The following is a 72,089-nucleotide window of genomic DNA, read 5'->3' as shown; positions in this document are numbered from 1 at the left end:
CATCAGGTGAGAATAAGAGAAGGTGATGAATGGAAAACAGCTTTCAAAACCAAGCATGGCCTGTATGAGTGGCTTGTCATGCCATTTGGTTTGTCTAATGCTCCAAGCATGATGCGAACCAAGCTAAGGACCAAGCTAATGGCTCGGAGTTAGTTGATGGGCTGGACGAGTTGGTTATGAACACTCAAGGGGAGGGTCTGATGTTGGTCCGTAAGTTTCAGCCTTTAAACTACAATTATCCTTCTCTTGTTAATTTGCTAAGTGTGGAACTTGAGAGCTGATGGCACGCAATCCAAGACGGTCCACAAGACGTTTTTTTAGCTTACATTTCAGATTATGTTCACAATAAAATGTTAGCTTAAATTGTTGTTTGTCTAAGTTCAATGAACTAGTTGTTTAATGATTGTAATTAAGTGAAGAGTAAATGATAAACTCTTCACTTTGCTAGGCTATGCACGGCTCATTTAGAGGCTATATAATGCCTTCTTTTTCTTGAATAAAATCATCCAGAAATTACCAACAAAACACTTGTGTTAAAATCGTTTCTTGCTTAGAAACAAAACTGGTTTGGTTGAAACGCGATTTCGATTAAACTTTCGAGTTGTAGATCAATAGGTCTTGGTCTCTCTCACCTTGATCAAGTAATAGGTCTTGCTTGTTCAAACACTATCCCTTTTATTCACAAAAACCAGAACGGGTCGTACCTAGTACGTTCGGTTCGCCAAAAACAGTCCGTCATTTTAATTGTTCTTGTTGTCTTAATCTTACAATACAGTGTCATACGCGTACCTAGTACGAACAGTCCGCTGCACTGTCCAAAACGTCCTATATCCGCTGCTCAATTCGTATCATTTGTGGTATCAGAGCTTCGGCTCTTGATCCTTGTTTAACTATGTCGGTGGATTTCAACAGTCCAGAATTCATTCATCAATTACGGGAAGCCTTGAAACATGCTCGTGAAACTGATGAGCGTTGGCAACCTAGGAGAGGAGAACGAATTGTTGATGCATTCAAAGCGAGTGATCTTCCTGAATTCGTTGGAGGGGCTGATCCCGAGGCCTATTTGGAGTGGGAACGGAAAATCGATCGTTTATTCGATTTTAAAGACTTGGATGATGACAAGAGGTGTAGGTTTGCAATTCTGAAATTGAGCAAAGGAGCATCGTTGTGGTATGAGGCGATGAAGGCTAAGAGGGTCCGAGAAGGCAAGGAGAAAATTGATTCTTGGGTGTCCCTAAAACGCAAACTACGGAAAAGGTATGTACCATCGACTCATAGGTTGTCTACTTATCGCAAAATCGCTGATTTTAGACAAGGCAAATTGAGTGTTAGCGAGTACTTAGATGAATTGTTGGCCGAGGAGGAACAAATGGATGAGTTTCTGATTTCTAATGAGAATGAGGAAGGGGAAGAAGAAGTAGAGGGTTATGAGGCACCTAATGTCAATACTAATTTGGTTTTGCGAACATTGAAAGTTGATTCTAAACCAATTGAGTCGGGACAACGAAACCAACTGTTTCATACAAATTGTAAGGTGAATGATAGATGGGTGAGTCTAATTATCGATGGAGGGAGTTGTACTAACGTTGCCTCTACTGAAATGGTGTCTAAATTGGGTCTTAAGACCACAAAACATCCCCATCCTTATGCCTTGCATTGGCTAGATAACGGTAGTAGTGTCAAAGTTACTAAACAGGCCCGTGTGAATTTAGCAATGGGTTCGTATGTTGATGAGGTTTTGTGTGACGTTATACCCATGGACGCTTGTCATATCTTGTTGGGTCGACCTTGGCAATTTGATCGGGATGTGTTGCATCGGGGAAGGTGTAATGAATATGAATTGAAGGATAAGGGAAAACGAATTGTGCTCAAGCCCTTATCACCTCAAAACAGCCGTGTTGCTGCCACAAACACGGTTCCCAAGGCTGGTATGTCGTTGTTGATTGGAGAACGGGATGTGGAGCGTGCTATTGATGGTGGTGAATGGGTTTTCTTGCTGGTTGCTAAAGAAAATTCGAGTTCTAATGTTGTTTTTGGGAAAATGACCGAGTTGAAAAACTCCTTACGGAGTTTAGTGACGTATTTCCCGATGAATTACCGGCTGGTTTGCCTCCTATTCGGGGCATTGAACATCAAATTGACCTTATTCCGGGTTCATCTCTCCCGAATAAGGCTGCTTATCGTTGCAATCCCGAAGAAACAAAGGAACTCCAAAAGCAAATCGATGAATTAATGGCAAGGGGCTATGTTCGTGAAAGTATAAGTCCTTGTGCTGTACCGGTGTTACTTGTGCCAAAGAAAGATGGGTCGTGGAGAATGTGTGTTGATAGTCGTGCCGTGAATAATATAACAATCAAATACCGCTTCCCAATTCCAAGGCTCGATGATATGCTTGACGAGCTTCATGGTTCGGTTATTTTCTCAAAAATCGATCTTAGAAGTGGTTACCATCAGATTCGGATGCGTGAAGGCGATGAATGGAAGACGGCCTTCAAAACGAAGCATGGGTTGTATGAATGGACCGTCATGCCATTCGGTCTTACCAATGCTCCAAGTACCTTCATGAGATTGATGAACGAGGTACTTAAATCTTTCTTGGGCAGATTTGTTGTGGTTTATCTTGATGATATATTGGTGTATAGCAGGAGCATAGATGATCACTTTGAACACTTGAGGCAAGTGTTCGAAACATTGCGAAGTCAGAAACTGTATGGGAAGCGTGAGAAGTGCTCTTTTCTTGTGGAGAGTGTGGTTTTCTTGGGATACGTGGTGTCCAAGGATGGTGTCTCGGTTGATCAATCAAAAATTGAAGCAATTCGATCATGGCCAGAACCTAAAACCGTTAGTGAGGTACGATCTTTTCATGGGCTTGCTTCTTTTTATCGACGGTTCATTCGTAATTTTAGCACCATAACCAGCCCTATTACGGAGTGTTTGAAGAAGGGCGGGTTTGAATGGGGTGTGGCTGCTAAACAAGCTTTTGAACCGATCAAGGAAACAGTTGTGTACCGCTCCTATCTTGGCGTTACTGATTTTTCTCAACCATTCGAAGTTGAGTGCGATGCTAGTGGCGTAGGTATAGGTCTTTGTTTTGATCCAAGGAAAAGACCTATAGCCTATTTTTCAGAGAAATTGGGTGGAGCTCGATTGAATTATTGCACTTATGATAAAGAATTTTATGCTATTGTCCGGGCTCTTGATCATTGGAGTCACTACCTCCGTCCTAACCATTTTATATTGCATTCCGATCATGAATCTTTGAAGTATATCAATGGGCCGCAGAAGTTGAATCATAGGCATGCGAAATGGGTTGAATTCTTACAATCATTTCACTTTTCATCCAAATACAAAGATGGGAAGAGTAATGTTGTAGCCGATGCTTTATCTCGTCGATATACTTTGCTGTCCACGCTTGATGTTCGCCTCTTGGGATTTGAAACTTTGAAAGATTACTATGTTGAAGATGGAGATTTTGGTGCAATATATCTTGAGTGCAAATCAGGAGCTAAGGAGGAGTATTTGATCCAAGACGGTTTTCTTTTTAAAGGAAATCGACTTTGTGTTCCTAAGCATCCGATTCGAGAATTGCTTGTAAGGGAGGCTCGTGGTGGAGGACTAGCTGGTCATTTCGGGGTGGCTAAGACCGTGGAGATCTTGAAAGAGCATTTCTTATGGCCACGATTGCAAAAAGATGTTCACAACATCGTGGGTAAGTGTGTTACTTGTCAAGTTTCGAAGAGCAAGTTCAAACCGGGTGAATATACTCCTTTGCCAATTCCGGTCAGGCCTTGGGACGATGTTTCTATGGACTTCATTGTTGCTTTGCCACGCACTCAACGTGGTAAGGATGCTATCATGGTGGTGGTTGATCGTTTTTCCAAGATGGCTCATTTTGTTGCTTGCCATAAAACCGATGATGCTTCTAATGTGGCTGATTTATACTATCGGGAAATTGTGAGGTTACATGGCATTCCAAAGACTATTGTGTCGGATCGGGATTCTAAATTCTTGAGCTACTTTTGGAATACATTATGGAGGAAAGTGGGTACAAAGTTGCTGTTTAGTACCTCTCACCATCCTCAAACGGATGGGCAAACCGAGGTCACCAATCGTACTTTGGGAACTTTGTTGCGTGGGCTTGTGAGCAAGACACAAAAGGATTGGGATCTCAAGCTTTCTCATGCCGAATTTGCTTATAACAGGTCGCCTACTCATGCTACGGGTCATTCGCCATTTGAAATTGTATACGGTATTAATCCTTATCTTCCTTTGGATTTAATTCCGTTGCCTAAAGATGAGTTGGTGCATAAAGATGCCGAGTCCAAGTTGAAGGCAATGTTGAAGCTCCATGAGCAAGTCCGTGCAAGAATTGAAGCCGTGAATGCAGCCTATAAACGCAAGTCAAGCAAAAATAAGAAGCCAAGGGTGTTTGAGGTTGGAGACTTGGTTTGGGTGCACTTGAGAAAGGAGCGTTTTCCTAGCAAACGAAAGAATAAACTCATGCCTAGAGCGGAAGGTCCTTACAAGATTGTGGGTCGAGTGAACAACAATGCTTACAAGGTTGAACTTCCCGGTGATTATGGTGTTCACGCTACTTTTAATGTTGGTGATCTCTCTCCTTACTTGGGTGACGATGGCCTAGCTGAATTGAGGTCAATTCCTTTTCAAGGGGAGGGGATGATGCGAACCAAGCTAAGGACCAAGCTAATGGCTCGGAGTTAGTTGATGGGCTGGACGAGTTGGTTATGAACACTCAAGGGGAGGGTCTGATGTTGGTCCGTAAGTTTCAGCCTTTAAACTACAATTATCCTTCTCTTGTTAATTTGCTAAGTGTGGAACTTGAGAGCTGATGGCACGCAATCCAAGACGGTCCACAAGACGTTTTTTTAGCTTACATTTCAGATTATGTTCACAATAAAATGTTAGCTTAAATTGTTGTTTGTCTAAGTTCAATGAACTAGTTGTTTAATGATTGTAATTAAGTGAAGAGTAAATGATAAACTCTTCACTTTGCTAGGCTATGCACGGCTCATTTAGAGGCTATATAATGCCTTCTTTTTCTTGAATAAAATCATCCAGAAATTACCAACAAAACACTTGTGTTAAAATCGTTTCTTGCTTAGAAACAAAACTGGTTTGGTTGAAACGCGATTTCGATTAAACTTTCGAGTTGTAGATCAATAGGTCTTGGTCTCTCTCACCTTGATCAAGTAATAGGTCTTGCTTGTTCAAACACTATCCCTTTTATTCACAAAAACCAGAACGGGTCGTACCTAGTACGTTCGGTTCGCCAAAAAAACGATCCGTCATTTTAATTGTTCTTGTTGTCTTAATCTTACAATACCAGGTCTGCGCGTACCTAGTACGAACAGTCCGCTGCACTGTCCAAAACGTCCTATATCCGCTGCTCAATTCGTATCCGCTGCACTGTTCATCCGTGAAAAAAAAAAACTATTGTTCAAGGCACGCGGTACTGTTTGGAGAAAAGGGTAAGGTTTGTCAAAGTCAAAATGTTGGTTGAATTTCCGATTGCGATTGGAATTCAAAGGTTAAACTCGAGCGAGGTAGTTCGAGGGTTGATCGACTTTGTATAACACATACCTGGTTCATCACTTTTATTCCAAGCGAAAAAAAAAAAAAAAAAAAAAATCAACTGTTCAAGGCACGCGGTACTGTTCATCCGTGAAAAAAAACTATTGTTCAAGGCACGCGGTACTGTTTGGAGAAAAGGGTAAGGTTTGTCAAAGTCAAAATGTTGGTTGAATTTCCGATTGCGATTGGAATTCAAAGGTTAAACTCGAGCGAGGTAGTTCGAGGGTTGATCGACTTTGTATAACACATACCTGGTTCATCACTTTTATTCCAAGCGTGAAAAAAAAAAAAAAAAAAAAAAAAAAAAAAAACTACTGTTCACGCACCGTGGTACTGTTCATCCAAAAAAAAAAAAGTTTACTTCCATCAGTCTTGTGCGCGGAGAGTGGTTTGCAGGATGGTACAACATTTGTATTTGATCCGGGAGGTCGTTGGTCCAAGAATCGGGTCGATTCTTTTTGAAGAAGGGGAGTATGATGCGAGATAAACATGGTTTGATTCAATGGATCAATGGCATGGGTTGATGCAATGTTTTTATTAATAGCTATCATTAATAATGTCTTTTAATTTTCCTTTGTCTTTTCGTTTGCTGCGTTTTAAGGCTATTTATAGCCAATCAAGTTTATTTGGAAGCACACACAATACACATGGAAAAAGATTTTAAGCAACAAAGTTCCTTTGTTTTCTGATTGTCGCGTTACAATCAAACCAATTATTGTTCGATGCGTTTTCGGACTTTAATTCGATTGTTATTCAATAGGTCTTGAATATCAATCACCATTGTTCGAGTTATAGGTCTAACCCGAGCAAATATCCCATTGTTTCGATTTCTAGACAGATTTCGAGGCAAATATCCTTTTTTTTATTTTTCTATTATTCCGCTTCCGCAAATTCGCATCATAACGACCAAGGACAAATGATTCACACAACGAGTCACATGGACTAATGAACAAGTACAATTGTTTAACACAACGGCTCATAAGGACTAATGAACAAGGATAAATTGTTTACACAACGAGTCACAAGGACTAATGAACAAGGACAAATGGTTCACACAACGAGTAAGATGGACTAATGAACAAGTACAATTGTTTAACACAAGGAGACACAAGGACTAATGAACAAGGACATATGGTTCACACAACGAAACACAAGGACTAATGAACAAGGACCAATGGTTAAGGCACCTACTCAGAAGGACTAATGAACAAGGATAAAAGGTTAGCACAACAAGTCACATTTATTAATAAACAAGGACAAATGGTTCACACAACGAGTCACAAGGGCTAATGAACAAAGAAAAATGGTTCACACAACGAGTCACATAGACTATCAAACAAGTACAATTGTTTTAACACAACGAGTCACAAGGATTAATGAATAAGGACAAATGGTTTAAACAACGAGTCACAAGGACTAATGAACAAGGACAAACGGTTCACACAACGAGTCACATGGACTAATGAACAAGTACAATTGTTTTAACACAACGACTCACAAGGACTAATGAACAGATAAATGGTTTACAAAACGAGTCACAAGGACTAATGAACAAGGATAAATGGTTCACACAACGTGTTACATTTATTAATAAACAAGGACAAATGGTTCACACATCGAGTCACAAGGGCAAATGAACAAGGACAAATGGTTCACACAACGAGCCACATGGACTAATTAACAAGTACAATTGTTTTAACACAAGGATTAATGAACAAGGACAAATGGTTTACACAACGAGTCACAAGGACTAACAAACAAGGACAAATGGTTCACACAACGAGTCACATGGATTAATGAACAAGTACAATTGTTTAACACAACGGCTCATAAGGACTAATGAACAAGGATAAATTGTTTACACAACGAGTCACAAGGACTAATGAACAAGGACAAATGGTTCACACAACGAGTCACATGGACTAATGAACAAGTACAATTGTTTAACACAATTAGACACAAGGACTAATGAACAAGGACAAATGGTTCACACAACGAGTCACATGGACTAATGAACAAGTACAATTGTTTTAACACAACGAGTCACAAGGATTAATGAACAAGGACAAATGGTTAAGGCACAACGAGTCACAAGGACAAATGACAAGGACAAATGGTTCACACAACGAGTCACGTGGACTAATGAATAAGTACAATTGTTTAACACAACGAGTCACAAGGACTAACGAACAAGGATAAATGGTTCACACAACGAGTCACATTTATTAATAAACAAGGACAAATGGTTCACACAACGAGTCACATGGACTAATGAACAAGTACAATTGTTTAACACAACGGCTCATAAGGACTAATGAACAAGGATAAATTGTTTACACAACGAGTCACAAGGACTAATGAACAACGACAAATGGTTCACACAACGATTCACATGGACTATTGAACAAGTACAATTGTTTAACACAACGAGACACAAGGACTAATGAACAAGGACAAATGGTTCACACAACGAGTCACAAGGACTAATGAACAAGGACCAATGGTTAAGGCACAACGAGTCACATGGACTAATGAACAAGGACAAATGGTTCACACAACGAGTCACGTGGACTAATAAATAAGTACAATTGTTTAACAGAACGAGTCACAAGGACTAATGAACAAGGATAAATGGTTCACACAACGAGTCACATTTATTAATAAACAAGGACAAATGGTTCACACAACGAGTCACAAGGGCTAATGAACAAGGACAAATGGTTCACACAACGAGCCAGATGGACTAATTAACAAGTACAATTGTTTTAACATAAGGATTAATGAACAAGGACAAATGGTTTACACAACGAGTCACAAGGACTAACGAACAAGGACAAATGGTTCACACAAAGAGTCACATGGACTAATGAACAAGTACAGTTATTTTAACACAACGAGTCACAAGGACTAATGAATAAGGACAAATGGATTACACAACGAGTCACAAGAAATAATGAACAAGGACAAATGGTTCACACGAAAAGTCACATGGACTATTGAACAAGTACAGTTGTTTTAACACAACGACTCACAAGGATTAATGAACAAGGACAAATGGTTTAAACAACGAGTCACAAGGACTAATGAACAGGGACAAATGGTTGACACAACGAGTCACATGGATTAATGAACAAGTACAATTGTTTAACATAACGACTCACAAGGGCTAATGAACTAGGATAAATGGTTTACACAATGAGTCACATGGATTAATGAACAAGGACAAATGGTTTACACAATGAGTCACAAGGACTAATGAACAAGGACAAATGGTTCACACAACGAGTCACGTGGACTAATGAATAAGTACAATTGTTTAACACAACGAGTCACAAGGACTAACGAACAAGGAAAAATGGTTCACACAACGAGTCACCTTTATTAATAAGCAAGGACAAATAGTTCACACAACGAGTCACAAGGACTAACGAACAAGGACAAATGGTTCACACAATGAGTCACATGGACTAATGAACAAGTACAATTGTTTAACACAACAAGACACAAGGACTAATGAACAATGACAAATGGTTCACACAAAGAGTCACATGGACTAATGAACAAGTACAATTGTTTAACACGACGACTCATAAGGACTAATTAACAAGGATAAATTGTTTAACACAACGAGACACAAGGACTAATGAACAAGGACAAATGGTTCACACAACGAGTCACATGGACTAATGAACAAGTACAATTGTTTAACACAACGAGACACGAGGACTAATGAAATAGGACAAATGGTTCACACAACGAGTTACATGGACTAATGAACAAGTACAATTGTTTTAACACAACGAGTCACAAGGATTAATGAACAAGGACAAATGGTTTACACAACGAGTCACAAGGACTAATGAACAAGGACAAATGGTTCACACAACGAGTCACGTGGACTAATGAATAAGTACAATTGTTTAACACAACGACTCACAAGGACTAATGAACAATGATAAATGTTTCCACAACGAATCACATGGACTAATGAATAAGGACAAATGGTTCACACAACGAGTCACGTGGACTAATGAATAAGTACAATTGTTTAACACAACGAGTCATAATGACTAACGAACAAGGACAAATGATTCACACAACGAGTCACATTAATTAATAAACAAGGACAAATGGTTCACACAACGAGTCACAAGGACTAACGAACAAGGACAAATGATTCACACAACGAGTCACATGGACTAATGAACAAGTACAATTGTTTAACACAATGGCTCATAAGGACTAATGAACAAGGATAAATTGTTTACACAACGAGTCACAAGGACTAATAAACAAGGGCAAATGGTTCACACAACGAGTAAGATGGACTAATGAACAAGTACAATTGTTTAACACAACAACTCACAAGGACTAATGAACAATGATAAATGTTTCCACAACGAATCACATGGACTAATGAATAAGGACAAATGGTTCACACAACGAGTCACGTGGACTAATGAATAAGTACAATTGTTTAACACAACGAGTCATAATGACTAACGAACAAGGACAAATGATTCACACAACGAGTCACATTAATTAATAAACAAGGACAAATGGTTCACACAACGAGTCACAAGGACTAACGAACAAGGACAAATGATTCACACAACGAGTCACATGGACTAATGAACAAGTACAATTGTTTAACACAACGAGACACGAGGACTAATGAAATAGGACAAATGGTTCACACAACGAGTTACATGGACTAATGAACAAGTACAATTGTTTTAACACAACGAGTCACAAGGATTAATGAACAAGGACAAATGGTTTACACAACGAGTCACAAGGACTAATGAACAAGGACAAATGGTTCACACAACGAGTCACGTGGACTAATGAATAAGTACAATTGTTTAACACAACGACTCACAAGGACTAATGAACAATGATAAATGTTTCCACAACGAATCACATGGACTAATGAATAAGGACAAATGGTTCACACAACGAGTCACGTGGACTAATGAATAAGTACAATTGTTTAACACAACGAGTCATAATGACTAACGAACAAGGACAAATGATTCACACAACGAGTCACATTAATTAATAAACAAGGACAAATGGTTCACACAACGAGTCACAAGGACTAACGAACAAGGACAAATGATTCACACAACGAGTCACATGGACTAATGAACAAGTACAATTGTTTAACACAATGGCTCATAAGGACTAATGAACAAGGATAAATTGTTTACACAACGAGTCACAAGGACTAATGAACAAGGACAAATGGTTCACACAACGAGTAAGATGGACTAATGAACAAGTACAATTGTTTAACACAACAACTCACAAGGACTAATGAACAATGATAAATGTTTCCACAACGAATCACATGGACTAATGAATAAGGACAAATGGTTCACACAACGAGTCACGCGGACTAATGAATAAGTACAATTGTTTAACACAACGAGTCATAATGACTAACGAACAAGGACAAATGATTCACACAACGAGTCACATTAATTAATAAACAAGGACAAATGGTTCACACAACGAGTCACAAGGACTAACGAACAAGGACAAATGATTCACACAACGAGTCACATGGACTAATGAACAAGTACAATTGTTTAACACAACGGCTCATAAGGACTAATGAACAAGGATAAATTGTTTACACAACAAGTCACAAGGACTAATGAACAAGGACAAATGGTTCACACAACGAGTAAGATGGACTACTGAACAAGTACAATTGTTTAACACAACAACTCACAAGGACTAATGAACAATGATAAATGTTTCCACAACGAATCACATGGACTAATGAATAAGGACAAATGGTTCACACAACGAGTCACGTGGACTAATGAATAAGTACAATTGTTTAACACAACGAGTCATAATGACTAACGAACAAGGACAAATGATTCACACAACGAGTCACATTAATTAATAAACAAGGACAAATGGTTCACACAACGAGTCACAAGGACTAACGAACAAGGACAAATGATTCACACAACGAGTCACATGGACTAATGAACAAGTATAATTGTTTAACACAACGGCTCATAAGGACTAATGAACAAGGATAAATTGTTTACACAACGAGTCACAAGGACTAATGAACAAGGACAAAGGGTTCACACAACGAGTCACAAGGACTAATGAACAAGGACCAATGGTTAAGGCACCTACTCAGAAGGACTAATGAACAAGGACAATAGGTTAGCACAACAAGTCATATTTATTAATAAACAAGGACAAATGGTTCACACAACGAGTCACAAGGGCTAATGAACAAAGAAAAATGGTTCACACAACGAGTCACATGGACTATCAAACAAGTACAATTGTTTTAACACAACGAGTCACAAGGATTAATGAATAAGGACAAATGCACAACGAGTCACAAGGACTAATGAACAAGGACAAATGGTTCACACACTGAGTCACATGGACTAATGAACAAGTACAATTGTTTAACACAACGAGACACAAGGACTAATGAACAAGGACAAATGGTTCACAAAGTGATTCACAATGACTAATGAACAAGGACCAATGGTTAAGGCACCTAGTCAGAAGGACTAATGAACAAGGACAAAAGGTTAGCACAACAAGTCACATTTATTAATAAACAAGGACAAATGGTTCACACAACGAGTCACAAGGGCTAATGAACATGGAAAAATGGTTCACACAACGAGTCACATTTATTAATAAACAACGACAAATGGTTCACACAACGAGTCACAAGGACTAATGAACAAGGACAAATGGTTTACAAAACGAGTCACAAGGACTAACGAACAAGGACAAATGGTTCACACAACGAGTCACATGGACTAATGAACAAGTACAATTGTTTAATACAACAAGACAGAAGGACTAATGAACAAGGACAAATAGTTCACACAACTAGTCACAAGGGCTAATGAACAAGGACAAATGGTTCACACAACGAGTCACAAGGACTAACGAACAAGGACAAATGGTTCACACAACGAGTCACATTAATTATTAAACAAGGACAAATGGTTCACACAAAGATTCACAAGGACTAATGAACAAGGACAAATGGTTCACACAACGAGTCACATGGACTAATAAACAAGTACAATTGTTTTAACACAAGGATAAATGAACAAGGACAAATGGTTTACACAACGAGTCACAAGGACTAACGAACAAGGACAAATGGTTCACACAATGAGTTACATTAATTAATAAACAAGGACAAATGGTTCACACAACGAGTCACAAGGACTAACGAACAAGGACAAATGGTTCACGCAACGAGTCACATGGACTAATGAACAAGTACAATTGTTTAACACAACGGCTCATAAGGACTATTGAACAAGGATATATTGTTTACACAACGAGTCACAAGGACTAATGAAAAAGGACAAATGGTTCACACAACGAGTCACATGTACTAATGAACAAGTACAATTGTTTAACACAACGAGACACAAGGATTAATGAACAAGGACAAATGGTCCACACAACGAGTCACATGGACTAATGAACAAGTACAATTGTTTTAACACAACGAGTCACAAGGATTAATGAACAAGGACACATGGCTTACACAACGAGTCACAAGGACTAATGAACAAGGACAAATGGTTCACACAACGAGTCACGTGGACTAATGAATAAGTACAATTATTTAACACAACGAGTCATAAGGACTAACGAACAAGGACAAATGGTTCACACAACGAGTCACAAGGACTAATGAACAAGGACAAATGGTTCACACAACGAGTAAGATGGACTAATGAACAAGTACAATTGTTTAACACAACAACTCACAAGGGCTAATGAACAATGATAAATGTTTCCACCACGAATCACATGGACTAATGAATAAGGACAAATGGTTCACACAACGAGTCACGTGGACTAATGAATAAGTACAATTGTTTAACACAACGAGTCATAATGACTAACGAACAAGGACAAATGATTCACACAACGAGTCACATTAATTAATAAACAAGGACAAATGGTTCACACAACGAGTCACAAGGACTAACGAACAAGGACAAATGATTCACACAACGAGTCACATGGACTAATGAACAAGTACAATTGTTTAACACAACGGCTCATAAGGACTAATGAACAAGGATAAATTGTTTACACAACGAGTCACAAGGACTAATGAACAAGGACAAATGGTTCACACAACGAGTAAGATGGACTAATGAACAAGTACAATTGATTAACACAACGAGACACAAGGACTAATGAACAAGGACAAATAGTTCACACAACGAGTCACAAGGACTAATGAACAAGGACCAATGGTTAAGGCACCTACTCAGAAGGACTAATGAACAAGGACAATAGGTTAGCACAACAACTCATATTTATTAATAAACAAGGACAAATGGTTCACACAACGAGTCACAAGGGCTAATGAACAAAGAAAAATGGTTCACACAACGAGTCACATGGACTATCAAACAAGTACAATTGTTTTAACACAACGAGTCACAAGGATTAATGAATAAGGACAAATGCACAACGAGTCACAAGGACTAATGAACAAGGACAAATGGTTCACACACTGAGTCACATGGACTAATGAACAAGTACAATTGTTTAACACAACGAGACACAAGGACTAATGAACAAGGACAAATGGTTCACACAACGAGTCACAAGGACTAATGAACAAGGACCAATGGTTAAGGCACCTAGTTAGAAGGACTAATTAACAAGGACAAAAGGTTAGCACAACAAGTCACATTTATTAATAAACAACGACCAATGGTTCACACAACGAGTCACAAGGGCTAATGAACAAGGACAAATGGTTCACACAACGAGTCACATGGACTATCAAACAAGTACAACTGTTTTAACACAACGAGTCACAAGGATTAATGAATAAGAACAAATGGTTTAAACAACGAGTCACTTGGACTAATGAACAAGTACAATTGTTTAACACAACGGCTCATAAGGACTAATGAACAAGGATAAATTGTTTACACAACGAGTCACAAGGACTAATGAACAAGGACAATCGGTTCACACAACGAGTCACATGGACTAATGAACAAGTACAATAGTTTAACACAACAAGACACAAGGACTAATGAACAAGGATAAATGGTTCACACAACGAGTCACAAGGACTAATGAACAAGGACCAATGGTTAAGGCACCTAGTCAGAAGGACTAATGAACAAGGACAAAAGGTTAGCACAACAAGTCACATTTATTAATAAACAAGGACAAATGGTTCACACAACGAGTCACAAGGGCTAATGAACAAGGACAAATGGTTCACACAACGAGTCACATGGACTAATTAACAAGTACAATTGTTTTAACACAAGGATTAATGAACAAGGACAAATGGTTTACACAACGAGTCACAAGGACTAACGAACAAGGACAAATGGTTCACACAAAGAGTTACATGGACTAATGAACAAGTACAATTGGTTAACATGACGAATCATAAGAACTAATTAACAAGGATAAATTGTTTAACACAACGAGACACAAGGACTAATTAACAAGGACAAATGGTTCACACAACGAGTCACATGGACTAATGAACAAAGACAATTGTTTAATACAACAAAGTCACAAGGACTAATGAACAAGGACAAATAGTTCACACAACTAGTCACAAGGGCTAATGAACAAGGACAAATGGTTCACACAACGAGTCACAAGGACTAACGAACAAGGACAAATGGTTCACACAACGAGTCACATTAATTATTAAACAAGGACAAATGGTTCACACAAAGATTCACAAGGACTAATGAACAAGGACAAATGGTTCACACAACGAGTCACATGGACTAATAAACAAGTACAATTGTTTTAACACAAGGATTAATGAACAAGGACAAATGGTTTACACAACGAGTCACAAGGACTAACGAACAAGGACAAATGGTTCACACAATGAGTCACATTAATTAATAAACAAGGACAAATGGTTCACACAACGAGTCACAAGGACTAACGAACAAGGACAAATGGTTCACGCAACGAGTCACATGGACTACTGAACAAGTACAATTGTTTAACACAACGGCTCATAAGGACTATTGAACAAGGATATATTGTTTACACAACGAGTCACAAGGACTAATGAAAAAGGACAAATGGTTCACACAACGAGTCACATGGACTAATGAACAAGTACAATTGTTTAACACAACGAGGCACAAGGACTAACGAACAAGGACAAATGGTTCACACAACGAGTCACATTTATTAATAAACAAGGACAAATGGTTCACACAACGAGTCACAAGGACTAACGAACAAGGACAAATGATTCACACAACGAGTCACATGGACTAATGAACAAGTACAATTGTTTAACACAACGGCTCATAAGGACTAATGAACAAGGATAAATTGTTTACACAACGAGTCACAAGGACTAACGAACAAGGACAAGTGGTTAACACAATGAGTCACATGGACTAATGAACAAGTACAATTGTTTAACACAACGAGACACAAGGACTAATGAACAAGGACAAATGGTTCACACAACGAGTCACAAGGACTAATGAACAAGGACCAATGGTTAAGGCACCTAGTTAGAAGGACTAATTAACAAGGACAAAAGGTTAGCACAACAAGTCACATTTATTAATAAACAACGACCAATGGTTCACACAACGAGTCACAAGGGCTAATGAACAAGGACAAATGGTTCACACAACGAGTCACATGGACTATCAAACAAGTACAACTGTTTTAACACAACGAGTCACAAGGATTAATGAATAAGAACAAATGGTTTAAACAACGAGTCACAAGGACTAATGAACAAGGACAAACGGTTCACAAAACGAGTCAAATAGTCTAATGAATAAGTACAATTGTTTAACACAACGACTCACAAGGACTAATGAACAGATAAATGGTTTACACAACGAGTCACATGGACTAATGAACAAGGACAAATGGTTTACACAACGAGTCACGTGGACTAATAAATAAGTACAATTGTTTAACAGAACGAGTCACAAGGACTAATGAACAAGGATAAATGGTTCACACAACGAGTCACATTTATTAATAAACAAGGACAAATGGTTCACACAACGAGTCACAAGGGCTAATGAACAAGGACAAATGGTTCACACAAAGAGTCACATGGAATAATGAACAAGTACAGTTATTTTAACACAACGACTCACAAGGATTAATGAACCAGGACAAATGGTTTAAACAACGAGTCACAAGGACTAATGAACAAGGACAAATGGTTGACACAACGAGTCACATGGATTAATGAACAAGTACAATTGTTTAACATAACGACTCACAAGGGCTAATGAACTAGGATAAATGGTTTACACAATGAGTCACAAGGATTAATGAACAAGGACAAATGGTTTACACAATGAGTCACAAGGACTAATGAACAAGGACAAATGGTTCACACAACGAGTCACGTGGACTAATGAATAAGTACAATTGTTTAACACAACGAGTCACAAAGACTAACGAACAAGGACAAATGGTTCACACAACGAGTCACATGGACTAATGAACAAGTACAATAGTTTAACACAACAAGACACAAGGACTATAAACAAGGATAAATGGTTCACACAACGAGTCACAAGGACTAATGAACAAGGACCAATGGTTAAGGCACCTAGTCAGAAGGACTAATGAACAAGGACAAAAGGTTAGCACAACAAGTCACATTTATTAATAAACAAGGACAAATGGTTCACACCACGAGTCACAAGGGGTAATGAACAAGGACAAATGGTTCACACAACGAGTCACATGGACTAATTAACAAGTACAATTGTTTTAACACAAGGATTAATGAACAAGGACAAATGGTTTACACAACGAGTCACAAGGACTAACGAACAAGGACAAATGTATCACACAAAGAGTTACATGGACTAATGAACAAGTACAATTGGTTAACATGACGAATCATAAGAACTAATTAACAAGGATAAATTGTTTAACACAACGAGACACAAGGACTAATTAACAAGGACAAATGGTTCACACAACGAGTCACATGGACTAATGAACAAGTACAATTGTTTAATACAACAAGACAGAAGGACTAATGAACAAGGACAAATAGTTCACACAACTAGTCACAAGGGCTAATGAACAAGGACAAATGGTTCACACAACGAGTCACAAGGACTAACGAACAAGGACAAATGGTTCAAACTACGAGTCACATTAATTATTAAACAAGGACAAATGGTTCACACAAAGATTCACAAGGACTAACGAACAAGGACAAATGGTTCACACAACGAGTCACATGGACTAATAAACAAGTACAATTGTTTTAACACAAGGATAAATGAACAAGGACAAATGGTTTACACAACGAGTCACAAGGACTAACGAACAAGGACAAATGGTTCACACAATGAGTCACATTAATTAATAAACAAGGACAAATGGTTCACACAACGAGTCACAAGGACTAACGAACAAGGACAAATGGTTCACGCAACGAGTCACATGGACTAATGAACAAGTACAATTGTTTAACACAACGGCTCATAAGGACTATTGAACAAGGATATATTGTTTACACAACGAGTCACAAGGACTAATGAAAAAGGACAAATGGTTCACACAACGAGTCACATGGACTAATGAACAAGTACAATTGTTTAACACAACGAGACACAAGGATTAATGAACAAGGACAAATGGTCCACACAACGAGTCACATGGACTAATGAACAAGTACAATTGTTTTAACACAACGAGTCACAAGGATTAATGAACAAGGACACATGGCTTACACAACGAGTCACAAGGACTAATGAACAAGGACAAATGGTTCACACAACGAGTCACGTCGACTAATGAATAAGTACAATTGTTTAACACAACGAGGCACAAGGACTAACGAACAAGGACAAATGGTTCACACAACGAGTCACATTTATTAATAAACAAGGACAAATGGTTCACACAACGAGTCACAAGGACTAACGAACAAGGACAAATGATTCACACAACGAGTCACATGGACTAATGAACAAGTACAATTGTTTAACACAACGGCTCAGAAGGACTAATGAACAAGGATAAATTGTTTACACAACGAGTCACAAGGACTAATGAACAAGGACAAGTGGTTAACACAATGAGTCACATGGACTAATGAACAAGTACAATTGTTTAACACAACGAGACACAAGGACTAATGAACAAGGACAAATGGTTCACACAACGAGTCACAAGGACTAATGAACAAGGACCAATGGTTAAGGCACCTAGTTAGAAGGACTAATTAACAAGGACAAAAGGTTAGCACAACAAGTCACATTTATTAATAAACAACGACCAATGGTTCACACAACGAGTCACAAGGGCTAATGAACAAGGACAAATGGTTCACACAACGAGTCACATGGACTATCAAACAAGTACAACTGTTTTAACACAACGAGTCACAAGGATTAATGAATAAGAACAAATGGTTTAAACAACGAGTCACTTGGACTAATGAACAAGTACAATTGTTTAACACAACGGCTCATAAGGACTAATGAACAAGGATAAATTGTTTACACAACGAGTCACAAGGACTAATGAACAAGGACAATCGGTTCACACAACGAGTCACATGGACTAATGAACAAGTACAATAGTTTAACACAACAAGACACAAGGACTAATGAACAAGGATAAATGGTTCACACAACGAGTCACAAGGACTAATGAACAAGGAACAATGGTTAAGGCACCTAGTCAGAAGGACTAATGAACAAGGACAAAAGGTTAGCACAACAAGTCACATTTATTAATAAACAAGGACAAATGGTTCACACAACGAGTCACAAGGGCTAATGAACAAGGACAAATGGTTCACACAACGAGTCACATGGACTAATTAACAAGTACAATTGTTTTAACACAAGGATTAATGAACAAGGACAAATGGTTTACACAACGAGTCACAAGGACTAACGAACAAGGACAAATGGTTCACACAATGAGTTACATGGACTAATGAACAAGTACAATTGGTTAACATGACGAATCATAAGAACTAATTAACAAGGATAAATTGTTTAACACAACGAGACACAAGGACTAATTAACAAGGACAAATGGTTCACACAACGAGTCACATGGACTAATGAACAAGTACAATTGTTTAATACAACAAGACAGAAGGACTAATGAACAAGGACAAATAGTTCACACAACTAGTCACAAGGGCTAATGAACAAGGACAAATGGTTCACACAACGAGTCACAAGGACTAACGAACAAGGACAAATGGTTCACACAACGAGTCACATTAATTATTAAACAAGGACAAATGGTTCACACAAAGATTCACAAGGACTAATGAACAAGGACAAATGGTTCACACAACGAGTCACATGGACTAATAAACAAGTACAATTGTTTTAACACAAGGATTAATGAACAAGGACAAATGGTTTACACAACGAGTCACAAGGACTAACGAACAAGGACAAATGGTTCACACAATGAGTCACATTAATTAATAAACAAGGACAAATGGTTCACACAACGAGTCACAAGGACTAACGAACAAGGACAAATGGTTCACACAACGAGTCACATGGACTACTGAACAAGTACAATTGTTTAACACAACGGCTCATAAGGACTATTGAACAAGGATATATTGTTTACACAACGAGTCACAAGGACTAATGAAAAAGGACAAATGGTTCACACAACGAGTCACATGGACTAATGAACAAGTACAATTGTTTAACACAACGAGACACAAGGATTAATGAACAAGGACAAATGGTCCACACAACGAGTCACATGGACTAATGAACAAGTACAATTGTTTTAACACAACGAGTCACAAGGATTAATGAACAAGGACACATGGCTTACACAACGAGTCACAAGGACTAATGAACAAGGACAAATGGTTCACACAACGAGTCACGTCGACTAATGAATAAGTACAATTGTTTAACACAACGAGGCACAAGGACTAACGAACAAGGACAAATGGTTCACACAACGAGTCACATTTATTAATAAACAAGGACAAATGGTTCACACAACGAGTCACAAGGACTAACGAACAAGGACAAATGATTCACACAACGAGTCACATGGACTAATGAACAAGTACAATTGTTTAACACAACGGCTCATAAGGACTAATGAACAAGGATAAATTGTTTACACAACGAGTCACAAGGACTAATGAACAAGGACAAGTGGTTAACACAATGAGTCACATGGACTAATGAACAAGTACAATTGTTTAACACAACGAGACACAAGGACTAATGAACAAGGACAAATGGTTCACACAACGAGTCACAAGGACTAATGAACAAGGACCAATGGTTAAGGCACCTAGTTAGAAGGACTAATTAACAAGGACAAAAGGTTAGCACAACAAGTCACATTTATTAATAAACAACGACCAATGGTTCACACAACGAGTCACAAGGGCTAATGAACAAGGACAAATGGTTCACACAACGAGTCACATGGACTATCAAACAAGTACAAATGTTTTAACACAACGAGTCACAAGGATTAATGAATAAGAACAAATGGTTTAAACAACGAGTCACAAGGACTAATGAACAAGGACAAACGGTTCACAAAACGAGTCAAATAGTCTAATGAATAAGTACAATTGTTTAACACAACGACTCACAAGGACTAATGAACAGATAAATGGTTTACACAACGAGTCACATGGACTAATGAACAAGGACAAATGGTTTACACAACGAGTCACGTGGACTAATAAATAAGTACAATTGTTTAACAGAACGAGTCACAAGGACTAATGAACAAGGATAAATGGTTCACACAACGAGTCACATTTATTAATAAACAAGGACAAATGGTTCACACAACGAGTCACAAGGGCTAATGAACAAGGACAAATGGTTCACACAAAGAGTCACATGGAATAATGAACAAGTACAGTTATTTTAACACAACGACTCACAAGGATTAATGAACCAGGACAAATGGTTTAAACAACGAGTCACAAGGACTAATGAACAAGGACAAATGGTTGACACAACGAGTCACATGGATTAATGAACAAGTACAATTGTTTAACATAACGACTCACAAGGGCTAATGAACTAGGATAAATGGTTTACACAATGAGTCACAAGGATTAATGAACAAGGACAAATGGTTTACACAATGAGTCACAAGGACTAATGAACAAGGACAAATGGTTCACACAACGAGTCACGTGGACTAATGAATAAGTACAATTGTTTAACACAACGAGTCACAAAGACTAATGAACAAGGACAAATGGTTCACACAACGAGTCACGTGGACTAATGAACAAGGACAATTGTTTAACACAACGAGTCACAAGGACTAATAAACAAGGACAAATGGTTCACACAACGAGTCACAGGGACTAATGAACAAGGAATGGTTAACAATCGAGAAGGACTAATTAACAAGGACAAAGGTTAGCACAACAAGTCACATTTATTAATGAACAAGGACAAATGGTTTCACACAACGAGTCACAAGGACTAATGAACAAGGACAAATGGTTCACACAACGAGTCACATGGACTAATAACAAACAATTGTTTAACACAAGGATTAATGAACAGGACAAAGGACAAATGGTTTACACAACGAGTCACAAGGACTAATGAACAAGGACAAATGGTTCACACAAAGAGTCACATGGACTAATGAACAAGTACAATTGGTTAACACTAACGAATCATAAGAACTAATTAACAAGGATAAATTATTTAACACAACGAGACACAAGGACTAATTAACAAGGACAAATGGTTCACACAACGAGTCACATGGACTAATGAACAAGTACAATTGTTTAACACAACGAGTCATAAGGACTAATGAACAAGGACAAATGGTTCACACAACTAGTCACAAGGGCTAATGAACAAGGACAAATGGTTCACACAACGAGTCACAAGGACTAACGAACAAGGACAAATGTATCACACAAAGAGTTACATGGACTAATGAACAAGTACAATTGGTTAACATGACGAATCATAAGGACTAATTAACAAGGATAAATTATTTAACACAACGAGACACAAGGACTAATTAACAAGGACAAATGGTTCACACAACGAGTCACATGGACTAATGAACAAGTACAATTGTTTAATACAACAAGACAGAAGGACTAATGAACAAGGACAAATAGTTCACACAACTAGTCACAAGGTCTAATGAACAAGGACAAATGGTTCACACAACGAGTCACGTCGACTAATGAATAAGTACAATTGTTTAACACAACGAGGCACAAGGACTAACGAACAAGGACAAATGGTTCACACAACGAGTCACATTTATTAATAAACAAGGACAAATGGTTCACACAACGAGTCACAAGGACTAACGAACAAGGACAAATGATTCACACAACGAGTCACATGGACTAATGAACAAGTACAATTGTTTAACACAACGGCTCATAAGGACTAATGAACAAGGATAAATTGTTTACACAACGAGTCACAAGGACTAACGAACAAGGACAAGTGGTTAACACAATGAGTCACATGGACTAATGAACAAGTACAATTGTTTAACACAACGAGACACAAGGACTAATGAACAAGGACAAATGGTTCACACAACGAGTCACAAGGACTAATGAACAAGGACCAATGGTTAAGGCACCTAGTTAGAAGGACTAATTAACAAGGACAAAAGGTTAGCACAACAAGTCACATTTATTAATAAACAACGACCAATGGTTCACACAACGAGTCACAAGGGCTAATGAACAAGGACAAATGGTTCACACAACGAGTCACATGGACTATCAAACAAGTACAACTGTTTTAACACAACGAGTCACAAGGATTAATGAATAAGAACAAATGGTTTAAACAACGAGTCACAAGGACTAATGAACAAGGACAAACGGTTCACAAAACGAGTCAAATAGTCTAATGAATAAGTACAATTGTTTAACAGAACGAGTCACAAGGACTAATGAACAAGGATAAATGGTTCACACAACGAGTCACATGGACTAATGAACAAGGACAAATGGTTTACACAACGAGTCACGTGGACTAATAAATAAGTACAATTGTTTAACACAACGAGTCACAAGGACTAATGAACAAGGATAAATGGTTCACACAACGAGTCACATTTATTAATAAACAAGGACAAATGGTTCACACAACGAGTCACAAGGACTAATGAACAAGGACAAATGGTTCACACAAAGAGTCACATGGAATAATGAACAAGTACAATTATTTTAACACAACGACTCACAAGGATTAATGAACAAGGACAAATGGTTTAAACAACGAGTCACAAGGACTAATGAACAAGGACAAATGGTTGACACAACGAGTCACATGGATTAATGAACAAGTACAATTGTTTAACATAACGACTCACAAGGGCTAATGAACTAGGATAAATGGTTTACACAATGAGTCACAAGGATTAATGAACAAGGACAAATGGTTTACACAATGAGTCACAAGGACTAATGAACAAGGACAAATGGTTCACACAACGAGTCACATGGACTAATGAACAAGTACAATTGTTTAACACAACGAGTCACAAAGACTAATGAACAAGGACAAATGGTTCACACAACGAGTCACATGGACTAATGAACAAGTACAATAGTTTAACACAACAAGACACAAGGACTAATGAACAAGGATAAATGGTTCACACAACGAGTCACAAGGACTAATGAACAAGGACCAATGGTTAAGGCACCAGAAGGACTAATGAACAAGGACAATTGGTTAGCACAACAAGTCACATTTATTAATAAACAACGACCAATGGTTCACACAACGAGTCACAAGGGCTAATGAACAAGGACAAATGGTTCACACAACGAGTCACATGGACTAATGAACAAGTACAATTGTTTAATACAACAAGACAGAAGGACTAATGAACAAGGACAAATAGTTCACACAACGAGTCACAAGGACTAACGAACAAGGACAAATGGTTCACGCAACGAGTCACATGGACTAATGAACAAGGACTAATTGGTTAAACAAGAATCATAAGGACTAATAACAAGGATAAATTGTTTAACACAACGAGACACAAGGACTAATTAACAAGGACAAATGGTTCACACAACGAGTCACATGGACTAATGAACAAGTACAATTGTTTAATAAACAACAATGGTTCACAAGGGCTAATGAACAAGGACAAATGGTTCACACAACGAGTCACATGGACTAATGAACAAGTACAATTGTTTAATACAACAAGACAGAAGGACTAATGAACAAGGACAAATAGTTCACACAACGAGTCACATTAATTATTAAACAAGGACAAATGGTTCACACAAAGATTCACAAGGACTAACGAACAAGGACAAATGGTTCACACAACGAGTCACATGGACTAATAAACAAGTACAATTGTTTTAACACAAGGATAAATGAACAAGGACAAATGGTTTACACAACGAGTCACAAGGACTAACGAACAAGGACAAATGGTTCACACAATGAGTCACATTAATTAATAAACAAGGACAAATGGTTCACACAACGAGTCACAAGGACTAACGAACAAGGACAAATAGTTCACGCAACGAGTCACATGGACTAATGAACAAGTACAATTGTTTAACACAACGGCTCATAAGGACTATTGAACAAGGATATATTGTTTACACAACGAGTCACAAGGACTAATGAAAAAGGACAAATGGTTCACACAACGAGTCACATGGACTAATGAACAAGTACAATTGTTTAACACAACGAGACACAAGGATTAATGAACAAGGACAAATGGTCCACACAACGAGTCACATGGACTAATGAACAAGTACAATTGTTTTAACACAACGAGTCACAAGGATTAATGAACAAGGACACATGGCTTACACAACGAGTCACAAGGACTAATGAACAAGGACAAATGGTTCACACAACGAGTCACGTCGACTAATGAATAAGTACAATTGTTTAACACAACGAGGCACAAGGACTAACGAACAAGGACAAATGGTTCACACAACGAGTCACATTTATTAATAAACAAGGACAAATGGTTCACACAATGAGTCACAAGGACTAACGACCAAGGACAAATGATTCACACAACGAGTCACATGGACTAATGAACAAGTACAATTGTTTAACACAACGGCTCATAAGGACTAATGAACAAGGATAAATTGTTTACACAACGAGTCACAAGGACTAATGAACAAGGACAAGTGGTTAACACAATGAGTCACATGGACTAATGAACAAGTACAATTGTTTAACACAACGAGACACAAGGACAAATGAACAAGGACAAATGGTTCACCCAACGAGTCACATGGACTAATGAACAAGTACAATTGTTTAACGCAACGGCTCATAAGGACTAATGAACAAGGATAAATAGTTTACACAACGAGTCACAAGGGCTGACGAACAAGGACAAATGATTCACACAACGAGTCACATGGACTAATGAACAAGTACAATTGTTTAACACAACGAGACACAAGGACTAATGAACAAGGACAAATGGTTCACACAACGAGTCACAAGGACTAATGATCAAGGACCAATGGTTAAGGCACCTAGTCAGAAGGACTAATGAACAAGGACAAAAGGTTAGCACAACAAGTCACATTTATTAATAAACAAGGACAAATGGTTCACACAACGAGTCACAAGGGCTAATGAACAAGGATAAATGGTTCACACAACGAGTCACATGGACTAATGAACAAGTACAATTGTTTAACACAACGAGACACAAGGACTAATGAACAAGGACAAATGGTTCACACAACGAGTCACAAGGACTAATGAACAAGGACCAATGGTTAAGGCACCTAGTTAGAAGGACTAATTAACAAGGACAAAAGGTTAGCACAACAAGTCACATTTATTAATAAACAACGACCAATGGTTCACACAACGAGTCACAAGGGCTAATGAACAAGGACAAATGGTTCACACAACGAGTCACATGGACTATCAAACAAGTACATTAATGAACAAGGACAAATGTTTTACACAACGAGTCACAAGGATTAATGAATAAGAACAAATGGTTTAAACAACGAGTCACTTGGACTAATGAACAAGTACAATTGTTTAACACAACGGCTCATAAGGACTAATGAACAAGGATAAATTGTTTACACAACGAGTCACAAGGACTAATGAACAAGGACAATTGGTTCACACAACGAGTCACATGGACTAATGAACAAGTACAATAGTTTAACACAACAAGACACAAGGACTAATGAACAAGGATAAATGGTTCACACAACGAGTCACAAGGACTAATGAACAAGGACCAATGGTTAAGGCACCGAGTCACAAGGACTAATGAACAAGGACAAATGGTTAACACAACAAGTCACATTTATTAATAAACAAGGACAAATGGTTCACACAAAGAGTCACAAGGGCTAATGAACAAGGACAAATGGTTTACAACAACATGGACTAATAAACAAGTCAATTGTTTTAACAAGGACTAATGAACAAGGACAAATGGTTCACACAAAGAGTTACATGGACTAATGAACAAGTACAATTGGTTAACATGACGAATCATAAGAACTAATTAACAAGGATAAATTGTTTAACACAACGAGACACAAGGACTAATTAACAAGGACAAATGGTTCACACAACGAGTCACATGGACTAATGAACAAGTACAATTGTTTAATACAACAAGCTCAGAAGGACTAATGAACAAGGACAAATAGTTCACACAACTAGTCACAAGGGCTAATGAACAAGGACAAATGGTTCACACAACGAGTCACAAGGACTAATGAACAAGGACAAATGGTTCACACAACGAGTCACATTAATTATTAAACAAGGACAAATGGTTCACACAAAGATTCACAAGGACTAATGAACAAGGACAAATGTTTAACACAACGAGTCACATGGACTAATTAACAAGGACAATTGTTTTAACACAAGGATTAATGAACAAGGACAAATGGTTTACAACACAATGAATAAGTACAATTGTTTAACACAACGAGCACAAGGACTAACGAACAAGGACAAATGGTTCACACAATGAGTCACATTAATTAATAAACAAGGACAAATGGTTCACACAACGAGTCACAAGGACTAACGAACAAGGACAAATGGTTCACGCAACGAGTCACATGGACTACTGAACAAGTACAATTGTTTAACACAACGGCTCATAAGGACTATTGAACAAGGATATATTGTTTACACAACGAGTCACAAGGACTAACGAACAAGGACAAGTGGTTAACACAATGAGTCACATGGACTAATGAACAAGTACAATTGTTTAACACAACGAGACACAAGGACTAATGAACAAGGACAAATGGTTCACACAACGAGTCACAAGGACTAATGAACAAGGACCAATGGTTAAGGCACCTAGTTAGAAGGACTAATTAACAAGGACAAAAGGTTAGCACAACAAGTCACATTTATTAATAAACAACGACCAATGGTTCACACAACGAGTCACAAGGGCTAATGAACAAGGACAAATGGTTCACACAACGAGTCACATGGACTATCAAACAAGTACAATTGTTTTAACACAACGAGTCACAAGGATTAATGAATAAGAACAAATGGTTCACAAGGAGTCCTTTAACTAATGAACAAGGACAAATCAAAGGACTAATGAATAAGGACAAATTGTTTAACACAACGAGTCACAAGGACTAATGAAATGGTTAAATGGTTTAACAACGAGTCACATGGACTAATGAACAAGGACAAACGGTTCACAAAACGAGTCAAATAGTCTAATGAATAAGTACAATTGTTTAACAGAACGAGTCACAAGGACTAATGAACAAGGATAAATGGTTCACACAACGAGTCACATTTATTAATAAACAAGGACAAATGGTTCACACAACGAGTCACAAGGGCTAATGAACAAGGACAAATGGTTCACACAAAGAGTCACATGGAATAATGAACAAGTACAGTTATTTTAACACAACGACTCACAAGGATTAATGAACCAGGACAACTGGTTTAAACAACGAGTCACAAGGACTAATGAACAAGGACAAATGGTTGACACAACGAGTCACATGGATTAATGAACAAGTACAATTGTTTAACATAACGACTCACAAGGGCTAATGAACTAGGATAAATGGTTTACACAATGAGTCACAAGGATTAATGAACAAGGACAAATGGTTTACACAATGAGTCACAAGGACTAATGAACAAGGACAAATGGTTCACACAACGAGTCACGTGGACTAATGAATAAGTACAATTGTTTAACACAACGAGTCACAAAGACTAACGAACAAGGACAAATGGTTCACATAACGAGTCACATTTACTAATAAACAAGGGCAAATAGTTCACACAACGAGTCACAAGGACTAACGAACAAGGACAAATGGTTCACGCAACGACTCACATGGACTAATGAACAAGTACAATTGTTTAACACAACGGCTCATAAGGACTATTGAACAAGGATATATTGTTTACACAACGAGTCACAAGGACTAATGAAAAAGGACAAATGGTTCACACAACGAGTCACATGGACTAATGAACAAGTACAATTGTTTTAACACAACGAGTCACAAGGATTAATGAACAAGGACACATGGCTTACACAACGAGTCACAAGGACTAATGAACAAGGACAAATGGTTCACACAACGAGTCACGTCGACTAATGAATAAGTACAATTGTTTAACACAACGAGGCACAAGGACTAACGAACAAGGACAAATGGTTCACACAACGAGTCACATTTATTAATAAACAAGGACAAATGGTTCACACAACGAGTCACAAGGACTAACGAACAAGGACAAATGATTCACACAACGAGTCACATGGACTAATGAACAAGTACAATTGTTTAACACAACGGCTCATAAGGACTAATGAACAAGGATAAATTGTTTACACAACGAGTCACAAGGACTAATGAACAAGGACAAGTGGTTAACACAATGAGTCACATGGACTAATGAACAAGTACAATTGTTTAACACAACGAGACACAAGGACTAATGAACAAGGACAAATGGTTCACACAACGAGTCACAAGGACTAATGAACAAGGACCAATGGTTAAGGCACCTAGTTAGAAGGACTAATTAACAAGGACAAAAGGTTAGCACAACAAGTCACATTTATTAATAAACAACGACCAATGGTTCACACAACGAGTCACAAGGGCTAATGAACAAGGACAAATGGTTCACACAACGAGTCACATGGACTAATGAACAAGTACAATTGTTTTAACATAACGAGTCACAAGGATTAATGAATAAGAACAAATGGTTTAAACAACGAGTCACAAGGACTAATGAACAAGGACAAACGGTTCACAAAACGAGTCAAATAGTCTAATGAATAAGTACAATTGTTTAACACAACGACTCACAAGGACTAATGAACATGGATAAATGGTTTACACAACGAGTCACATGGACTAATGAACAAGGACAAATGGTTTACACAACGAGTCACGTGGACTAATAAATAAGTAAAATTGTTTAACAGAACGAGTCACAAGGACTAATGAACAAGGATAAATGGTTCACACAACGAGTCACATTTATTAATAAACAAGGACAAATGGTTCACACAACGAGTCACAAGGGCTAATGAACAAGGACAAATGGTTCACACAAAGAGTCACATGGACTAATGAACAAGTACAAATTTTTAACACAACGAGTCACAAGGACTAATGAATAAGGACAAATGGATTACACAACGAGTCACAAGAAATAATGAACAAGGACAAATGGTTCACACGAAAAGTCACATGGACTATTGAACAAGTACAGTTGTTTTAACACAACGACTCACAAGGATTAATGAACAAGGACAAATGGTTTAAACAACGAGTCACAAGGACTAATGAACAAGGACAAATGGTTGACACAACGAGTCACATGGATTAATGAACAAGTACAATTGTTTAACATAACGACTCACAAGGGCTAATGAACTAGGATAAATGGTTTACACAATGAGTCACAAGGATTAATGAACAAGGACAAATGGTTTACACAATGAGTCACAAGGACTAATGAACAAGGACAAATGGTTCACACAACGAGTCACATGGACTAATGAACAAGTACAATTGTTTAACACAACGAGTCACAAGGACTAACGAACAAGGACAAATGGTTTACACAACGAGTCACAAGGACTAATGAACAAGGACAAATGGTTCACACAACGAGTCATCTGGACTAATGAACAAGTACAATTGTTTAACACAACGAGGCACAAGGACTAACGAACAAGGACAAATGGTTCACACAACGAGTCACATTTATTAATAAACAAGGACAAATGGTTCACACAACGAGTCACAAGGACTAACGAACAAGGACAAATGATTCACACAACGAGTCACATGGACTAATGAACAAGTACAATTGTTTAACACAACGGCTCATAAGGACTAATGAAAAAGGATAAATTGTTTACACAACGAGTCACAAGGACTAATGAACAAGGACAATGGTTCACACAATGAGTCACATGGACTAATGAACAAGTACAATTGTTTAACACAACGAGACACAAGGACTAATGAACAAGGACAAATGGTTCACACAACGAGTCACAAGGACTAATGAACAAGGACCAATGGTTAAGGCACCTAGTTAGAAGGACTAATTAACAAGGACAAAAGGTTAGCACAACAAGTCACATTTATTAATAAACAACGACCAATGGTTCACACAACGAGTCACAAGGGCTAATGAACAAGGACAAATGGTTCACACAACGAGTCACATGGACTATCAAACAAGTACAATTTTTTTAACATAACGAGTCACAAGGATTAATGAATAAGAACAAATGGTTTAAACAACGAGTCACAAGGACTAATGAACAAGGACAAATGGTTCACAAACGAGTCAAATAGTCTAATGAATAAGTACAATTGTTTAACACAACGACTCACAAGGACTAATGAACAAGGATAAATGGTTTACACAACGAGTCACATGGACTAATGAACAAGGACAAATGGTTTACACAACGAGTCACGTGGACTAATAAATAAGTAAAATTGTTTAACCGAACGAGTCACAAGGACTAATGAACAAGGATAAATGGTTCACACAACGAGTCACATTTATTAATAAACAAGGACAAATGGTTCACACAACGAGTCACAAGGGCTAATGAACAAGGACAAATGGTTCACACAAAGAGTCACATGGACTAATGAACAAGTACAGTTATTTTAACACAACGAGTCACAAGGACTAATGAATAAGGACAAATGGATTACACAACGAGTCACAAGAAATAATGAACAAGGACAAATGGGTTCACGAAAAGTCACATGGACTATTGAACAAGTACAGTTGTTTTAACACAACGACTCACAAGGATTAATGAACAAGGACAAATGGTTTAAACAACGAGTCACAAGGACTAATGAACAAGGACAAATGGTTGACACAACGAGTCACATGGATTAACGAACAAGTACAATTGTTTAACATAACGACTCACAAGGGCTAATGAACTAGGATAAATGGTTTACACAATGAGTCACAAGGATTAATGAACAAGGACAAATGGTTTACACAATGAGTCACAAGGACTAATGAACAAGGACAAATGGTTCACACAACGAGTCACGTGGACTAATGAATAAGTACAATTATTTAACACAACGAGTCACAAAGACTAACGAACAAGGACACATGGCTTACACAACGAGTCACAAGGACTAATGAACAAGGACAAATGGTTCACACAACGAGTCACGTCGACTAATGAATAAGTACAATTGTTTAACACAACGAGGCACAAGGACTAACGAACAAGGACAAATGGTTCACACAACGAGTCACATTTATTAATAAACAAGGACAAATGGTTCACACAACGAGTCACAAGGACTAACGCACAAGGACAAATGATTCACACAACGAGTCACATGGACTAATGAACAAGTACAATTGTTTAACACAACGGCTCATAAGGACTAATGAACAAGGATAAATTGTTTACACAACGAGTCACAAGGACTAATGAACAAGGACAAGTGGTTAACACAATGAGTCACATGGACTAATGAACAAGTACAATTGTTTAACACAACGAGACACAAGGACTAATGAACAAGGACAAATGGTTCACACAACGAGTCACAAGGACTAATGAACAAGGACCAATGGTTAAGGCACCTAGTTAGAAGGACTAATTAACAAGGACAAAAGGTTAGCACAACAAGTCACATTTATTAATAAACAACGACCAATGGTTCACACAACGAGTCACAAGGGCTAATGAACAAGGACAAATGGTTCACACAACGAGTCACATGGACTATCAAACAAGTACAACTGTTTTAACATAACGAGTCACAAGGATTAATGAATAAGAACAAATGGTTTAAACAACGAGTCACAAGGACTAATGAACAAGGACAAACGGTTCACAAAACGAGTCAAATAGTCTAATGAATAAGTACAATTGTTTAACACAACGACTCACAAGGACTAATGAACAGATAAATGGTTTACACAACGAGTCACATGGACTAATGAACAAGGACAAATGGTTTACACAACGAGTCACGTGGACTAATAAATAAGTAAAATTGTTTAACCGAACGAGTCACAAGGACTAATGAACAAGGATAAATGGTTCACACAACGAGTCACATTTATTAATAAACAAGGACAAATGGTTCACACAACGAGTCACAAGGGCTAATGAACAAGGACAAATGGTTCACACAAAGAGTCACATGTACTAATGAACAAGTACAGTTATTTTAACACAACGAGTCACAAGGACTAATGAATAAGGACAAATGGATTACACAACGAGTCACAAGAAATAATGAACAAGGACAAATGGTTCACACGAAAAGTCACATGGACTATTGAACAAGTACAGTTGTTTTAACACAACGACTCACAAGGATTAATGAACAAGGACAAATGGTTTAAACAACGAGTCACAAGGACTAATGAACAAGGACAAATGGTTGACACAACGAGTCACATGGATTAACGAACAAGTACAATTGTTTAACATAACGACTCACAAGGGCTAATGAACTAGGATAAATGGTTTACACAATGAGTCACAAGGATTAATGAACAAGGACAAATGGTTTACACAATGAGTCACAAGGACTAATGAACAAGGACAAATGGTTCACACAACGAGTCACGTGGACTAATGAATAAGTACAATTATTTAACACAACGAGTCACAAAGACTAACGAACAAGGACAAATGGTTCACACAACGAGTCACATTTACTAATAAACAAGGACAAATAGTTCACACAACGAGTCACAAGGACTAACGAACAAGGACAAATGGTTCACGCAACGAGTCACATGGACTAATGAACAAGTATAATTGTTTAACACAACGGCTCATAAGGACTATTGAACAAGGATATATTGTTTACACAACGAGTCACAAGGACTAATGAAAAAGGACAAATGATTCACACAACGAGTCACATGGACTAATGAACAAGTACAATTGTTTAACACAACGAGACACAAGGACTAATGAACAAGGACAAATGGTCCACACAACGAGTCACATGGACTAATGAACAAGTACAATTGTTTTAACACAACGAGTCACAAGGATTAATGAACAAGGACACATGGCTTACACAACGAGTCACAAGGACTAATGAACAAGGACAAATGGTTCACACAACGAGTCACGTCGACTAATGAATAAGTACAATTGTTTAACACAACGAGGCACAAGGACTAACGAACAAGGACAAATGGTTCACACAACGAGTCACATTTATTAATAAACAAGGACAAATGGTTCACACAACGAGTCACAAGGACTAACGAACAAGGACAAATGATTCACACAACGAGTCACATGGACTAATGAACAAGTACAATTGTTTAACACAACGGCTCATAAGGACTAATGAACAAGGATAAATTGTTTACACAACGAGTCACAAGGACTAATGAACAAGGACAAGTGGTTAACACAATGAGTCACATGGACTAATGAACAAGTACAATCGTTTAACACAACGAGACACAAGGACTAATGTACAAGGACAAATGGTTCACACAACGAGTCACAAGGACTAATGAACAAGGACCAATGGTTAAGGCACCTAGTTAGAAGGACTAATTAACAAGGACAAAAGGTTAGCACAACAAGTCACATTTATTAATAAACAACGACCAATGGTTCACACAACGAGTCACAAGGGCTAATGAACAAGGATAAATGGTTCACACAACGAGTCACATGGACTATCAAACAAGTACAACTGTTTTAACACAACGAGTCACAAGGATTAATGAATAAGAACAAATGGTTTAAACAACGAGTCACAAGGACTAATGAACAAGGACAAACAGTTCACAAAACGAGTCAAATAGTCTAATGAAAAAGTACAATTGTTTAACACAACGACTCACAAGGACTAATGAACAGATAAATGGTTTACACAACGAGTCACATGGACTAATGAACAAGGACAAATGGTTTACACAACGAGTCACGTGGACTAATAAATAAGTACAATTGTTTAACAGAACGAGTCACAAGGACTAATGAACAAGGATAAATGGTTCACACAACGAGTCACATTTATTAATAAACAAGGACAAATGGTTCACACAACGAGTCACAAGGGCTAATGAACAAGGACAAATGGTTCACACAAAGAGTCACATGGACTAATGAACAAGTACAGTTATTTTAACACAACGAGTCACAAGGACTAATGAATAAGGACAAATGGATTACACAACGAGTCACAAGAAATAATGAACAAGGACAAATGGTTCACACGAAAAGTCACATGGACTATTGAACAAGTACAGTTGTTTTAACACAACGACTTACAAGGATTAATGAACAAGGACAAATGGTTTAAACAACGAGTCACAAGGACTAATGAACAAGGACAAATGTTTGACACAACGAGTCACATGGATTAATGAACAAGTACAATTGTTTAACATAACGACTCACAAGGGCTAATGAACTAGGATAAATGGTTTACACAATGAGTCACAAGAATTAATAAACAAGGACAAATGGTTTACACAATGAGTCACAAGGACTAATGAACAAGGACAAATGGTTCACACAACGAGTCACGTGGACTAATGAATAAGTACAATTGTTTAACACAACGAGTCACAAAGACTAACGAACAAGGACAAATGGTTCACACAACGAGTCACATTTATTAATAAACAAGGACAAATAGTTCACACAACGAGTCACAAGGACTAACGAACAAGGACAAATGGTTCACACAACGAGTCACATGGACTAATGAACAAGTACAATTGTTTAACACAACAAGACACAAGGACTAAAGAACAATGACAAATGGTTCACACAAAGATTCACATGGACTAATGAACAAGTACAATTGTTTAACACGACGACTCATAAGGACTAATTAACAAGGATAAATTGTTTAACACAACGAGACACAAGGACTAATGAACAAGGACAAATGGTTCACACAACGAGTCACATGGACTAATGAATAAGTACAATTGTTTAATACAACGAGACACAAGGACTAATGAAATAGGACAAATGGTTCACACAACGAGTTACATAGACTAATGAACAAGTACAATTGTTTTAACACAACGAGTCACAAGTATTAATGAACAAGGACAAATGGTTTTCTCAACGAGTCACAGGGACTAATGAACAAGGACAAATGGTTCACACAACGAGTCACGTGGACTAATGAATAAGTACAATTGTTTAACACAACGACTCACAAGGACTAATGAACAATGATAAATGTGTCCACAACGAATCACATGGACTAATGAATAAGGACAAATGGTTCACACAACGAGTCACGTGGACTAATGAATAAGTACAAATGTTTAACACAACGAGTCACAATGACTAACGAACAAGGACAAATGGTTCACACAACGAGTCACATTAATTAATAAACAAGGACAAATGGTTCACACAACGAGTCACAAGGACTAATGAACAAGGACAAATGGTTCACACAACGAGTCAGATGGACTAATGAACAAGTACAATTGTTTAACACAACGAGACACAAGGACTAATGAACAAGGACAAATGGTTCACACAATGAGTCACATGGACTAATGAACAAGTACAATTGTTTTAACACAACGAGTCACAAGGATTAATGAACAAGGACAAATGGTTTAAACAATGAGTCACAAGGACTAATGAACAAGGACAAATGGTTCACACAACGAGTCACGTGGACTAATGAATAAGTACAATTGTTTAACACAACGAGTCACAAGGATTAACGAACAAGGACAAATGGTTCACACAACGAGTTACATTTATTAATAATCAAGGACAAATGGTTCACACAACGAGTCACAAGGACTAATGAACAAGGACAAATGGTTCACACAACGAGTCACATGGACTAATGAACAAGGACAAATGGTTCACACAACGAGTCACGTGGACTAATGAACAAGTACAATTGTTTAACACAACGAGACACAAGGACTAATGAACAAGGACAAATGGTTAACACAATGAGTCACATGGACTAATGAACAAGTACAATTGTTTTAACACAACGAGTCACAAGGAGTAATGAACAAGGACAAATGGTTTACACAACGAGTCACAAGGACCAATGGTTAAGGCACAACGAGTCACGTGGACTAATAAATAAGTACAATTGTTTATCAGAACGAGTCACAAGGACTAATGAACAAGGATAAATGGTTCACACAACGAGTCACATTTATTAATAAACAAGGACAAATGGTTCACACAACGAGTCACAAGGGCTAATGAACAAGGACAAATGGTTCACACAAAGAGTCACATGGACTAATGAACAAGTACAGTTATTTTAACACAACGAGTCACAAGGACTAATGAATAAGGACAAATGGATTACACAACGAGTCACAAGAAATAATGAACAAGGACAAATGGTTCACACGAAAAGTCACATGGACTATTGAACAAGTACAGTTGTTTTAACACAACGACTTACAAGGATTAATGAACAAGGACAAATGGTTTAAACAACGAGTCACAAGGACTAATGAACAAGGACAAATGTTTGACACAACGAGTCACATGGATTAATGAACAAGTACAATTGTTTAACATAACGACTCACAAGGGCTAATGAACTAGGATAAATGGTTTACACAATGAGTCACAAGAATTAATAAACAAGGACAAATGGTTTACACAATGAGTCACAAGGACTAATGAACAAGGACAAATGGTTCACACAACGAGTCACGTGGACTAATGAATAAGTACAATTGTTTAACACAACGAGTCACAAAGACTAACGAACAAGGACAAATGGTTCACACAACGAGTCACATTTATTAATAAACAAGGACAAATAGTTCACACAACGAGTCACAAGGACTAACGAACAAGGACAAATGGTTCACACAACGAGTCACATGGACTAATGAACAAGTACAATTGTTTAACACAACAAGACACAAGGACTAAAGAACAATGACAAATGGTTCACACAAAGATTCACATGGACTAATGAACAAGTACAATTGTTTAACACGACGACTCATAAGGACTAATTAACAAGGATAAATTGTTTAACACAACGAGACACAAGGACTAATGAACAAGGACAAATGGTTCACACAACGAGTCACATGGACTAATGAATAAGTACAATTGTTTAATACAACGAGACACAAGGACTAATGAAATAGGACAAATGGTTCACACAACGAGTTACATAGACTAATGAACAAGTACAATTGTTTTAACACAACGAGTCACAAGTATTAATGAACAAGGACAAATGGTTTTCTCAACGAGTCACAGGGACTAATGAACAAGGACAAATGGTTCACACAACGAGTCACGTGGACTAATGAATAAGTACAATTGTTTAACACAACGACTCACAAGGACTAATGAACAATGATAAATGTGTCCACAACGAATCACATGGACTAATGAATAAGGACAAATGGTTCACACAACGAGTCACGTGGACTAATGAATAAGTACAAATGTTTAACACAACGAGTCACAATGACTAACGAACAAGGACAAATGGTTCACACAACGAGTCACATTAATTAATAAACAAGGACAAATGGTTCACACAACGAGTCACAAGGACTAATGAACAAGGACAAATGGTTCACACAACGAGTCAGATGGACTAATGAACAAGTACAATTGTTTAACACAACGAGACACAAGGACTAATGAACAAGGACAAATGGTTCACACAATGAGTCACATGGACTAATGAACAAGTACAATTGTTTTAACACAACGAGTCACAAGGATTAATGAACAAGGACAAATGGTTTAAACAATGAGTCACAAGGACTAATGAACAAGGACAAATGGTTCACACAACGAGTCACGTGGACTAATGAATAAGTACAATTGTTTAACACAACGAGTCACAAGGATTAACGAACAAGGACAAATGGTTCACACAACGAGTTACATTTATTAATAATCAAGGACAAATGGTTCACACAACGAGTCACAAGGACTAATGAACAAGGACAAATGGTTCACACAACGAGTCACATGGACTAATGAACAAGGACAAATGGTTCACACAACGAGTCAGATGGACTAATGAACAAGTACAATTGTTTAACACAACGAGACACAAGGACTAATGAACAAGGACAAATGGTTAACACAATGAGTCACATGGACTAATGAACAAGTACAATTGTTTTAACACAACGAGTCACAAGGAGTAATGAACAAGGACAAATGGTTTACACAACGAGTCACAAGGACCAATGGTTAAGGCACAACGAGTCACGTGGACTAATAAATAAGTACAATTGTTTATCAGAACGAGTCACAAGGACTAATGAACAAGGATAAATGGTTCACACAACGCGTCAAATTTATTAATAAACAAGGACAAATGGTTCACACAACGAGTCACAAGGGCTAATGAACAAGGACAAATGGTTCACACAACGAGCCACATGGACTAATGAACAAGTACAATTGTTTATCACAACGGCTCATAAGGACTAATGAAAAAGGATAAATTGTTTACACAACGAGTCACAAGGACTAATGAACAAGGACAAATGGTTCACACACTGAGTCACATGGACTAATGAACAAGTATAATTGTTTAACACAACGAGACACAAGGACAAATGGTTCACACAACGAGTCACATTTATTAATAAACAAGGACAAATGGTTCACACAACGAGTCACAAGGACTAATGAACAAGGACAAATGGTTCACACAACGAGTCAGATGGACTAATGAACAAGTACAATTGTTTAACACAACGAGACACAAGGACTAATGAACAAGGACAAATGGTTCACACAATGAGTCACATGGACTAATGAACAAGTACAATTGTTTTAACACAACGAGTCACAAGGATTAATGAACAAGGACAAATGGTTTAAACAATGAGTCACAAGGACTAATGAACAAGGACAAATGGTTCACACAACGAGTCACGTGGACTAATGAATAAGTACAATTGTTTAACACAACGAGTCACAAGGATTAACGAAGAAGGACAAATGGTTCACACAACGAGTTACATTTATTAATAATCAAGGACAAATGGTTCACACAACGAGTCACAAGGACTAATGAACAAGGACAAATGGTTCACACAACGAGTCACATGGACTAATGAACAAGGACAAATGGTTCACACAACGAGTCAGATGGACTAATGAACAAGTACAATTGTTTAACACAACGAGACACAAGGACTAATGAACAAGGACAAATGGTTAACACAATGAGTCACATGGACTAATGAACAAGTACAATTGTTTTAACACAACGAGTCACAAGGAGTAATGAACAAGGACAAATGGTTTACACAACGAGTCACAAGGACCAATGGTTAAGGCACAACGAGTCACGTGGACTAATAAATAAGTACAATTGTTTATCAGAACGAGTCACAAGGACTAATGAACAAGGATAAATGGTTCACACAACGCGTCAAATTTATTAATAAACAAGGACAAATGGTTCACACAACGAGTCACAAGGGCAAATGAACAAGGACAAATGGTTCACACAACGAGCCACATGGACTAATGAACAAGTACAATTGTTTATCACAACGGCTCATAAGGACTAATGAAAAAGGATAAATTGTTTACACAACGAGTCACAAGGACTAATGAACAAGGACAAATGGTTCACACACTGAGTCACATGGACTAATGAACAAGTATAATTGTTTAACACAACGAGACACAAGGACTAATGAACAAGGACAAATGGTTAACAAAACGAGTCACAATGACTAATGAACAAGGACCAATGGTTAAGGCACCTAGTCAGAAGGACTAATGAACAAGGACAAAAGGTTAGCACAACAAGTCACATTTATTAATAAACAAGGACAAATGGTTCACACAACGAGTCACAAGGGCTAATGAACTTGGACAAATGGTTCACATAACGAGTCACATTTATTAATAAACAAGGACAAATGGTTCACACAACGAGTCACAAGGGCTAATGAACAAGGACAAATGGTTCACACAACGAGCCACATGGACTCATTAACAAGTACAACTGTTTTAACACAAGGATTAATGAACAAGGACAAATGGTTTACACAACGAGTCACAAGGAGTAACGAACAAGGACAAATGGTTCATACAACGAGTCACATGGACTAATGAACAAGTACGATTGTTTAACACAACGGCTCATAAGGACTAATGAACATGGATAAATTGTTTACACAACAAGTCACAAGGACTAATGAACAAGGACAATCGGTTCACACAACGAGTCACATGGACTAATGAACAAGTACAATTTTTTAACACAACGAGACACAAGGACTAATGAACAAGGATAAATGGTTCACACAACGAGTCACAAGGACTAATGAACAAGGACCAATGGTTAAGGCACCTAGTCAGAAGGACTAATGAACAAGGACAAAAGGTTAGCACAACAAGTCACATTTATTAATAAACAAGGACAAATGGTTCACACAACGAGTCACAAGGGCTAATGAACAAGGACAAATGGTTCACACAACGAGTCACATGGACTATCAAACAAGTACAATTGTTTTAACACAACGAGTAACAAGGATTAATGAATAAGGACAAATGGTTTAAACAACGAGTCACGAGGACTAATGAAGAAGGGCAAACGGTTTACACAACGAGTCACATGGACTAATGAACAAGGACAAATGGTTCACACAGCGAGTCACGTGGACTAATGAATAAGTACAATTGTTTAACACAACGAGTCACAAGGACTAATGAACAAGGATAAATGGTTCACACAACGAGTCACATTTATTAATAAACAGGGACAAATGGTTCACACAACGAGTCACAAGGGCTAATGAACAAGGACAAATGGTTCACACAACGAGCCACATGGACTAATTAACAAGTACTATTGTTTTAACACAAGGATTAATGAACAAGGACAAATGGTCTACACAACGAGTCACATGGACTAACGAACAAGGACAAATGGTTCACACAGAGAGTTACATGGACTAATGAACAAGTACAATTGGTTAACACGAATGACTAATTAACAAGGATAAATTGTTTAACACAACGAGACACAAGGACTAATGAACAAGGACAAATGGTTCACACAACGAGTCACATGGACTAATGAACAAGTACAATTGTTTAATACAACAAGACAGAAGGACTAATGAACAAGGACAAATAGTTCACACAACTAATCACAAGGGCTAATGAACAAGGACAAATGGTTCACACAACGAGTCACAAGGACTAACGAACAAGGACAAATGGTTCACACAACGAGTCACATTAATTATTAAACAAGGACAAATGGTTCACACAACGATTCACAAGGACTAACGAACAAGGACGAATGGTTCACACAACGAGTCACATGGACTAATGAACAAGTACAATTGTTTTAACACAAGGATTAATGAACAAGGACAAATGGTTTACACAACGAGTCATAAGGACTAACGAACAAGGACAAATGGTTCACACAATGAGTCACATTAATTAATAAACAAGGACAAATGGTTCACACAACGAGTCACAAGCACTAACGAACAAGGACAAATGGTTCACGCAACGAGTCACATGGACTAATGAACAAGTACAATTGTTTAACACAACGGCTCATAAGGACTAATGAACAAGGATAAATTGTTTACACAACGAGTCACAAGGACTAATGAACAAGGACAAATGGTTCACACAACGAGTCACATGGACTAATGAACAAGTACAATTGTTTAACACAACGAGACACAAGGACTAATGAACAAGGACAAATGGTCCACACAACGAGTCACATGGACTAATGAACAATTACAATTGTTTTAACACAATGAGTCACAAGGATTAATGAACAAGGACACATGGCTTACACAACGAGTCACAAGGACTAATGAACAAGGACAAATGGTTCACACAACGAGTCACGTCGACTAATGAATAAGTACAATTGTTTAACACAACGAGGCTCAAGGACTAACGAACAAGGACAAATGGTTCACACAACGAGTCACATTTATTAATAAACAAGGACAAATGGTTCACACAACGAGTCACAAGGACTAACGAACAAGGACAAATGATTCACACAACGAGTCACATGGACTAATGAACAAGTACAATTGTTTAACACAATGGCTCATAAGGACTAATGAACAAGGATAAATTGTTTACACAACGAGTCACAAGGACTAATGAACAAGGACAAGTGGTTAACACAATGAGTCACATGGACTAATGAACAAGTACAATTGTTTAACACAACGAGACACAAGGACTAATGAACAAGGACAAATGGTTCACACAACGAGTCACAAGGACTAATGAACAAGGACCAATGGTTAAGACACCTAGTTAGAAGGACTAATTAACAAGGACAAAAGGTTAGCACAACAAGTCACATTTATTAATAAACAACGACCAATGGTTCACACAACGAGTCACAAGGGCTAATGAACAAGGACAAATGGTTCACACAACGAGTCACATGGACTATCAAACAAGTACAATTGTTTTACACAACGAGTCACAAGGATTAATGAATAAGAACAAATGGTTTAAACAACGAGTCACAAGGACTATTGAACAAGGACAAACGGTTCACAAAACGAGTCAAATAGTCTAATGAATAAGTACAATTGTTTAACACAACGACTCACAAGGACTAATGAACAGATAAATGGTTTACACAACGAGTCACATCGACTAATGAACAAGGACAAATGGTTCACACAACGAGTCACGTGGACTAATAAATAAGTACAATTGTTTAACAGAACGAGTCACAAGGACTAATGAACAAGGATAAATGGTTCACACAACGAGTCACATTTATTAATAAACAAGGACAAATGGTTCACACAACGAGTCACAAGGGCTAATGAACAAGGACAAATGGTTCACACAACGAGCCACATGGACTAATGAACAAGTACAATTGTTTATCACAACGGCTCATAAGGACTAATGAACAAGGATAAATTGTTTACACAACGAGTCACAAGGACTAATGAACAAGGACAAATGGTTCACACACTGAGTCACATGGACTAATGAACAAGTACAATTGTTTAACACAACGAGACACAAGGACTAATGAACAAGGACAAATGGTTCACACAACGAGTAACAATGACTAATGAACAAGGACTAATGGTTAAGGCACCTAGTCAGAAAGACTAATTAACAAGGACAAAATGTTAGCACAACAAGTCACATTTATTAATAAACAAGGACAAATGGTTCACACAACGAGTCACAAGGGCTAATGAACAAGGACAAATGGTTCACACAACGAGTCACATTTATTAATAAACAAGGACAAATGGTTCACACAACGAGTCATGATGCGTATAGAGGGGGGGTAAAATTTTTAATAAATTTCAGCGGGAATCGCGAATAAATCCGTCCAATTAAATTTAAAATAAATACGACGGACAATTAAGTTACGCGTTGACGCAACAAGGATAAGCACGCGAAACGAGGAAAACGGGGCTGGAAACCCACGGTGGGAGCCGTGTGAAAATGCAACGGCGGAAAATCAAAGGCGATTTATTTTTCCCTGCTTTGTAATTTACGATGTCAACTCATTTTCTCCACAAAATTTAATTACTAGATTTTACTAGGAATTAGGTAGATTATATTTATTATGGGTCAAATTTGTGTTTCCTCATTCCCTCTTTGAGTTGATTTTATGGCCTATATAAGGCTGGTTTGTAGTTCATTTTTAATCAATCTTGAAGAATTTAAAAATTGTTTCGAGAATTATTCTCTGAACCGTCAAAGCATTAGTGTGGTTTTACACTTGTGTAGAGACAAAATTGAGATCGTCGCGTTTCGATTCTCGACTTAGACAGCGGACGCGCTCCAAAGTTTAAGGGGAACTTCCTTGTCGCGTTACGAGGATTCCAACCATTGTTATCGCTATAGGTCTAGTGATAGCAAATATCTCCAAAGTTCACACAAAAAAAAAAAAAAAACAATTCACTATCCACGCGGTACTGTTCACGGTACTATTCATCACAAAAAAAAAGAAAAAAAAAATATTCATCCGTCAGAAAATCACGAAAATGGCACTTAACCACGAACAATTGCAAAACATGAACCAAGACGCTTCCGCCAACCCACCCCATACGTTGCAAATGGGAGCTTCGGCTCTTGATTTCCTTAAACCAAGACGATCCTAAGGGGAAGGAAAAGGTGTTTGATCCTAGTTTACCACCCGTTTTTGATGTTTACGGTGATGAAGTTCCATCCAAATCGAATGAACGGTTCGCTTGTTCAAAGAGGCCACACCGTTGCAACACATCAACGAACCAGAAAGTGCATCACTCTTTCACGATGGTTCTACGAAGGAGACTAATCTTGCTGCCAATTTTAATTTGCCTCCTATATTCGAAGGAACTATCAATTGCAGGGATGCAACATCGGAAACAAAATGGGCAGCCCAGGAGAATCGTGGAGTTAATTTTGAACCTATGTGTTTATTCGGTTCGGTATGCTATTGTTTACATTTGAAGGCCATGGTGAATGACACCTTTAATTTTCACGGTTCTAACGATGCTCCAAGATCAATTCGCGGTTTAAAGCATTTCGGGCAGAAGATGTTTCGGAGCTATAGAGCACGGTTGAACCCTTCACGCTGCAAGTTTCGGGACTGTAGAGTTGGTGGGTGGAATCAGCCACAATCATCGAAGGTGTTCAACCCGGGCATTGGGTAGGAAAGGATAAACGCAAAACCAGCATCTCCTCCTCGACACTTAAAGGTACAAGAATCGGGACGATTCTTTTTGAAGAAAAGGAGTGTTGATGCGTAAAGAGGGGGAGTAAAAATTTTAATAAATTTCAGCGGGAATCGCGAATAAATCCGTCCAATTAAATTTAAAATAAATACGACGGACAATTAAGTTACGGGTTGACGCAACAAGGATAAGCACGCGAAACGAGGAAAACGGGGCTGGAAACCCACGGTGGGAGCTGTGTGAAAATGCAATGGCGGAAAATCAAAGGCGATTTATTTTTCCCTGCTTTGTAATTTACGATGTCAACTCATTTTCTCCACAAAATTTAATTACTAGATTTTACTAGGAACTAGGTAGATTATATTTATTATGGGTCAAATTTGTGTTTCCCCATTCCCTCTTTGAGTCGGTTTTATGGCCTATATAAGGCTGGTTTGTAGTTCATTTTTAATCAATCTTGAAGAATTTAAAAATTGTTTCGAGAATTATTCTCTGAACCGTCAAAGCATTAGTGTGGTTTTACACTTGTGTAGAGACAAAATTGAGATCGTCGCGTTTCGATTCTTGACTTAGACAGCGGATGCGCTCCAAAGTTTAAGGGGAACTTCCTTGTCGTGTTACGAGGATTCCAACCATTGTTATCGCTATAGGTCTAGTGATAGCAAATATCTCCAAAGTTCACAAAAAAAAAAAAAAAAACAATTCACTATTCACGTTGTACTGTTCACGGTACTATTCATCACAAAAAAAAAGACAAAAAAAAAATATTCATCTGTCAGAAAATCACGAAAATGGCACTTAACCACGAACAATTGCAAAACACGAACCAAGCCACTTCCGCCAACCAACCCCATACGTTGCAACCGTTTTCCTCGTTTCGCGTGCTTATCCTTGTTGCGTCAACCCGTAACTTAATTGTCCGTCGTATTTATTTTAAGTTTAATTGGACGGATTTATTCGCGATTCCCGCTGAAATTTATTAAAATTTTTACCCCCCCTCTATAAAACCGACTCAAAGAGGGAATGGGGAAACACAAATTTGACCCATAATAAATATAATCTACCTAGTTCCTAGTAAAATCTAGTAATTAAATTTTGTGGAGAAAATGAGTTGACATCGTAAATTACAAAGCAGGGAAAAATAAATCGCCTTTGATTTTCCGCCATTGCATTTTCACACGGCTCCCACCGTGGGTTTCCAGCCCCGTTTTCCTCGTTTCGCGTGCTTATCCTTGTTGCGTCAACCCGTAACTTAATTGTCCGTCGTATTTATTTTAAATTTAATTGGACGGATTTATTCGCGTTTCCCGCTGAAATTTATTAAAATTTTTACCCCCCCTCTATACGCATCAAGTCACAAGGGCTAATGAACAAGGACAAATGGTTTACACAACGAGTCACAAGGACTAACGAACAAGGACAAATGGTTCATACAACGAGTCACATGGAGTAATGAACAAGTACAATTGTTTAACACAACGACTCATAAGGAGTAATGAACAAGGATAAATTGTTTACAAAACGAGTCACAAGGACTAATGAACAAGGACAAATGGTTCACACAATGAGTCACATGGACTAATGAACAAGTACAATTGTTTAACACAACGAGACACAAGGACTAATGAACAAGGACAAATGGTTCACAAAACGAGTCACAATGACTAATGAACAAGGACCAATGGTTAAGGCACCTAGTCAGAAGGACTAATGAATAAGGACAAAAGGTTAGCACAATAAGTCACATTTATTAATAAACAAGGACAAATGGTTCACACAACGAGTCACAAGAACTAATGAACAAGGACAAATGGTTCACAAAACGAGTCACATGGACTATCAAATAAGTACAATTGTTTTAACACAACGAGTAACAAGGATTAATGAATAAGGACAAATGGTTTAAACAACGAGTCACGAGGACTAATTGGAGTAAAACTACTAGGACTTGATTTTGGGACAAATAAGACTCGAAAACAAGAACTAACTTGGACATAATTAGACTCAACAAAGGACTCGATTTGGACACTTAGATGGACTGTTTTAAGGACTAACAAACTATATAAGGATAGATTTAGAAGCTAATAAACGATTCAACCAAAGCAAGGCACGAAACAGCCTGTTTTGGACGAATATAAGATCCTAATTAGCTTGATAACTTTGAAAGAAAGCAATGGAAATAAGATTGTAACTTAAATGCTTATGAACTAAACATTCAAATAACAATTCCCACAATGACTTAAGGCAACAAAACAGAAACTTTGGGACTATTTTGACACAAAAATAAGAACAAGTAACCGAGATATGACTTAAACTAGATCACGAAGCAGGTTTAAGCCTTGGAATTAAACTCAAGATCACGAAGCAAGAGCTTAATCCCGCCTCAAACACTAAGTAATGAGGGGTTTTCTGCACTAAGCAAGAAGAAAATTGATTGAAAACTTCAGTTTCAAACTCATATTTTAATTCACTCAAAATCTGATTTTTACAATGAGAAAAGAGCTCCTTAAATAGAGTCCTTGTTGCAATCCTAGCCATTCATCTAAAGTAGCATCTAAGGGCTCAAAAGAGCCTCCTAATACTCAAAGAATATTGCTCAAAGCCCTACACAAATCAGAAAACAAAAGGCTACAAGACAAATGAAAATAAAGAGGATTGTTGGTAATTGTACAAGCTTCCTTTGGCATGCTTCACTTATTTATCTTATAAAGACTTCTTGGGCAGCTGGTGGGGCTCGTCCATAAGGAGTATAAGACCCAAAATTGCAGCAAAAGGTCCCTTAAAGCTTGCCTAGACAAAAGAAGAAAGCTTGAAAGCGATGGTTGTGCTTCTCTCCAAAACCGTGCCTATTGGACCACCCGGCTGTTTGTTCTCTTTAGCACCAGATTTAATCCTCTTCAAGACTTAATATCCTAGGCAAAAAAGCTCTAAACTCATCATAGAAGAGTCTTAGACCGGAAAATGGCATGTGTTCTTAGACGGAATTGGCATTGGACCTCATTTTAAGAGATGGCCCAAAACCGTGGAAAATGGAGCTTGGTGTTGTTGCTATTTTTGCTCCAATCTCTCCCTCTTCAAAAGGACTTGCCCTCAAGTCCTGGAAATCATCATCCTCATTCTCCACATAGCTTGGACTCAAGTCCCCAACATCAAATGTTACATGAATTCCCAAGAGATCAACTTTGTACTTGTTGAACCCAATTTGCTTGATGACTTTGAAAGGACCTTCTTCACTTGATATGGACTTGTTTTTTCCTTTCTTAAGGACTCTTTGCTTGTTGATTTTAACCCACACAAGGTCCCCGGGCCTGAATATGCGAGCTTGCTTAGGAATCATAGATATTTCCTTGCATTTCATGGCCTTAGTATGGATGGGAGGATCTCTTTCAACTCGTTTCTTGACTCCTTTCCATTCCTCAACAATTGGTTCGAAATCTTGCACTTGGGCAGCCTCATTGTCGTGGCCATTACCATCACTAGCCTTGCACTTGAATTCAAATGAGTTAGTTAAACTTGGATTAGAAAATGAAGTAGGCTCACATTGCAAGCCTTCAAAGAAGCCCTCGGTTTGATCTTTCCATTTGAGTAATGCTTGGACCCTTGGCTCCTTGAATTCATCTTTGGCATGGACAACATGGACAGTCCCCACGCCATCCTCCCCTTGACTCACCTTGTCTTCATTGATCAATAATACTTTCTTGGGTGGTTCAAACATGGAATCGGGTGGTAGGGGTGCTAGCACAACTTTCTTTGAACCAAGCTTGAAAGTGTAGGTGTTGTCTTGACCATTGTGCATTGAATCTTTATCAAACTCCCATGGCCTACCAAGTAGAAGATGGCAAGCATCCATAGGTAGAACATCACAAAGAACCTCATCAACATAGTTCTTGCCCATGGAGAAGGACACTAGGCATTGCTTATCCACCTTAATTTCAGCTCCTTTGTTAAGCCACCTCAACTTGTAAGGATTAGGATGGTCTTGTGTAGGTAAGGAGAGCTTCTCAATGAGAGTATTAGAAGCCACATTGGTACAGCTCCCACTATCAATGATAAGGTTACAAACTCTTCCCCCAATGGTGCATCTAGACCTAAAGAGTTGTTGTCTTTGGTCTAATTCCAAAGGTTGGGTACTCAATGCTCTCCAAATGACCAAACTCACTCCCTCATCCGGTTCTAAAACCATGGCAGCCTCCTCTTGCACCGTTTCTTCCTTACCATCATCACAAACAAGGATCTCATCCTCACCCCAATGAACTACCTCAAATGTGCTAAGGGCTCTCTTGGTTGGACACTCTTTAGCATAGTGACCGAATCCTTGACATTGGTAACATTTTTTCAGAGATGTGGTGCTTTTGGTGGGAATCATGGGTGCCTTGCCTTTGTCAAGAGTAGGTGTTTTGTTTTGAGGGGTTGATTCATCAAACTTGGTCTCGGTTTGGGTTGAGTAGGGGGCTGTTTTGGCGGCTGTTTTTGTGGTGGCAGCTCTCCCCTTTCCCAATTTCTCAACCCTCAAAGATAGGTTCACGGCCTCCTCAAAGGACAACACTTGATGCATTCTTACCTTACTAGCAATCTTAAAATCCAAACCCTCAATAAACCTAGCAATCTTTTGTTCGGGTTGTTCATTGACTTCACATTGCAAGGTTAATTGTTCAAAATCTCTAAGGTAAGACTCAATGGGTTGTTGGTCTTGTTTAAGCTGAGTAAGTCTAATAAACATGTCTTGAATGTAGTCTCTAGGCACAAACTTATCCTTAAGTTTCTTTTTCAACTTAGACCATGACTTAATAGCCTCTTTACCATCTCTTCTTCTCTGATTTTTCAAGTTTTCATACCAAAGAGAAGCATAGCCTTTAAATTTCAAGATTGCAACTTTGAAAGATTTGTTATCCGAATAATCTTTAAACTCAAAAACTCTTTCAACGGTTCTAAGCCAATCTAACAAATCCTCGGGGTTTAGACTACCATAAAAATCAGGGATTTCTACCTTTACATCCTTGTTGTGCTCTTGTTGAAAAGCCTCGACCATGGAGTCCTCCGAATCTGAAAATGGCTCCCCTTCTTGGATACCCCTGCCTCCTCTTCCACCCATGTAAGCACGGCCTCTACCTCTGCCCCGTGGTGGTTCTCCTCTTCCTCTTGGTGGTGTTGGAATGTTAGCCATGATAGCATTGAAAGAATCCAACAACAAGTCACATTTTTCAGAAAGTTGAGTGACTTGTGTTTCAATTCCAGTAAGCCTCTCCTCACTCATGGTTGATTTTTGTGTTTTTGATGTGGTTAAGGTATAATGAACTCAAAAAGAAAGGCTTTTTGTTGTTAACTAAAGCTCTGATAACCAATTTGGAGTAAAACTACTAGGACTTGATTTTGGGACAAATAAGACTCGAAAACAAGAACTAACTTGGACAGAATTAGACTCAACAAAGGACTCGATTTGGACACTTAGATGGACTGTTTTAAGGACTAACAAACTATATAAGGATAGATTTAGAAGCTAATAAACGATTCAACCAAAGCAAGGCACGAAACAGCCTGTTTTGGACGAATATAAGATCCTAATTAGCTTGATAACTTTGAAAGAAAGCAATGGAAATAAGATTGTAACTTAAATGCTTATGAACTAAACATTCAAATAACAATTCCCACAATGACTTAAGGCAACAAAACAGAAACTTTGGGACTGTTTTGACACGAAAACAAGAACAAGTAACCGAGATATGACTTAAACTAGATCACGAAGCAGGTTTAAGCCTTGGAATTAAACTCAAGATCACGAAGCAAGAGCTTAATCCCGCCTCAAACACTAAGTAATGAGGGGTTTTCTGCACTAAGCAAGAAGAAAATTGATTGAAAACTTCAGTTTCAAACTCATATTTTAATTCACTCAAAATCTGATTTTTACAATGAGAAAAGAGCTCCTTAAATAGAGTCCTTGTTGCAATCCTAGCCATTCATCTAAAGTAGCATCTAAGGGCTCAAAAGAGCCTCCTAATACTCCAAGAAAAATGGCTCAAAGCCCTACACAAATCAGAAAACAAAAGGCTACAAGACAAATGAAAATAAAGAGGATTGTTGGTAATTGTACAAGCTTCCTTTGGCATGCTTCACTTATTTATCTTATAAAGACTTCTTGGGCAGCTGGTGGGGCTCGTCCATAAGGAGTATAAGACCCAAAATTGTAGCAAAAGGTCCCTTAAAGCTTGCCTAGACAAAAGAAGAAAGCTTGAAAGCGATGGTTGTGCTTCTCTCCAAAACCGTGCCCATTGGACCACCCGGCTGTTTGTTCTCTTTAGCACCAGATTTAATCCTCTTCGAGACTTAATATCCTAGGCAAAAAAGCTCTAAACTCATCATAGAAGAGTCTTAGACCGGAAAATGGCATGTGTTCTTAGACGGAATTGGCATTGGACCTCATTTTAAGAGATGGCCCAAAACCGTGGAAAATGAAGCTTGGTGTTGTTGCTATTTTTGCTCCACTAATGAAGAAGGGCAAATGGTTTACACAACGAGTCACATGGACTAATGAACAAGGACAAATGGTTCACACAACGAGTCACGTGGACTAATGAATAAGTACAATTGTTAAACACAACGAGTCACAAGGACTAATGAACAAGGATAAATGGTTCACACAACGAGTCATATTTATTAATAAACAGGGACAAATGGTTCACACAACGAGTCACAAGGGCTAATGAACAAGGACAAATGGTTCACACAACGAGCCACATGGACTAATTAACAAGTACAATTGTTTTAACACAAGGATTAATGAACAAGGACAAATGTTTTACACAACGAGTCACAAGGACTAACGAACAAGGACAAATGGTTCACACAAAGAGTTACATGGACTAATGGACAAGTACAATTGTTTAACACGACGACTCATAAGGACTAATTAACAAGGATAAATTGTTTAACACAACGAGACACAAGGACTAATGAACAAGGACAAATGGTTCACACAACGAGTCACATGGACTAATGAACAAGTACAATTGTTTAATACAACAAGACAGAAGGACTAATGAACAAGGACAAATAGTTCACACAACTAGTCACATGGACTAATGAACAAGTACAATTATTTTAACACAACGAGTCACAAGGACTAATGAATAAGGACAAATGGATTACACAACGAGTCACTAGAAATAATGAACAAGGACAAATGGTTCACAGAAAAAGTCACATGGACTATTGAACAAGTACAATTGTTTTAACACAATGACTCACAAGGATTAATGAACAAGGACAAATGGTTTAAACAACGAGTCACAAGGACTAATGAACAAGGACAAATGGTTGACACAACGAGTCACATGGACTAATGAACAAGTACGATTTTTTAACATAACGACTCACAAGGGCTAATAAACAACGATAAATGGTTTACACAATGAGTCACAAGGACTAATGAACAAGGACAAATGGTTCACACAACGAGTCACAAGGAATAATGAACAAGGACAAATGGTTCACACAACGAGTCACGTGGACTAATGAATAAGTACAATTATATAACACAACGAGTCACAAGGACTAACGAACAAGGACAAATTGTTTACACAACGAGTCACATTTATTAATAAACAAGGACAAATGGTTAACACAACGAGTCACAAGGACTAACAAACAAGGACAAATGGTTCACACAACGAGTCACATGGACTAATGAACAAGTACAATTGTTTAACACAACGGCTCATAAGGACTAATGAACAAGGATAAATTGTTTACAGAACGAGTCACAAGGACTAATGAACAAGGACAAATGGTTCACACAACGAGTCACATGGACTAATGAACAAGTACAATTGTTTAACACAACTAGACACAAGGACTAATGAAATAGGACAAATGGTTCACACAACGAGTTACATGGACTAATGAACAAGTACAATTGTTTTAACACAACGAGTCACAAGGATTAATGAACTAGGACAAATGGCTTACACAACGAGTCACAAGGACTAATGAACAAGGACAAATGGTTCACACAACGAGTCACGTGGACTAATGAATAAGTACAATTGTTTAACACAACGAGTCACAAGGACTAACGAACAAGGGCAAATGGTTCACACAACGAGTCACATTTATTAATAAACAAGGACAAATGGTTCACACAACGAGTCGCAAGGACTAACGAACAAGGACAAATGGTTCACACAACGAGTCACATGGACTAATGAACAAGTACAATTGTTTAACACAACGGCTCATAAGGACTAATGAACAAGGATAAATTGTTTACACAACGAGTCACAAGGACTATTGAACAAGGACAAATGGTTCACACAACGAGTCACATGGACTAATGAACAAGTACAATTATTTAACACGACGACTCATAAGGACTAATTAACAAGGATAAATTGTTTAACACAACGAGACACAAGGACTAATGAACAAGGACAAATGGTTCACACAACGAGCCACATGGACTAATGAACAAGTACAATTGTTTATCACAACGGCTCATAAGGACTAATGAACAAGGATAAATTGTTTACATAACGAGTCACCAGGACTAATGAACAAGGACAAATGGTTCACACACTGAGTCACATGGACTAATGAACAAGTACAATTGTTTAACACAAAGAGACACAGGACTAATGAACAAGGACAAATGGTTCACACAACGATTCACAATGACTAATGAACAAGGACCAATGGTTAAGGCACCTAGTCAGAAGGAATAATGAACAAGGACAAAAGGTTAGCACAACAAGTCACATTTATTAATAAACAAGGACAAATGGTTCACACAACGAGTCACAAGGGCTAATGAACAAGGACAAATGGTTCACACAACGAGTTACTTTTATTAATAAACAAGGACAAATGGTTCACACAACGAGTTACAAGGGCTAATGAACAAGGACAAATGGTTCACACAACGATCCACATGGACTAATTAATAAGTACAATTGTTTTAACACAAGGATTAATGAACAAGGACAAATGGTTTACACAACGAGTCACAAGGACTAACGAACAAGGACAAATGGTTCATACAACGAGTCACATGGACTAATGAACAAGTACAATTGTTTAACAGAACGGCTCATAAGGAGTAATGAACAAGGATAAATTGTTTACATAACGAGTCACAAGGACTAATGAACAAGGACAAATGGTTCACACAACAAGTCACAAGGAATAATGAAAAAGGACAAATGGTTCACACACTGAGTCACATGGACTAATGAACAAGTACAATTGTTTAGCACAACGAGACACAAGGACTAATGAACAAGTACAAATGGTTCACAAAACGAGTCACAATGACTAATGAACAAGGACCAATTGTTAAGGCACCTAGTCAGAAGGACTAATGAGCAAGGACAAAAGGTTAGCACAACAAGTCACATTTATTAATAAACAAGGACAAATGGTTCACACAACGAGTCACAAGGGCTAATGAACAAGGACAAATGGTTCACACAACGAGTCACATGGACTATCAAACAAGTACAATTGTTTTAACACAACGAGTAACAAGGATTAATGAATAAGGACAAATGGTTTAAACAACGAGTCACGAGGACTAATGAAGAAGGGCAAACGGTTTACACAACGAGTCACATGGACTAATGAACAAGGACAAATGGTTCACACAACGAGTCACGTGGACTAATGAATAAGTACAATTGTTTAACACAACGAGTCACAAGGACTAATGAACAAGGATAAATGGTTCACACAACGAGTCATATTTATTAATAAACAGGGACAAATGGTTCACACAACGAGTCACAAGGGCTAATGAACAAGGACAAATGGTTCACACAACGAGCCACATGGACTAATTAACAAGTACAACTGTTTTAACACAAGGATTAATGAACAAGGACAAATGGTTTACACAACGAGTCACAAGGACTAATGAACAAGGACAAATGGTTCACACAACGAGTCACATGGACTAATGAACAAGTACAATTGTTTAATACAACAAGACAGAAGTACTAATGAACAAGGACAAATAGTTCACACAACTAGTCACATGGACTAATGAACAAGTACAATTATTTTAACACAACGAGTTACAAGGACTAATGAATAAGGACAAATGGATTACACAACGAGTCACTAGAAATAATGAACAAGGACAAATGGTTCAGAGAAAAAGTCACATGGACTATTAAACAAGTACAATTGTTTTAACATAATGACTCACAAGGATTAATGAACAAGGACAAATGGTTTAAACAACGAGTCACAAGGACTAATGAACAAGGACAAATGGTTGACACAACGAGTCACATGGACTAATGAACAAGTACAATTGTTTAACATAACGACTCACAAGGGCTAATGAACAAGTATAAATGGTTTACACAACGAGTCACAAGGATTAATGAACAAGGACAAATGGTTCACACAACGAGTCACAAGGAATAATGAACAAGGACAAATGGTTCACACAACGAGTCACGTGGACTAATGAATAAGTACAATTATTTAACACAACGAGTCACAAGGACTAACAAACAAGGACAAATGGTTCACACAACGAGTCACATTTATTAATAAACAAGGACAAATGGTTGACACAACGAGTCACAAGGACTAACGAACAAGGACAAATGGTTCACACAACGAGTCACATGGACTAGTGAACAAGTACAATTGTTTAACACAACGGCTCATAAGGACTAATGAATAAGGATAAATTGTTTACAGAACGAGTCACAAGGACTAATGAACAAGGACAAATGGTTCACACAACGAATCACATGAACTAATGAACAAGTACAATTGTTTAACACAACGAGACACAAGGACTAATGAAATAGGACAAATGGTTCACACAACGAGTTACATGGACTAATGAACAAGTACAATTGTTTTAACACAACGAGTCACAAGGATTAATGAACTAGGACAAATGGCTTACACAACGAGTCACAAAGACTAATGAACAAGGACAAATGGTTCACACAACGAGTCACGTGGACTAATGAATAAGTACAATTGTTTAACAGAACGAGTCACAAGGACTAACGAACAAGGGCAAATGGTTCACACAACGAGTCACCTTTATTAATAAACAAAGACAAATGGTTCACACAACGAGTCGCAAGGACTAACGAACAAGGACAAATGGTTCACACAACGAGTCACATGGACTAATGAACAAGTACAATTGTTTAACACAACGGCTCATAAGGACTAATGAACAAGGATAAATTGTTTACACAACGAGTCACAAGGACTAATGAACAAGGACAAGTGGTTCACACAACGAGTCACATGGACTAATGAACAAGTACAATTGCTTAACACAACAAGACACAAGGACTAATGAACAATGACAAATGGTTCACACAAAGAGTCACATGGACTAATGAACAAGTACAATTATTTAACATGACGACTCATAAGGACTAATTAACAAGGATAAATTGTTTAACACAACGAGACACAAGGACTAATTAACAAGGACAAATGGTTCACACAACGAGTCACATGGACTAATGAACAAGTACAATTGTTTAACACAACAAGACACAAGGACAAATGAACAAGGATAAATAGTTCACACAACGAGTCACATGGACTAATGAACAAGGATAAATGGTTTACACAACGAGTCACAAGGAATAATGAACACGGACAAATGGTTCACACAACGAATCACATAAACTAATGAACAAGTACAATTGTTTTAACACAACGACTCACAAGGACTAATGAACAAGGATAAATGGTTTACACAACGAGTCACATGGACTAATGAACAAGGACAAATGGTTCACACAACGAGTCCCGTTGACTAATGAATAAGTACAATTGTTTAACAAAACGAGTCACAAGGACTAATGAACAAGGATAAATGGTTCACTAAACGAGTCACATTTATTAATAAATAAGGACAAATGGTTCACACAACGAGTCACAAGGGCTAATGAACAAGGACAAATGGTTCACACAACGAGCCACATGGACTAATTAACAAGTACAATTGTTTAAACACAAGGATTAATGAACAAGGACAAATGGTTTACACAACGAGTCACAAGAACTAACGAACAAGGACAAATGGTTAACACAACGAGTCACATTAATTAATAAACAAGGACAAATGGTTCATACAACGAGTCACAAGGACTAACAAACAAGGACAAATGGTTCACACAACGAGTCACATGGACTAATGAACAAGTACAATTGTTTAACACAACGGCTCATAAGGGCTAATGAACAAGGACAAATGGTTCACACAACGAGTCACATGGACTATCAAACAAGTACAATTGTTTTAACACAACAAGTCACAAGGATTAATGAATAAGGACAAATGGTTTAAACAACGAGTCACAGGTGAAGCAAAAGGAGCCACGCCTAAACCATGCTTCCACCCGATTTTGATCCTTCACGCAAAACGAGGTCCAAACTCCAAAATCCGTCTAAAAAGGCACGGTAATTTTTGTCATGTCTCATTTCTTTAATGAATTTGGAGACTTTTTGGCTAGGGACTTTTATTTAAATAAGGATCCGAACTAAGATAAAGTCACGAGACAAAACCGGGTAACGGGTTTATCGGTTTTCAACAATCGACCTTAGTTTGCTTCCAAATGGTCCTATTCTTTCTAGTTAAATAAATCAAGACAATCCTAGGCTAAATAAGAGTTGGTTGGTCGTCCAAGAGAGTCCAAGAGGGTTGTTTTATCATTTTCAAATGAAGATCAAATGTCGCTTTCGAGGAAGGTCCACATGTTGCTATCACTCTTACATGTGTGTAAGGCTTGTGTAAGGGCTTTTGTTTGACTCTATGATGGCTACTCCAAGGCTCTATTTCGGCTGGTATGAGGACTATTTGAAGCTTCCAAGGAGTCCAAATAATCAAGGAAGGCAAGGAACAAAACCGGTGGCCTCTTTTTGCACGGTTTGCAACATCAAGGACAAAGGTCGCTTTCAAGCTTCCCAATTTGTCCAAGACAATCCCTTGAGCTTTTCTTACATGTTCTAACCCTTATACACCTTGGTGGCCGGACCCTTGAAGCCTCCAAAAGGGTTTTCCTCTATGTTTACATCATCCTTGTCTTACTAGTTTATTTTTCTTGTTTTTAGCTTTTGATTTTTAGCTTGTGTAAGAACTTGTGTAAGGCTTTAGGGCCACTTTTGAAACCGGTTTCCTAGAGGTCTTTTGGACCGTTAGATTACTAGGTTAGATGGATGGATAGGATTGTTTTGCTTAGCCTATAAAAGTAAGGCATTCCTTAGTGTAAAAATCAGATTTGATGAATGAAGAAAACACAAGTTAGAAACATCGATTTCTACTAAACCTCTTTTGCTTAGTGCTTAGAGTCGGGTACTCTTCTTTTCTTTGTGTCTTTGGAAGATAGTCCTTGGGTATTTTTCTTTGCTGTGTGCTGGAAAATTATCCTCTTAGTCTTAACCTAGTGGCTGTGTGCTTGGGTTAATTCATATCCCAATCGCATCCTTTACTCTATTCGATTGTAGAGTTCTGGAACCGTGATTTTAAACGATTCAAATTCGATCGTTCGATTGCAGTCTTCTTGAGTTCTGTTGAGTTTTTTAGTCGTTTTTAGCACGATTAAACAGTCCCTTTATTGTCCGAATCGTGTCCTTTTCAAATAAAAATCCGAGTCCTTGGAGTTTCACTTCAAATTGGTTATCAGAGCTTTAGGTTTAGCACAATTCCATTGTTGTGCTAGTCTTGGGTTGGTAATCATTCTTGTGAGTTCAATATAAACCTCAACCACATTCAAAAACACAAAATATCCATGAGTGAAATGAGTGAAGAGAGATTGAGTGGTCTTGAACAAAAGTTCAATCGGCTAACAACAAATGTCGATTTGATCTTGCAATCCATGACGACAATGATGGCAAACGTCCCTACACTACCAAGAGGAGGAGTAAGGCCACCACCACAACCACCACCGGGCAGAGGTAGATGCCGTGGGTTCATAGGGAGAAGAAGAGAACATGAGGTTGCTCAAGGTGTCAATGAAGGCAAGACCAACTCGGATTCGGAGGATTCTATGGCCAAAGCTTTCCAACAAGAGCACACCAAGGATTTGAAGGTAATAATTCCTGATTTTTATGGTAGCTTAAACCCCAATGATTGGTTAGATTGGTTTGAGACCATGGAAAAAATCTTTGAGTTTAATGATTATTCGGATAGAAAATCTTTCAAAGTTGCAATCTTGAAACTCAAAGGCCATGCTTTTCTTTGTTATGAGAACTTAAAATTTCAAAGGAGAAGAGATGGTAAGGAACCTATTAAGTCTTGGTCTAAGTTGAAGGAGAAGCTTATGAGAAAGTTTGTGCCTAGAAACTACACCCGAAACATGTCTACCACCACAAAATGGTCGTCCAAAATAGTCATTCATAAACCCCGACCCAAAACCGAAATGAATGAGCCTATCACCACAAAATTGCCCTCCAAAACAGTCCCCCACAGTGTTCAAACCGTGACCAAGGTTTTCAAACCAAACCCTCAAAACAAAACCACAACTTTTGACAAAGGTAAGGAAACCGAAACCTCACAAAAAAAAGGTCACTACCCTCAAAAAATGTTGTCAATGTCAAGGCTTTGGTCACTTTGCTAAAGAATGTCCAACAAAGAAAGGCCTTAACACATTTGAGTTAGTGCATTGGGGTGATGATGAGATCCTTGTGTTTGATAAGGATGTGGAAGAAATGGGTCATGAGGGAACGGGTGATGATTTGGCGGAAACGGGCATGGGTCTTGGCTTGGTTACTTGGAAAGCATCTACTAATCACATTGAGGTGCTAAATCAAGAGGTGGGTGGTATGGAGAGTGTCCATGCTCTCCCTACCAATGATATGTCCAAAGAGCAAGAGGAACCATTTCCTACCAAAGTTCAAGGATTGACCAAACTCTATGGAGATGTTTCACCAAGTACCACCATGGAGTTGATGACCGAGGTCCCTAAACCTCATTTGGGAAGCCGTGATATATACAACTCCGATGGCAAGGTAGGAGAATGTCCACTTAAACAAAGCAAGCTCAAATGGAATGATTCCAAGGGACGAGTTAAAGGGAAACCGTTCATCCATGATCAAACCGAGAAGGACAATGGGACTTGGGAGAAAAGGTCCAAGAGTCCTATGCAAACCAAAGTATTTGATCCTGGGGATCCCGTGTGGATACATTTCAGCAAAGGAAGGGTTGTCAAGCGAGAAGAAGAATGGTCCATGGCAAGTGGAAGAGGTCCTTTCAAGCTCACCGACATTGTTTTCATGTTAGAGTTCTCTGCAAGGATTAAACAGTCCTCTCGACCGTCTGATTCGCCCTTGTCCGTCCAAAATCTCAGTCCTTGTTTCACAAACAGACAGTCCACAGACCTTATCCGATTTCGAGTCCTTGTCCAAAAAACCCGAGTCCTAGTTCAATTGGGTTGGTTCTCTTGGGCATCCATGTCATCTTTAATATTGAGGACTTAAGTCAATACTATGAGAAGGTCAAGGATGGTGATGTCGAGGACTTGAGGACAAGTCCTTTTTAAGAGGGAGAGTTTGAAGCAAAAGGAGCCACGCCTAAACCATGCTTCCACCCGATTTTGATCCTTCACGCAAAACGAGGTCCAAACTCCAAAATCCGTCTAAAAAGGCACGGTAATTTTTGTCATGTCTCATTTCTTTAATGAATTTGGAGACTTTTTGGCTAGGGACTTTTATTTAAATAAGGATCCGAACTAAGATAAAGTCACGAGACAAAACCGGGTAACGGGTTTATCGGTTTTCAACAATCGACCTTAGTTTGCTTCCAAATGGTCCTATTCTTTCTAGTTAAATAAATCAAGACAATCCTAGGCTAAATAAGAGTTGGTTGGTCGTCCAAGAGAGTCCAAGAGGGTTGTTTTATCATTTTCAAATGAAGATCAAATGTCGCTTTCGAGGAAGGTCCACATGTTGCTATCACTCTTACATGTGTGTAAGGCTTGTGTAAGGGCTTTTGTTTGACTCTATGATGGCTACTCCAAGGCTCTATTTCGGCTGGTATGAGGACTATTTGAAGCTTCCAAGGAGTCCAAATAATCAAGGAAGGCAAGGAACAAAACCGGTGGCCTCTTTTTGCACGGTTTGCAACATCAAGGACAAAGGTCGCTTTCAAGCTTCCCAATTTGTCCAAGACAATCCCTTGAGCTTTTCTTACATGTTCTAACCCTTATACACCTTGGTGGCCGGACCCTTGAAGCCTCCAAAAGGGTTTTCCTCTATGTTTACATCATCCTTGTCTTACTAGTTTATTTTTCTTGTTTTTAGCTTTTGATTTTTAGCTTGTGTAAGAACTTGTGTAAGGCTTTAGGGCCACTTTTGAAACCGGTTTCCTAGAGGTCTTTTGGACCGTTAGATTACTAGGTTAGATGGATGGATAGGATTGTTTTGCTTAGCCTATAAAAGTAAGGCATTCCTTAGTGTAAAAATCAGATTTGATGAATGAAGAAAACACAAGTTAGAAACATCGATTTCTACTAAACCTCTTTTGCTTAGTGCTTAGAGTCGGGTACTCTTCTTTCTTTGTGTCTTTGGAAGATAGTCCTTGGGTATTTTTCTTTCTTTGTGTCTGGAAAATTATCCTCTTAGTCTTAACCTAGTGGCTGTGTGCTTGGGTTAATTCATATCCCAATCGCATCCTTTACTCTATTCGATTGTAGAGTTCTGGAACCGTGATTTTAAACGTTTCGCCATTTTGACCGCTCGATTGCAGATCTTGAGTTCTGTTGAGTTTTTAGTCGTTTTTAGCACGATTAAACAGTCCCTTTTACTGTCCGAATCGTGTCCTTTTCAGTAAAAATCCGAGTCCTTGGAGTTTCACTTCAACAGGGACTAATGAACAAGGACAAACGGTTCACACAATGAGTCACATAGTCTAATGAACAAGTACAATTGTTTAACACAACGACTCACAAAGACTAATGAACAGATAAATGGTTTACACAACGAGTCACATGGACTAATGAACAAGGACAAATGGTTCACACAACGAGTCACGTGGACTAATAAATAAGTACAATTGTTTAACAGAACGAGTCACAAGGACTAATGAACAAGGATAAATGGTTCACACAACGAGTCACATTTATTAATAAACAAGGACAAATAGTTCACACGACGAGTCACAAGGGGAAATGAACAAGGACAAATGGTTCACAAAACGAGCCACATGGACTAATGAACAAGTACAATTGTTTAACACAACTGCACATAAGGACTAATGAACAAGGATAAATTGTTTACACAACGAGTCACAAGGACTAATGAACAAGGACAAATGGTTCACACAATGAGTCACATGGACTAACGAACAAGTACAATTGTTTAACACAACGAGACACAAGGACTAATGAAAAAGGACAAATGGTTCACACAACGAGTCACAAGGACTAATGAAAAAGGACCAATGGTTAAGGCACCTAGTTAGAAGGACTAATGAACAAGGACAAAAGGTTAGCACAACAAGTCACATTTATTAATAAACATGGACAAATGGTTCACACAACGAGTCACAAGGGCTAATGAACAAGGACAAATGGTTCACACAACGAGTCACATGGACTATCAAAAAAGTAGAATTGTTTTAACACAACGAGTTACAAGGATTAATGAATAAGGACAAATGGTTTAAACAACGAGTCACAAGGACTAATGAACAAGGACAAACGGTTCACACAACGAGTCACATAGTCTAATGAACAAGTACAATTGTTTAACACAACGACTAACAAGGACTAATGAACAGATAAATGGTTTACACTACGAGTCACATGGACTAATGAACAAGGACAAATGGTTCACACAACGAGTCACGTGGACTAATAAATAAGTACAATTGTTTAACAGAACGAGTCACAAGGCCTAATGAACAAGGACAAATGGTTCACACAACGAGTCACATGGACTATCAAACAAGTAGAATTGTTTTAACACAACGAGTTACAAGGATTAATGAATAAGGACAAATGGTTTAAACAACGAGTCACAAGGACTAATGAACAAGGACAAACGGTTCACACAACGAGTCACATAGTCTAATGAACAAGTTCAATTGTTTAACACAACGACTTACAAGGACTAATGAACAGATAAATGGTTTACACAACGAGTCACATGGACTAATGAACAAGGACAAATGGTTCACACAACGAGTCACGTGGACTAATAAATAAGTACAATTGTTTAACAGAACGAGTCACAAGGACTAATGAACAAGGATAAATGGTTCACACAACGAGTCACGTTTATTTATAAACAAGGACAAATGGTTCACACAACGAGTCACAAGGGCTAATGAACACGGACAAATGGTTCACACAACGAGCCACATGGACTAATTAACAAGTACAATTGTTTTAACACAAGGATTAATGAACAAGGACAAATGGTTTACACAACGAGTCACAAGGACTAACGAACAAGGACAAATGGTTCATACAACGAGTCACATGGACTAATGAACAAGTACAATTGTTTAACACAACGGCTCATAAGGACTAATGAACAAGGATAAATTGTTTACACAACGAGTCACAATGTGACATCCTCATTTATCGCGGAAACGTAAACACGTAATTCTAGAATAAAACAGCATGGATATATTTGTAATAGGTTCATTTGGGTAAAAACCTGTAATTTTTAAAAACACCTGAACCTGTTATAAAGATATCCAAATTGGAAGGTGTCAAAACATACAAGGTCTAAATAGAAGTTTCGCAACATAACCATTGCTAAAGTCGCGAATAGCAAAGTTATACAACCAAATGTAAAGAGGGAGACATATGTCCCTAAAATGTATGTGACATAAAAAGTGTTTAAGGGTCACAATAAAATAAAACCAATCAGGTTCCAAGGTTACTTTGCTCGCTAGCTCGTCCATGTACCCCATATATGCATCACCTACCTGTCATTCGCATTTTATACAAATACGAAAGCCACAGTCAGTGGGGAGTAACTCCGAGTTCTCCCAGCCATGAAATGTCATAATTAATATAACATGTAAACATAAGAATATGAATATGAATAACACATAGCCTTAGCATATAGATGCTAGACAATCATGCTTATCATGTGAACAACAATATAACAACACATAGTCCTAGCATGCGAATACTAGACCGACTCATACTACACTATCATGTGAATCACATAACATCCAGGAATCCAAACTCTATCAACCATAGCCAGCTTGTATCTCACCTTCTATGATTCATAGAATCATCAAACAAGAAAGGACAATATATCTAGAGACAAGCATAAGTTACTAGTACAGTCAATAGTCACTTTGTAACTCGAGTCTATACCACGAGGTAGGGAAGCTAGTATTTTGGCTCAGAGGTTAATATGAATAAAACATGGCCAAGATACGACTCAACCCTAATCCTAGACTGCACAGACCTAGAGAAATGCGGATAAAACCACCGCACCCAAGACTCATGATAAAGACCACATGAGTACCCTAAGGAGTCCACCAAAGGGTTGGCTAGTACTTAAGCTGACCATCTCCTCACAAAATAGGCAGAAAGGTCATGCCCCAGCTTGGATATAAACTCACTAAGCCAGGAACACAAAGGCTATTAAGCCGCAAACATATACTCGTCAAAGACTATAATGGCCTATCTATGACGAAGGCCGAAATACTCACCTAGGACCTAGTCCCAGCTTGAATACTTTAGCCCACACCACACAAGACAAGTAGGACACCCAATTAACCATAAGAGAGGCAAAGAGTCCAAACTTGCACACTCATATGATCATACACACCCTAGTATATGAAAGGCTACGCAAGAGCATATTCAGCTGACAATCCAACAATATCTCCAATATGGCAACAAGGCAAGAAGACTCAAGCATAAGGCATCCAAAGCATCCAACAACCAACATGTGAAATGATAATTACAAATATCAAGGCATAACATAAAACTTCCAATAACAACCAATCTCACCTCAAAGACAAACCCTCGACCCGAGTCCCGCGACGGGTCATCGGTCAAATGGAGGCTGACCGGTTTAAACCTAGTTTGACCAAACTCGTTCGGTCAATCTGGCCCAGCTCAGAGTCTTTGCCTACTTTGGCCCAAAGCACAAAATTTATCACAATATCATTCTCATGCTATTTCCAATTTCTATCATGTGAAAAACGAAAGTAACACATTATCAATCACCTAAACACTTAACAAACAACAAGCACAACATTTACTACTAATGTGACATTAATTCGTCGAGTAACTCGGAATAGTTACCTTACGCTAGCAAAGAGACAAGTAATAACTTGAGAAAGCTTCTAAAACCCAAAATTACTCTTCATCTTCAACCACATATGAGGCACCTAAAATAATTATGTGAAAGGACGATATTAACGAATTATCTTTATATAAAATATGAGACGAAAATTAATTTAATTATATTTTAAATAAACCAAACTAGCGTCAAAACAAATTATAGACACGGCTCAAAAGTTATTATGACAACCTCAAACTCGGCCTAACCACCAACTACACATGGCCTCAAACTCGTGACTTAGCTAGGCCACGCCTAGGCACGGCCAAAGCCACCGCCAAGCTCTGACCAGAACACAAATTAATATACAATACCCCAAATCCATAGTCCAAATCTGAACCTCAAAGCCATTAATCAACTGACGGTACAAGGGCTATGAATATCTCTCTGCAATTCAACGTATAAAGCTTTATATATCCATCATGATCTCTTTCGTCTCACATATCCCACCTCCTCTTCCATTTATAAATTAGTTACACCTAACATGGTAACCATCCGTAATTTCTTTTATTATTCTAACACAATCATCTTTATCCCAAATAGCATCCCAAAACAATCCATACATGTCAGCATACACCGTCTTAAATATACCACTTACTAGCTAGCATCCCAAATGATCCCTACAGGTCAGTATACACCGTCTCAATCATCTCCACATATCAGTATACACCGTCTCAACTATACAACGGACTAATTAACATCCATAATGATCCCTATATATAATTATACACCGTCTCAACTATAAAACAGACTAACCAGCATTCGAAATAAACATATTTTACAAGTACTATCGAGTAACCTATCATTGTTACCTTTTTCCAATTGAACTAATCATTTATGACTAACAAATCTTCTACAAGACCGCCTATCTTAGCATCTACAACCGTCTTATAATAAATAAAGCTGAAAGTATAAATTGGGTTTGTAAAAATATATGACGAAAATGAATGTTACTTACATCGGAATGACGGGAACGACGAGAGGAGCGCTATGGAACAAAAATAGTTGAAAACGGTGGAGAAACGAAGCGTCGGGACGGGTTTATAGACGCGAAATTGTAAAGGGAAAAAAAGAAGAAGAACGAAAGAAGAAGAAAGAAGATGGAGAAACAACGTAGAAATGAGTGACGTGCTTGCTTGCTAGCTATTTATTATACGTATCTTTCTTCATCGTTAAGTAATTTCGCTCGTTTTTAAAACCGTCTCGAGTTAATAAAATCGGTTTTAGTAAAAGTTTCGGTAATAAAACGGAATCAATAATAAATAAATTTAATGAGTGAAAATAAAATAAACTCAGCTAGTTAACGTAAATAATACAATATCAGCTTGAATCGGAATTATTAGCGATTTTTACAAAACTAACGGATATTAATAAAAATTGCTAATTTAGTGAAATAAGCTCAAAATAGCTAATTGGACGGTTTTGTTCCCAAAATCCATCTCGGGTTCACTTAAAACAACTTTCATAAGGACTCGTAAAGAAACGGAAATTATTAAATAAATAAACTCGAACTAACTTCAATAAACTCGAACTAACTTTAAATAAACTTATTAATGATTATTAAAATTAACGTATCGAATAATGATGAAATTAATTAATTAGCTAAGCATATATATATAAATCGTTAAATGATGTAATTAAATTCAAAATAGCAATTAAAAGAATTTTATCCAACTTAATAGAATTTTATCCAACTTAATAATTAGCTAAGCATATATATATAAATCGTTAAATGATGTAATTAAATTTAAAATAGCAATTAAAACAAGGATAAATGGTTCACACAACGAGTCACATTTATTAATAAACAAGGACAAATGGTTTACATAACGAGTCACAAGGGTAAATGAACAAGGACAAATGGTTCACACAACGAGCCACATGGACTAATGAACAAGTACAATTGTTTAACACAACGGCTCATAAGGACTAATGAACAAGGATAAATTGTTTACACAACGAGTCACAAGGACTAATGAACAAGGACAAATGGTTCACACAATGAATCACATAGACTAACAAACAAGTTGTTTAACACAGCGAGAAAATAGGACTAATGAACAAGGACAAATGGTTCACACAACGAGTCACAAGGACTAATGAACAAGGACCAATGGTTAAGGCACCTAGTCAGAAGGACTAATGAACAAGGACAAAAGGTTAGCACTACAAGTCACATTTATTAATAAACAGGGACAAATGGATCACACAACGAGTCACAAGGGCTAGTGAACAAGGACAAATGGTTCACACAACGAGTCACATGGACTATCAAACAAGTACAATTGTTTTAACACAACGAGTTACAAGGATTAATGAATAAGGACAAATGGTTTAAACAACGAGTCACAAGGACTAATGAACAAGGACAAACGGTTCACACAACGAGTAACATAGTCTAATGAACAAGTACAATTGTTTAACACAACGACTCACAAGGACTAATGAACAGATAAATGGTTTACACAACGAGTCACATGGACTAATGAAAAAGGACAAATGGTTCACACAACGAGTCACGTGGACTAATAAAAAAGTACAATTGTTTAACAGAACGAGTCACAAGGACTAATGAACAAGGATAAATGGTTCACACAACGAGTCACATTTATTAATAAACAAGGACAAATGGTTCACACAACGAGTCACAAGGGCAAATGAACAAGGATTAATGGTTCACACAACGAGCCACATGGACTAATGAACAAGTACAATTGTTTAACACAACGGCTCATAAGGACTAATGAACAAGGATAAATTGTTTACACACAAGTCACAAGGACTAATGAACAAGGACAAATGGTTCACACAATGAGTCACATAGACTAACGTTATAAGCCATAGCCCTTGGCCTTAACACCACAAGGGAATAGTTAGGGATTCTGAGAATCAGTCTGCTTGTGTTAGTACACCCAAGCCTTTAGGGTCCAGACATGGAAATTTGAACCCACATAGATTCCCAACCCATTTGAACTCGGGTTTCATCAAACCTGAGACACCATTTCCGACCACGTTATAAGCCTTAGCCCTTGGCCTTAACACCACAAAACGAACCTTCAGAATGATGGTTTACCTTGCGAACCTATTTTTTTACCAAGCTCCTCATCCCAAAGAACCAAAGCCTTTTGTACCAACCCTAGACACGGGATTTAACGGTACCTTACAGGCTAGAATGGGATACGACATGATACCAAGGGGCCTCATCGTCTAAGGGCAAGGCCCCAACAACGACCCATATTGATGAAGCCATTAATCTCTTAGAAGGGCAATCGAAGAAGTCGCAACGCCAAACACCTAGGGCATTCACCGATATCGGATGCACTTATACATACGCTCTCCAAAGGCTCATAGCCCAAGGAAAGCTGAAACCTATTGCTCCAACTCCGGACCCTCCTGCTGATCAACAAGGTAAATGGTATAAACCAAATGCCTACTGTGCCTTTCATCAAGGGAAAGGCCATGATACTGAAAAGTGCTATCGACTGAAGCACGAAATCCAAGACATGATTGAGAACGGAACACTCCCGATCCCAACTGTTAAACCCAATAACATCACCAATCCATTTAGCGATCACGCCAATTTTGTTTCTGTCGAAGACAATGTCGATTATTCCCATCTTATCCGCCCATGTCACTTGAAAGGGGTGTTTATCGGGAAAATATTTGTGGATTGCTTTGAATTCTTGCCAAACCCGAAGAATGAAATTCGAGTCGGGAGTCTGGCTCTAGAATGTACTCCTCTCATTAACGAAGTTAATAAAAGACAATTCGATTCACCAACCTTCATCACTGGCGTAGATCCTCAGAGGACTACTTCGGGATGGAGGCACACCATCAAAGGGATCAAGGATCAGAGCCGAGCATCTAAGCTGACATCTGAACAAGAGAAAGCTCAAGACCATATTTGAAAATTATGAGTCGGGATCTATTTTCTTATTTTAGTTGAGTCGAGTCTAGGACTTTCTTTTCCTAAAGTTGAGTCGTTTGTTCCGCGATGACCTAGGATGTGTCCTACGAATCGTTCCTTCAAGTCTTTTAAGCATTTCTCATTCCAATAAAAAGTTGCAGTTTCGTTTCCAAATTTGTCTTGTTTTCAATCCTCAATCATTCTGAAAGCATGATAAAATGCACAACACACTCAAAGGCATCCCTGGGGTAGAATTATGTCCCGTTTCAAAATGGAAGGTACACTAGGATCCCGTGTTTGATTCCTTTACCTATTCCATGTCTGGCGGTAGAGAACCTCCATCAAAACCAGTGCTTATGACAAGCTCTTAGATGATTCTATGACAAAGCTAGACTAGCTCCCTGCTTCCCCTATCGATGACGGAAGATAACTCTTTTCCCCAACAAAATCATCCCATCTCGAAGAGAGAAGAGATCAACCCGTTCTAAGAATGAATTGTTAGTTCTAACCCAATTTAGTTGGCGAAGCCTAGTTTCCAAAATGTATCCATTTGTGACTGAATATAAGACCATTTTCAAAGAGAGAAGAAAAAAGATGAAAAAAATGAAAAGAAGAAAAAATAAAAAAACGACAAAGAAAAAAGGAAAAAAAAAGAAAAAAAGAAAAGAAAAAGAAATGTCAAAATGTTGATCGAAGTTCAAAGGCGAAGCCAAAATGGTCAGGTAGTGCCATCGCGAGTCATCCATACCTCTAAGTCCTTCCCGAGGCATTTACGAGGGAATAGTTAGGGATTCTGAGAATCAGTCTGCTTGTGTTTGTACACCCAAGCCTTTAGGGTCCAGACATGGAAATTTGAACCCACATCGATTCCCAACCCATTTGTACTCGGGTTTCATCAAACCTGAGACACCATTTCCGACCACGCTATAAGCCATAGCCCTTGGCCTTAACACCACAAAACGAACCTTCAGAATGATGGTTTACCTTGCGAACCTATTTTTTACCAAGCTCCACATCCCAAAGAACCAAAGCCTTTTGTACCAACCCTAGACACGGGATTTAACGGTACCTTACAGGCTAGAATGGGATACGACATGATACCTTAGGTGGAACCTTCGAGTGCGTACACACAATTAATATGCCAAGTTTATGCACCTTGATCGAACTACGTCGGAATTGATTTCGCACCACGCGAATACGTAGGCAGTCCTTCAGAATAAGGGATTCAATCCACTCATCAACCAAGTTGTCATCTTGTCGGTTTCTTACGGGTCTTTACCAAGTCCAAATGAAGCCACCTTTGTTTGAGTCGGTCTTAGCACTCGATGTAGGCTAGGATAAGGATATAGGTTCAGATAAGTAGTGTCAAGTCTCGGAATGAGCTTTATCTAACGGTGTAGGCAAAGATGCTGAGTCACATAGATGTGGGTTTGTGTTGGGAACAGAAAATATGAAAAAAAACCCGCTGAAAAGAAAGAAGGCGTGGAAGAAAAAAAGTAAAAGCCCGCTGAAAAGAAAGAAGGCGGTGGCAAGAAATGATGAAAACTCGCTGAAAAGAAAGGAGGCGAGGAGAAGAGTGACAAAATGTTCCCAACAAGAGTGATGTGTAATGTCTAAGTGCGTTCATAAAATCAGTCCGTGTTTAGTGTCTAGGCGAAGCCAACGTTGTTGCTCCGTGAGTTTAATCCACCATGTCAATGCCAAGTGATCTTGATTCCCAGGTGCCCTCCGTCCCAAGTCGACGACCTTGTGATTCCCGTTTGTCATCTTTTGGCATCAGAATGGCCAATTTACATTTCTACCCCCAACAAGTCAATAATTGAATTAAAACCCGTGCACACTTGCGGTTTTATTTTCCTTTTTGTTTTACGGTAGTGGGCTACGCCCACGTTATTTACGGGTCATACAGAGTGTCTGAGTCGTATTTCGTGCTCACCCGTCAAGGTTCGATTTCAAAATGCCAAATTTTTCAGAATTCCAAAATTTCAAAAAACTTTTTGCGAATTATGGATAGATGATCCAAGTAGTGGTACATT

General features: G+C 38.1%; 1 protein-coding gene across 1 annotated transcript in view; it reads left to right on the top strand.

Moving 5' to 3' along the window:
• The window catches only part of LOC141602234 (uncharacterized), a 2,292-nt gene extending 2,139 nt beyond the window's left edge, over positions 1–153 (top strand). The window contains exon 3 of the mRNA XM_074422538.1: positions 1–153. This exon is cut by the window's left edge and continues 723 nt beyond it. Coding sequence (XP_074278639.1) covers positions 1–153 — 153 coding nt within the window.
• The last annotated feature ends 71,936 nt before the right edge of the window (positions 154–72,089 follow it).

The sequence above is a fragment of the Silene latifolia genome, chromosome 9, assembly GCF_048544455.1.
Source record: "Silene latifolia isolate original U9 population chromosome 9, ASM4854445v1, whole genome shotgun sequence".
NCBI lineage: Eukaryota > Viridiplantae > Streptophyta > Magnoliopsida > Caryophyllales > Caryophyllaceae > Silene > Silene latifolia.
The sequence above is the reverse complement of the archived record's forward strand: the minus strand, read 5'-3'. Positions and strand labels throughout refer to the sequence as shown.